The sequence below is a fragment of the Pithys albifrons genome, chromosome 4 (assembly GCF_047495875.1).
Source record: "Pithys albifrons albifrons isolate INPA30051 chromosome 4, PitAlb_v1, whole genome shotgun sequence".
In the NCBI taxonomy this organism is placed as follows: Eukaryota; Metazoa; Chordata; class Aves; order Passeriformes; family Thamnophilidae; genus Pithys; species Pithys albifrons.
Genome location: NC_092461.1, coordinates 58,607,385 through 58,679,473, shown reverse-complemented (window position 1 = coordinate 58,679,473; position 72,089 = coordinate 58,607,385). Strand labels below are relative to the sequence as shown.

The 72,089-nt window shown below is 38.2% G+C and overlaps 1 protein-coding gene across 4 annotated transcripts; it reads left to right on the top strand.

Annotated features, from left to right (window-relative positions):
• The first annotated feature begins 27,749 nt into the window (after window positions 1–27,749).
• PKIA (cAMP-dependent protein kinase inhibitor alpha) lies at window positions 27,750–71,865 on the top strand. 4 transcript variants are annotated; one of them, XM_071554310.1, is made up of 4 exons: window positions 46,966–47,019; window positions 47,471–47,597; window positions 64,399–64,576; window positions 69,345–71,865. In XM_071554310.1, exons 3-4 carry the CDS (start codon window positions 64,426–64,428, stop codon window positions 69,422–69,424), a joined length of 231 nt encoding a protein of 76 aa, XP_071410411.1. In that variant the 5' UTR covers window positions 46,966–47,019; window positions 47,471–47,597; window positions 64,399–64,425; the 3' UTR covers window positions 69,425–71,865. The 4 variants fall into 4 exon arrangements, with proteins under 4 accessions (XP_071410410.1, XP_071410409.1, XP_071410411.1 ...); XM_071554309.1 differs by lacking the exons at window positions 46,966–47,019; window positions 47,471–47,597 and adding an exon at window positions 27,750–28,248; XM_071554308.1 differs by lacking the exons at window positions 46,966–47,019; window positions 47,471–47,597 and adding an exon at window positions 28,670–28,757.
• The last annotated feature ends 224 nt before the right edge of the window (window positions 71,866–72,089 follow it).

Below are 72,089 nucleotides of genomic sequence, written 5' to 3'. Positions count from 1 at the left end.
CCTTCCATCACCTCATGCAAAATTACTTTCAGGCAGCTTAGGCATCTAGAAAGTACCAGGTGCTCTAGATTGAGAAGACCTAAAGGTAAAGGTCTGGTGGAGAAAATAATTGTTGGAAAGGAGAATTAGGTACTACCATTCAAAATCATTTGTGAACCAAAACCATTTATGCCCAAGAAAAATAAGACAGTGCAGCAGATTCATACCTGCTTGAGCTTTAGAGTTACAAAAGAAAACTGCAGTTACTGGAAAATGTTATTTGCACTTGCAGCTTGACATTTCAGTAAACAGAAAATAAACATGTATATCCTACATTGTATATCTGGTCAATGTGTTGCTCGGACATTCTCACTAGAGAAAATTCTTGAATGGTATGGTTAAAACACTTTGCCTATACATTCCTAATATTACCTCAGATGCATAATTTCTCTAAATAAGGAATATTTAGTCACAAACAGTCCCCATTCTAAACAAGTCCTGACAATAAAAAAACTTATGACTTTACCTCCCAGCCGCACTCCCACACACACATAAACAAACCACCTCATTCCAAATGACAAGAAGAAAGGCAATTAAACATGAAGTTGTCCATCAGTATGCATCACTTATATCTCACCTCATGAGGACACACTGTATCATTACCGCAAGTGCTGTTCTCCCCAGGCTTCTCAGCATTCATGTGAATTCCAGCCTCCCAATGTACCCTGCATGAATTTTCTGTTCTCTTTGCTATTATCTGTGAATCATGGCTAAATGGTGAGCCACAACAGGTCCAAAATGAAGGGATGAAGAAGCCATAGAGTGATACACTTAATAAGTTTCTCCTTGGCTAAATGGTGAGCCACAACAGGTCCAAAATGAAGGGATGAAGAAGCCATAGAGTGATACACTTAATAAGTTTCTCCTTTGCCTCTTGTTTACTGGCTTTTCAGGGTTTCAAGTCTGCCTGGACAAAGTGCTCTGGTTCTGAGAATAGGGCTGAAATGCAGCTACATTTAGAATATTATTTTCTTTTCAACAGCATAAAGCCATTGCTATTGTAGAAAAAAATCTGATTGAAAAGGTAATAAGACTTTAATGTAGCTCTGTATTTCCAGTGACAAACAGCATGTAGGAGAATCCAAAGTCACACATTTACGTTTTTAGAAGAACCATTTCATACTAATATTCATTTATTAATGAATCTTATGGGGGGGTTACTATTCTTAATCATTGTATTAATCTTCAGTTTTAAAATGCCTTAATAAATTGTATGAAAGGAAATTAAATAGCACAGTAAAACTGTAAGAAACCTTGAATGAGAAACCAGCTTTTGCTGAAAACCTCCCCATTCAGAAATGTAGCACTCTTTGAAAGAGAAGCTTAGCTGACAGATCCTGACTAATGATTTCATTTAAATCTTCTGATCTTTACTACTCTCAACACAGAATATTCTGTGATTCTGACTAAAAGTTTGTTTGGAACAGATAAAGACATGAACATACGAGAAGTGGTATTACTCCGATTTTGCCACTTGAGGGCAGTCATTTCGTGTCCTCAAATAAAATGGTACTATTCAGTAAGAATTTCCATGTCGGCACTCAAGTTGTTCTGAGCCGAACTATGTCATCCATATACAGAAACAGAGAACAAACACAGAATACTTCTGAATAGCTAATCTGATCTAAAATTTCTTTCATTCAAACTTTGGGAGAGAAAGTCAATAAACTGTGACAAAATCAGAGGTTATGGAGCAAGTGCAGAAATGAGTGTTCAGAAAGAAATGCTTAAAGGATACTGAGAAAAATTAGATGTTTTCAATTGTCTGGGCCTGAAGAATTTATCCTGAAGTATGTAAGGCACTTAGAAGCAAATGTAAGTGCCTCATATCACACTTACACTGCAAGCAAATTCTGAAGGATTTGCCCTGACGCAACCTCAGCATTGTAGTCATAGTGGAACAAAATTAATAGAAGATTGGTGATGTTACTAAAAAACAGGAGAAAAGTGAAAAACTTTTGGGAGATCTTGAAAGCAAGGCAGAATAAGGAGAGGCCAAATCATTGTGGATCAGCCATCTCATTTGAGAACTGTAAAATACAGGCAAAAAATAAAGAAAATTTTAAACTCTTGAAAATTACAAAGGAAATGAGCAAATGCCAACCGCTGGTGCCAAGATAAAAACCTTGTCACACCAACTTAATTGTTAACCATGATGGAATATAGGGTCTCATGTAAAATCAAAAGTGGGCATCGTACATCTTGGATTTTGTCACATGCTGACAATACCTTTGAGAGCTATAGTGAAAAAAAATAAAAAAAACCCTAAGAAATCATGGTTTAGGTAAAACCCTAGTCTAGACAAAACATGCTTGAAAATATATACATAAAGAAAAGTTATCATAGAATTTAGTTTCAGAGTGGGACATATTTTGGATTTCCCACTGATTCTGTAAGTGCATTCCACCAATACTCCTACTCTGCTCTCATTCAAAAGTCCCTCCCAGACCTTGACTCATGAATCTCTAAAATTTGCTAAAATAAATCTTTCCTGTGCAGAACTATGGTCCTCCATAACATGCTGAAATACGTTTCATGATTAGTTTCATCTAGTGAGAGACTAGATTTAATTCTATTTAGTTTGTGAAATATTCAATTATATGCCTCCCAAGGCATTATATCTCATTTTTAACTTGGAAAAAAAAAAGTAAAATTCAAAAGAATAGTTGAAACAAGTGTTCAAAATCTTGAAGCTAATAATGTTTCCACAGTATTCAAATCATAGAACATAGAATCATAGAATATGCTGAGTTGGAAGGGACTTACCAGGATCACCGAGACCAAGTCCTGGTGTTGAACAGAATACCCCAAGAATCACAACTTCTGCCTGAGAGCGTTTTCCAGATGCTTCTTGAACTCAGACAGGATTGGTGCTGTGACCACTGCCCTGGGGAGACTGTTCCAGAGCCCAGCCACCATCTGGGTGTAAAAGCCTTTTCCTGATATCTAAACTAAACCCCCACTGAGACAGTTTCATGTCATTTCCTTGAGTCCTGTCACTGGATATGAGTGTGAAGAGATCAGCACCTGCCTCTCCTCTTCCCTTCATGAGGATGTTGAAGTCCATGGTGAGGTCTCCCCTCAGTCTCCTCTTCTCCAGGCTGAACAGACAAAGTGCCCTCAGCTGCTCCTCATACAGCTTCCCCTCAAGGGCCTTCACCATCTTCATTGCCCTCCTTTGGACACTCTCTAATAATACATTTCTTATATTGTGGTGCCCAAAACTACACACCATATTCAAGGTGAGGCCACACCAATACAGAGCAGAGGAGGACAATCCCCTCCCTTGACAGGCCAGCAATACTTTGTCTGATGCCCCTCAGGACATGGTTGGCCCTCCTGGCTGCCACGGCATTGCTGATGCATATTCAACTTGCCTTCAACCAGGAGCCTCAGGTCCCTTTCCTCAGCATTTCTCTCAAGCCTCTTGTTCCATAGTCTATATGCACAACCAGAGTTGCCCCATCCAAGGTACAGGATCCAGCACTTGCCCTTGTTAAACTTCATATGACTGATGATTGCCCATCTGTAGGAATCTGAAATCCAGCTTACAGCAAAAAGAGCTAGAAATCTTAAACAGCAAGCCTTGGTCAACAAAGGCTGAGAGAAATTCCATCACCAAGAACAGAGGAGGCTTGGTAATGCTCAACTTGAAGATAAGCTGTCTCCTACCTTAACATAAGAAAAGAGTCTAGAAAGAATTTTATCAGATTGTGTTGTAATCCCCTGCTGTCTTCCCTCCATAAATTCCTGAAATTACCATAACCCTTCCTACCTATTAGCATGTGTCTCCCTGAAACCTTAAAAAGTGGTCAAGTGTTCAATAAAGTATTCCAGTTTTGTTCCCCATGCTGGGATCGTGTAGTTTTTGACCGTCTCACCCATCTTTCTGATTTACTGAGATCTCACTGCAGGGCCTCCCTGCCTTTGAGGGAGTTGACAGCTCCACCCAATTTAATGTCATCAGCAAACTTACTTAGTATTCCTTTGAGTCCTGTCTCCAAGTCATTTATGAAGATGTTGAAGAGCACAGGGCATAAGATGGAACTCTATGGAGAACCCCACAAGTGACAGATCACCACTCTGATGTCACCCCATTCGCTATTACCCACTGTGCTCAACCGATGAGCCAACTGCTCACCCACAGTGTGATGTGTTTATCCAGCTGTGTGCTGGACATTTTGTCCAGGAGGATCCTGTGAGAGACAGTGTCAAAATCTTTGCTGAAGTCAAAAAGATTACATCTACTGGCTTCCTTTGATCAACTAAGTGTATTACCATGTCATAGAAGGAAATCAGGTTTGATAAGCAGAACTTTCCTTTCATGAAGCCATTCTGGCTGTGACCAATGATTGCGTTGTCCTCCAGGTGTTTTTCAATACTTCCCGGAATAATCATCCATGATTTTGCAGGCACTGAAGTGAAATTGATAGACCTGTAGTTTCTGGGGTCCTCCTTCTTGCCCTTCTTTAAAATTGGGACATTAGCCAGCTGTTTACCACCTTTATAATTTTCATCATGACTTAATTTGCAGTTACTTTTGATGCAAATTATTATGCTTTTTGACATTTTAAAGGAATGTTATCAAACAGTCACAAGTTCTTACTATATTTTGTGTTATTGACAGCATGTATGTTCTCGTGTATGTAGCTGAAATAGAGTTAGCTGCTGGTCATGTGATAGAAATATATCACTGTTTTTAGTAAAACAGATATATTAGCATTAATAATTTGAAAGCATCCTTCTCTCTCCAGGATATTTAAAGAAATCTTGAATGATTGCTTTATGTCATTAGCTAATGTACGTCTATGCTATCTTTGGATGGGAGTTGGTAATTCTGAAGTGGAGGCATGCATGAGCTAATATAAAGAAAACATGAGCAAATTATACATTTCTCAAAGAAAACTGTAGTATGTGCTATCTGAATAAGACCACATGCCTCTTATAGAAAGTCAGACAAAACATAGATTTCAGAAAGAATTCAGAATTACAAATTCCAATGATAAGGCATAGGGCATGGCTGAAAAAAATGCACCAGCGCTAGCCAAATATTTATAGTTTACCAGCCTTTTTTATTCCCTTATCCCTCTGTTTCCCATATTTGCTCCTCCTCATGTCCCCTAAATCCTTCCCTTTTTCATCTTTGGTTCCTGCCTGGAATCCCATAACGACTACTGTCTGATCCCAAGATGCTCTTCCTCTGCATCCCATTATGTGCCGCACCGCAAGGCAGTGACCCCTCTTAGTCTGAAAGGTGAATTGGAGAGCTGCTCCCAAGAACTCATAGTGATGGGTTTTATGCCTGAGTACTTGGGTTAGGAGTCTCCTGGGACAGCCACCAGCTTTGTGAGATATTACTTTGACTGCAAAGTAATGGAGAATAAAAACAAATATTCACTTACAGCTAATTGTCCATTTCATACAGAGCAAAATGTACTGTAAGTCATACAATGACCCTGCCAGTGATGTAATGCTACATTTCATTTTTCTTTCTCATCTTCCAAAATTTCAGGATAATGAGAGTTGTGTCATTTTGATAGTTTTAGATACTTAGAAGTGTCCCTTTATCTCCACATGTCCCTTTATCTCCACAGCTGGAAGTAGGTTAATATTTTGTTACTTTTCAATACTGCATTTACCTGTAGAGAAAAAATTGCAATTTTTAGTCTCTGTAAAGATGAAGATGTATTGGAAGAAAGTTTACATGACTGGGAACTAGTCTCATTTATTTCATGGCATAATGCATTAATTGATGGTTAAGAACAAAAGGAAAGTTGGTGAGATTTTTTTTTCACAAACTTAATGCATCTTAGCATATATTTAAACAAAAAAAATATAAAGAAATTTATTCTAGCAATATACTCTCAAACTTAATATAGCTCAATATAGCCCTCAAACTTAACACTGAGTGTCAGGGGAAGAAAAAAACCAAATAAACAACCCAACACACAAACCAAAATCCAAACTCCAGCATAATGTAAGCATTCCACTTTTCATAAAACTACTACAATTATTATAGGGTTAGAGTCTGACAAAAGACATACTATAGATTGTGTGCATAAGGGAGTTTTTAACTGAGATTTAACAAAATATGAAAATAAGGAAATTAGAATTTTTTCTATGTTTAAATTAGATTTTCTAAAGTTGTTAAAAAGTTTTAAAATTACTTTCTATTCCTTCCTCAAATGCAGTACTCAAAATAATTATTTCCCTAGCAAACAGTCTTCAGAAGACTGCAGAAACTTGCTAAATATTAATTCTGTTAAGGATGAATATCAAACTGATTTCAACTATGTGTGTAAGTTATTATTATTTGAGCTGGGCTGATGTTTTGAAATATAATAAAACTGGAAATCATTTTAAATAGTAATTTGAGACATGTTGAGTTGTACACATAGAAGCAAGAAAAAAGATCTTAATACTCTGGGAAAAAATGGCAGTCTTTTCATAATGACGTTTTGAACTTATCCTATTCTTCCAATTTTCCTTTTCTCTCTCTGGATTTTTCCCTTCTTCCTGGAAGTCTCCCTGAGGCCTCTACAAGATCCTAGTAGTTCTAAAAGGTGTTCAGTGTTCTGTGAATTAAGAATCAGATGCTTGTTACTGCTATATTGTAACTTAGCTAAGTTAGTCATATAGGACTCCAAGTTTAAACATTTTTTTTCTTCTTTAATATCAGCATCAATTAGCCCACTTGATTATATGTAATAGTGAAGAGGATTGTCACTGAATCACTTAGGTTGGAAAAGACTTCCAACATTGAGTACAACCTTTGACTGATTTTACCTCCTTTCAGCCAATACAAACCAACCAATTTGAGGCCAATTTTTCCCAAGGTGCCATCAGTATCAGCTCCTGACTTTACCTTAGTTTTTGACATATGCACAGGTCTTTAACAGCTACTTTAATAATACTGTTTATTTGATGTCACAACAGACATAATATGAATATTATATTTCTCAATCTTCAAGAAAGTTACAGAAATATAATCTCATCTAATTTTCTAAAACACTGTAGGGATCTTCAGGCTTGGACTTTGCAACAAAATTGTTGATAATATAAAGAGCTTAAAATGTCAATATGGCTTGAGACCATGCTAAGTGCTTTTGAGTTTATGCCTAAATAGACAACTTTTCCTTGTTTCTGACACTGTCTTGGGTATGTACTGATTCCTTCATTTTATCACTCCTTTGAATACTAAAAGCTGCAGACTGTTACATCTATCTGTTTCTGCATTATGAAAATTCAGTTCCTGAAAAAAATTCTCTGCTGAGAGGAGAAACTGGAGAATGGGTGGATGTCAGCAGCTACACCCTGTATAAAGAGCATTTTCACAGCAAGTCAACTACACTGCTCATCGTAAACGTTTTTGCAAATATTAGAATCAAATAATAACTAAGGTTTTGAGAGTCCAGCTAGATATTTCTTGCTTCCTGTTACAGACACACAGGCATATGGACCAGAAGCATAATAGTAAACTTAGTATATGAGGATATATTTTACCATAAATGAATTAATATTTTTCTTGGTAATTAATATATGAAAATAAGTGGCATATTAGGTTTATAAAATTTATAAATGTTTATTTAGTACATTTATAAGCTAATTACTAAGAATGGTTTAGCATCAATTTTCCATACTAGTGAAGTTTGGCTGCATTTTCTATGACTTTCACATGGTATATATTTGAAAATACCACATGCACTCTGACAAAGTAGAGATATAACTGAAGTTTATCAACAGTTTAAGGATTAATAAACATGCTGCAAGACACCTAACCAGTGAGTATAGTTTACAAATATTTATATAGCAGTTAATTGACTAGGAATAAATCAAAATTTTAAGGGCTTAATCAGACAAGAACGTGATTTCAAAAGAGGCATTTCAGGATATGCCTAACCCACCAGAGAGAAACCTTGTGAGAAAAGAACTGCTAAGGATTTTACTTTGTTAGAAAGTCATTTTTAGAACAATAGTAAAATAAGTAGGATTTTACATATTTTTATTTTATTGTGCACGAAATTGTTATTTCCTAAAATAACCGGGCAAACTTTCTAAAGCAGTGAGCATTATTGAGAAGCAGCTAGCCTGTCCCTATATTGTTTATGATTGGTCTGCAATTTATTTTGTTGGGGTTTTATATTTTTTTTAATATTCTCTCACACTCATATTATCCAAGAATTTAACTTTCTTCAGTAAGTTTTCGGTGGCTTGACAAATTTTAATTGCTTCAATAAAAATTAGTTCTTTGTGTTTAAGTTCTGAGACAGGTCACAACCTAATCTTTTATCAAACCACCACTCAGCATTCTTGCATGTTACATCAACTGTATGCTCTTGCTCCATCTTGCTTTTAGAGTCTTTAAAAAAGCTAAATTTATATATGCAGTTCTAGTTTTTAATTTACTGAATAAAAAAGAAAGAAAAAACCAAACCTCAAATGGATCTAAGCTGTTTTACTATGTTCATAATAGGTATTCCTAGAGAAGTCAACAACTCAGAGCATTACAGTGTCACGGAGTACTCAGAGTTGGAAAGGACCTCTGGAGGCCATCTAGTCCTACTCCTTGCTAAAGCACATCCAGCTGAAGCATATTGCAAAGGATTGCATCCAGGCAGGTTTTGAATATCTCTGGAGAAGGAGACTTGTCTTGGTTTGAGATAAGCAACTGCCAACCCCCCCAAGCACAGAGAGAAAAGCCTCCCTCCTAACACCAGAGAAAGGGAGAAAAAGAGAGGAGAAAGGAAAAAAACACTTCAAACTGCATTTATACTAAATCTACATATATTTTTCACAGAAAGAAAGAGACAATTAGAAGAGAGTACAAATATACACTCACACAAGTCTGCAACAAGTTCCTCACCTCAACTTCTTAACGAACACACAAATTCTACTGTCCTAACTACACGTTACTTAAGAAGAAGCTTATTCCCCAGGGAGACAAAGCCAAGAAGAAAGGAAAGACCCAGAACAACACATTTTACTTTCCTGAGGTACCCTGTGAGCCAGTGGTGGGCCTGGTCTTCTCCATCCCCCCTGGGACAGCATCGTGCGTCCTCTCAAGAGGAGGGCTGAGAAGTGACTGCCTTAACCACTCCCACACTGGTTCCTACTTCCTTGGAGATGATGTCATAATGTGGTATGGAATACAAAATTACTGGCTAGCAGAGGTCAGCTGTTAGCTCAGCCCAGCTCAAGTCAGCTGACAGCTTCGGCCTAGTCCACACTTCAGAGCCCAAATCTAGGCCCACCTAGGTGAACCCATAACAAGACTCCACAGTTTCTCTGGGCAGCGACTTTCAGTGCTCCAGCACCCTCACAGTGAAGTTCTTCCTTTTCACTTAACTGAATATGGGAACTTTGTCAAGTAGAAACGTGAGACAAATATCCTCTGCATCTCTCCCCTTCTCTTTGCCTGCTCCTTGACGGAGTCACCCTCCCTGCATGAGCAAACAGCACCATGGTTCAAGCACCATCAAACGCTGAGCATTCACTGGGACCAGCCCTGCTGGGCAGGCTGTGAAGACCATGCTGGGCTGCATCTTCTCAGAACAAAGGAGTGGAGGCCATGTCTTCCCAGGAGCCTGAATTGCCTATAATGACGTAAGCAACAACTTATATTAGGCCTAAAATATATTGTGGGCTAGAGTCGTTTATATATATCCAGCTATATCCTAATTTTTAGAAGTGTAGTAAGTAGTAATGTTTGACTACTGTTGTCTAAAGCAGAGTCTAATCACCTTTTAAACTATCATTTAAATCATCATTTAACCATTGTCAGATCATTCTTAATTCATTGTTCATCATCATCATCATGGCTAGGCTTCGCAAAGATTTGGGAAGGGCACTACCCACACTTGCTGCAAACGTGCCGGTGGCTAAAAAGGCTGATGTGGGATAGGCAAGTCCAGTCACAAAAGGCCCAGTGGAAAGTCACCTTAGGCAACATTGGTGAGGAACAGTTCTTTCTACATTGTCTTTTCTCCTTGAGACTGACTCTGTGTGCGTTCTCAAAGGAAGCAGCAGCATTGTGAATGATGTGTTTCCATGAATCCCGACTGGAGGCCAGAGTGGACCATTGGTGGCAGTCAATATGGCCAAGGTTGAGATATTGTTTCAGGGAGCCCTTGTATCTCTTCTTTGGAGCTCGTCTCTTGTGGCAGCCAGTGGTGAGTTGACCACAGAGCACAATCTGAGGGAGCCGGTGATCCTCCATCCTGGAGACATGCCCTGCCCAGCACAGCTGCGTTCTCATCAGCATGGCCTCGATACTGGTGACCCCTGCCTGTTCAAGAACGGGCACACTGGTCACATAATCATTCCAGTAGATGTTTAGGATTGAGCGGAGGCAGTGCTGATGGAAGAGTTCGAGAAGCCACAGGTGGTGGCGATAGATGACCCAGGATTCAGACCCACATAAAAGAGTAGACAGTACAATGCCTCTGTGGACACTGATCTTTCTACTTTTCTTCATGTGTTTATTGGACCAGACTCTTTTATGGAGTTTTCCAAAAGCTCTGTATGCCTTTGCTAACCTGTTATCTATCTCTTTGTCAATCTTACCATCTAAGGAAATGATACTTTCCAGATAGGTGAACTGCTGGACTGACTTAAGCTCTGATTCACCTATGGTGGTGTGGGGATGATGGAAGACTTCCTGAGGTGCAGGTGGTAAAGAACTGTCTTCTTCAAGCTGACTTCCAGCCCAAAAAGCTCAGCAGCCTCTGCAAAGCAGGATGTTAAGCGCTGCAGAGCTGCTTCTGTGGGAGCAATGAGGGCAGCATCATCAGCAAAAAGCAGCTCACGGACAAGGTGATTCAGGGTCTTGGTGTGGGCCATCAGTCGCCCCTTGAATAGGCTTCCGTTGGTACGATATCGGATGTAGATGCCATTTTCTTCATTGAGGTCTGTCATGGCTCTTTGGAGCATCATGCTGAAGAAGATTGTGAATAGAGTTGGTGCAAGAACACAACCTTGTTTCACACCAGTGGTTATTGGAAAGGGCTCAGAGTGCATCACCATATCTGACTTGTCCACGCTGATCCTCATGAAGCAGGATGATCATTTTGAGGAACTTGGAGGGACATCCTAAGCATTCCAAGATCTGCCACAGGCCTTTTCTGCTCACAGTATCAAAAGATTTGGTGAGGTCAACGAAGGTTACATAGAGTCCTTTGTTCTGTTCCCTACACTTATCTTGCAGTTGTCTGAGAACAAATACCATGTCTGTGGTGCTCCTATTGGCTCTGAAACCACACTGGCTTTCAGGTAGAAGTTTTTCTGCAATAGTGGGTACTAATCTGTTCAGAAGTATTCTTGCAAAGATTTTACCAGAAATGGAGAGCAAAGTCATACCTTGGTAATTTGAGCAGTCTGATTTTTCTCCTTTCTTCTTGTACAGGGTGATGATGACTGCATCATGGAGACTTGGTGGTAGTATACCTTCCCAGCAACACAGAACAAGCCCGTGAAATTTAGCATGGAGTGCTTGACCTCCATGCTTCCAGACTTTGGATGGAATTCCATCAATCCTAGCTGCCTTTCCATTTTCATCTGCTGTATAACATTAAGTGTCTTTCCCATAGTAGGGGCTTTATCCAATTAATTTTTCACCGGTTGTTTAATGTGTTGAATTTCTGAGTCTTGGACTACATGGTTGGCACTGAAGAGAGTCTGAAAGTGCTCAGACCATCGGTTCAGGATGGAGGTTTTATCTGTGAGAAGCATTTGGCTATCTGCGCTGACTAGGGGGCTTTGAACCTGGTGTGTGGGTCCGTACACTGCTTTCAGGGCCTCATAGAATTCTCTGTGGTCACCCAAATCTGTGCAGAGTCTTTTCTGCTAGACTGAGCCACCATTTGTTCTGGATGTCTTGAAGTTTGTGTTGGAGCTTACTGTATGTAAGAAGAAAGGCAGCTTTTCTTACAAGGCAAGATGGCTGAGCAAGGTGTGCTTGGTGAGCAGTTCTCTTCTTCTTCAACCATTCCTGGATCTCTTTATTGTTTTCATCAAACCAGTCTTTGTTTTTCTTGGAGGAGAACCCTAAGGATTCTTCAGAGGACTGCAGGATGCTATTTTTAATATGTTACCAAAACACTTCAGGAGAGGGATCTAGGGGATTATCATTAAGTCTAGTCTGAAGGTTTACCTGGAAGCTGTCTCTCACTGTAGATGTTTGAAGATTGTTAACTTGGAGCCTCTTCCTTGGAATGTCGCCCCTCTTAGGTTTGGGCTTAAAGTGGAGGTTAAGTTTATCACCTGCCATTTCAACCCTCGCCTGTCACTGCAGCGCTGTGCAATGTGGGTGAACCCTTCAAGCCTGTGCAATGGATTTTTTAGGTGAGGCACAGTGTGCGTATAACTGGCCCCACCCTTTACTCCTAAGGTTCATCTGTCAGGGCTGAGCAACCTTGAACGGTTGACAGCAAATACCTCAGGATGTAGGTTTAGTTAGAGTATCCTTCTCTTAGATGGAGAGCCTTACAGGGCTAAGTGAGCTCCATCTGCCCAGGTTTGGAGTTAAGAGTTGTCCCTCTCCTAGGATGGTTGCCAGAGGGCTAGTGAGCCCATCCTGCTCATGGACACACTGTCTGACCCTTCAGCTGAGACCTGTCTGGCATGGGAGACCCTACCGGAGGCACATCCCACCTTACAAAGGCACACAACCTTATGAGGCAAACAACCTTATGAGGGCACACAAGCTTCTCCCCCGTGACAAGGGGGTGTCCGTGGAGAAGTCAATTCATTGTTAAATCGCTGTTTAACTCACTTTAAATTATCACTTTATCATCATTTGTTTACCATTTGATTTTCAGTTGTCAATTAGTTACTATTTCGTTACTATTTGATGAATAATAAAAACTTGTTAGGTATCCCAATAATGATGACTTTTTAAAATACTTTATTTGCAACAGGGGTTTTGGTTTGGTTTGGTTTGGTTTGGTTTTGGAGTTTTTTGGGGTTTGGGGTTTTTTGGTTGTTTGAACAGATGGATAATTCAGCTTTTCTTACTTTACTAGATGTCCCAGGGGCAAAAAAATAATCTGTAGCCACAATATGAATTTATGATGCATGTTACTACCAGACAGCAAGGTCTGTTTTTCACAATTATTTTGCTACTTTTCCTGAGGCTTAGACACAAAAAAAAAAGAAATAAAAAATAAAAAAATTTGATTCATGTAAAAGCTCCAGAATATTAAAGCCCTGGATCTACAGAGTTCAAGACAGAGGAGGCATCCACTGCAAAAAATATTCATGCAAAGTGTTCAGACAATACATATATTGTAAATCAAACAAGGGAGGAAAGAAACAGAGCTACCCAGTCCATTCTAGGAGAAAAAACATGCCTTTGTTTTCCCATGGCATTGTTAGACACAAAGAATGCTGAATAAGTGATGAACTTAGTTTTTGTGCAATTAAGTGCACCAGCTGTATTTCTGAATTTTAACAGTTGACTGGATGATTTTCAGTAACCTTTGTAATTAAACATTTGACACTTTGTTCTTTCACATAATGTAGATTTGAATAGCCACATCCAGCAGCTACCTATTCTAGAACAAGTGAGACATTTTTAATGTCATGCTGCTTCAAATCATCATCATTTGAGATACCAGACATCACTGAAATTATGCTTATGAAACATGACACATCAAAAGCAAATTAGCTTGAAAAATACTAGTCTTCTGAATTTCTCTATTACATGTTACTGGCCTTATCAAAAGTGGTTAGGACTTTCTTTTAAAATTCGGGAGAAATGTCCTTCTCAAAAGACTATTTCCCTAAACAGTAAATCAACACAGAAATGGAAGAAGAGAAACCTGGCTACATGGAAGAAATAACTTTTTCAGGGAATGCGCCCTGCAAAACCAGGGTTTACAGATTTTTCACCCATACAAGCACACAAATACTGCATAATATTAATACTATCAAGACTACTCTTTTACTTGTTCAGTTTTAGTTTCCTCAGCCAAAGTTATTCTGTAACAAAGGAAAAAGACTACAAAGTCCCCTGGTAACTTGCAGGAAAAAAACATCCTTTCTTCAATGAGAAGAATGGCTACATTTAATTAGCTGAAGACATGCTGGTTCCAAGGCCTATTTTTCATATACAGGATTAGGACACAGATTCTTTAACTGTAACCCTCTTACTTAAATGTTTCTTTCCCTGAGGCTCTATTCAATTTAGAAATGGAATAAGGAACAGTCAATAGAGGCCTGACAGGGACAGGGATACATGGATAAATTTTGGCACTGACATTATTTTATATTTGGTGAAGCTTTGAGAAAATTTTACAAAAAGCTTTATATGCACACACAGACATCATATCTATGAAGCACAGCAAACTGAAGCAGACTTTTCCAGCAGATTCCAAACCTCTAGTGGCTGAACTATCAAAAAGAGAAGCAAGGGAAATGCCAGATACTTTTTACAAAAACAAAGACTGATTCAGGCTTGTTTCTGCTTCCTGACATAGCCTAAATATCTATGCCAATGCTGAAGTGAAGTATTTGTTGAGAAAAAAAATCGAATTATGGAAAACATTTCATTAGCAAAACTGCCCATTTGGAGAGGTAAAATGTTCACTTTCACTCTGATTTGCTGTGCCTTGAAATAACGGTCACGTTATGTTTTATTGCAAGTTAATTACTTTGAAAAATCAGGCAATTATCCAATTCTTAAGCTGTACTAAATAAAATATAAACTCTTCACACATAATTCGATGACATAACTAAGTAAAATGAAAGAACTTGCCACATATTCAGATTTGGCTGCTTTCTTTCAAAATAAAGTTGATATAAACCTATTCTGCTACTTAATCATGAGAAGGGATCTTGTTCATAGAAAAAATCTGAGCAATAAAGAAATTTCAATGTGTTGAAAAAAATAATTATAGGAGCCACAAAATTTATGGGTTTGGTAGAAGTTAATATAGTTCATAATTCTCTTCTCTTTATGTTAACTGTTAGAAATTTGAGGTTTGAATGGTGCAATACATTATAAATTTCTCCTATAAAAACCACCTCCAAAGCTATCAACTCTCAGAATGCTGTTTGAACAGCTTTTTATGTCATAAGACCAGCATTCAACTATCTTTTGATAACCGCTCTCCATCTGGAAATGAAGACCAGCTCCACAATGTTGTCTTTCATTGCTGCAAAAACAGAGCTGTGGAAAAACTCAAATTTAAACAGCAATGCAAATAGAATTTACTGAGCAGAAAAAAAGAACTGAACAGTCATCTACTGATAATCATTACAGTAAATAAAAACACCCCAAACTCAAAAATAGAGTGGTTCCGGCACTAAAAATTCTCAGTTCAATTTCCAACTTTGTCAGACTTCTTATGTGATCTTGCTCATATATCAATGTGCCCCATTTCTCCTTTCATAAAGTAGACATGAAAGATTTAATTTTTCCTTCCCTCTATCCTTCTGTGCATTAATCATTTAGATTATAAGGTATCTAAGATATATATTTACACCTTTGTATATACCATATATACACTAATCCCTTTGTATAGCTGCATGACATGAGCACCATGATGGGCTTTTTAGTGATGCCAGTGCTGTCAGCACCAGTTAGCTGCTCTCCAGGCTGTAAGTCAGAATTACTTTAGGGCTCAAGTAAACAGACACAAACTGTAGACTGTGTATGGCTTAGGCAAAAGACAAGGATTTCTATGCTCAATCAGAGTTTTTCCTCAGTATATCCAGACCCTAATTTTAGCTATTCAAGGAATTCTAAGGACAATCAAAGAGGGTAAGTAGTCTCTGGAGAGCCACTCCAACTCTGATTTGAGCAACATTTAGATATTAGGAATCAAGGCAAGGCAGAATCTAGGTGGCTTGTATCTCATTTTTTACTATTATATGTATGTACAACATCCAAGACATTGTGGGGTCCAAACTTCCTTGGAAAACTGCACTGAACACCAGAGAATGAAATTAACGGTTTTGTTTCTATAGATTCAATAGTCATATTGCCTACTCAGAGTTTTAGACAGTACCTCAAAGTCTGCCTAGCAGAATTCTTTCTCGATGAATACTGCAGCAATAATGACAAATCTATTGATAGACAAGTTGATAAACAAGTCCATTAACTATTTCTCTTTTAAGACAAAAACTAAAGTTATTCATCTAGCTTAGTGAGTATTGTTGTTGTGCAGCGTTGAAGGGAAGGGAGAGGGGTCTCTGCTTTCCCCTTTGTCTGAAGTGGGGAGGCAGAGAAAGGAAACAGACAAGGAGTCCAGGCAAGTCCAGGCAAAAGAGCGTTTATTCCAACAATCCCTGAGGTTTTGTGCTAGTTTCTTTTAGGGGTCTTTTATTATCAATTAAATACAATCTTGCAGCTAAACATTATCACCGGCAATGCAAAACCCACAACAACTGTCACATACTTGTATTGATGAATGTTATTTCGGGAGCTGTGGCGGGGAAAATTCTTTTCTTGCTATTAAGTGTGGTCTCATAGGAGAGGTTAGAAATCCTTCCAACCTGTGTGCTATCCTAGTTGGGTAGGCAGTGTTGGGAAACATAAGGATCTAATTTTCTTGAGGCGCTTGTTGCTAATAAGTTTCCTTGGCTTAAGTGTGATCCTCATAGGGGAGTCAAAAACCTTTCCAGCCCGTATTCTGTCCAGAGTTCGGCAGGCAGTGCTGGGTTCATAAAGCTTTGATTACTCCGAGGATGCTTATAGCTAATAACTTATTTAATACAGGTAAGAATGGAAATCTTTGAATTTCTGTCTCTCCTCCCTTTCTCGTGACACCATCACTTTGATTGCAGTACTCGTTTCTGTGCATTCCTACATTTGTGGTTTCTCATGCTTCTAGACCTGAGATGGGACATCTTTACACGTCATCTCATTGCCAACCCTATTCTCTTTCTTTTTATGATATTTTTACCTATGAGTACTTCATCTGCTCCTGCATTATGATTCTTGCATATTGGGGAAGGCCAGGACTGAAGTACACAACTGTAACCTACTATCCAGTGTCTTGATCCTTTGAATGTAAGCTACACAGCAAAACGTCTTGGTTTGTGGGTGGTTTTGCACTGTGCCTAGCCTAATCAGATCCTGAGCTAGGTCAATGATTTTTTTGTGCCATGGTAACTCTAATCACATTTTTAATTGACATTTCTATAAAAATTCCAATTTCAAAAAGGAGGAAGTTTGGGTTATGCTGTTCAAAAGATGCTGAAAATTGTAGTTTATGAAACTAAAATGAGTAAAAGTGTGACTTTTGGCATCAGCAGCAGAAGCCTGATTTAACAAAACTGGAAGATACATTTGTCCTGCAAATTTCCAGTTGCAAGTCTGCTACTCAGCTACTTATCCATGTAATTAATCTTTTATTGCCTTGAGATACCTAGCATACATTGTCCAATGGAGGTTTTCAGATGGAGCATGCTCTGCTGCTCCACTGTCATGCAATTTGATATTACCTCTGGAAGACACTGACAGTGTCAATATCCAAGGCTCATTTTATACAATTTAGTCTGTCTGAGTTCATATCGCTACAAGTACAAATAAATTCCACAAATTATAAAATATCAGTGATCCACTGATTGTACAAGTTTATTTCCCTGTTTATTACAGTACTATCTATGCTCATTAAAACACCTCCTAAATCACTTACAAGTTCTTCCTTGGTAATCCTGTGTCTTTTATCAGGAGAAAGAAGTCTTTGCAGAAGTATTTTGTGACGGTTGTACTTCCATTCAGCTCACTGAAATTTATACCATTTTTCCAGTAGCCTTTTTCCCCCCTTATAATACAAAACAATATCCTACTAACTTATTGTTGAGAAAGTAATTTCCAAAAGATTATTGTTTCTTCTGTTTCATGTCAGGCAGTTTGCCCTAGGAACATAAACAGACTCAAAGAAATCTACAGTCATAACAGAAGATTGACTTGAAAGTGGGATTCCTATGGAGGCATAGAGCTTGTGAGGGGGCAGGCACAAGGAACGGTTACAGAATTTTCCAATATACTCTCAGAAATGAAAGAGCAAAATTAAACCAAAAAAGTACAAGTCAATTAGTTCTTATAAAAGTATGTTTTGGAAGAGAAGATTTAGTACTGATACAGAATCATTTAAGTCCTTGATATGGGGAATAATTATTTTTGAGCAGAAAGCCCAAACACCCGAATACATTAATCAAAACCACCCAACCACTTTTGACAAAACAATTATTAATAATGAATTTGCTTCTTTTTAGTCTGTAGGGGAAAAATAATTATGAAATACACACACGCATGCAACAAAGAAAAGATTTCTCAGGAAACCTGCAGGTGTCTTAACTGATAAAATATATTTGTAAGGATGACCAACCAGCTTGAACTCCAAATGTCCAGTGCTGTCCTGACTGTACTAAAGTCAGGAAAAATTACATTTGTACAAGGAAAGGCAGGAACAGGGACCTAATCAAAAGTTTCAGAAGATGGTACCCTCAGAAACAACTGAGAACTGCAAATCCTTGAAAACCAAGAGAACTGAGTATTTTTAACTGCCACCTACTCACAAACATTTAAAAAACTACAAGCAACCCACAAGCTTCTTTTATTTAGAAAACTAAGATTAGCCACCATCCAAAACTGGTTTTTTTCTTATTTTTAAATTTTGAACTGAAAAAATTTGCCCAAGAATGAACTGAACAGGAAGAGATACAGAAAGGGAAATGGGAAACAAAGCTAATATATAGAATCCAAACAAGTATTCTTCAGTTTTAGAAATTGCTTTAGACAAAGTTTTAGGGGGGTGCTGTCATGTTACTGAGAAATATGCCTAAAACAAAACTAATGGGTTGTGCTAGCCTTGGAATTAGGAACAGATGTATTTCCTCTGATCAGATGGAAAAGATTTTCATGTTTCTTTTCTGGTTTTCATTTTCTTGGCAATGAATAATAACCCAAAATCTACAGAAACACTGTGGCACATTTTTGCTGTCAAATTTTCTGCATCTGCAAAGGGACTAGGCTTTGGCAGCTCTCAGGGTCTTTGCTTCTCCTCTATTATGCACTGCAAATTTTGGTAGTAATGTTTTTTTATTTTTCTTTTTTTAAATTAAAGGTCTTATCTATGTTGCAAGAGGCTCTCTACTGCACTGCAAAATGAAGAATGGATACATCTTTTGGATGCATCTCTTTAAAGGCTTTTACATAACAATGAACACCTGGACTCACCGAGCCATCTTAAATGGATTCCTCCATTAAAAAAAAACAGGTGTAAGAGAAGAAATCTGAAATCAGGATTAAAACTTTACAGAATTTAAAATCAGTATCAATGACAGTCAAAGAAATGCATGCTGTACATTAAATGCTAAACATGACTTCAAGCTGAACTCCTGGGAAGGCATCTAAATAATATGAAATATGGACACTGAACAGGCATAGTGAGAATAGCATATTTATTACAGGAGTTAATCCCCACCTGGGACTTGACTCTTTTACTCTTGACTGCAAGTTTACAAATTTTAATGATTTGATCTATAAGATTTAGTTGTGCAAGTTTCAAAATGTACTTTGCTGTTACAACAAAATTATTGTCTTCCAACACTGTCAACTCCAACCAGTATAAAAATAAATCTGATGAGTTCTCTTTAGTCCACTTGCTTTGGATGAGGAAGTGAAATAATCACTGAAAGAGTCAAACATACTGAAATCCTTGATAGTCCAAAAACTACATTTGCTTAGAGAGAACTGTGGAGTTTTAACAACAACCACTTCTAGGATCCCACTCTCACAAAGCACTCTCCAGAGAAGAATCAGTAGGACTTTTCATTAACTATTTTACCAGGTACCTGCTCTGCAAAACTGAAGTTCTTACTTCTTTTGCTCTCTGACAGCCAACTCTATCTATCTGGCATCAGACCACATGGAAGATGCAAATGCAAAGTTCAAATGCAAAAGAGACATGAGCAAAGAAAGGGTTCAGATTAGAGGAGTACATTGGCTCAGGCTTTTCAGCAAGATGTGACAGGATATGGTGACAGGCCAAAATGTCACTTGGCAGTTCTGAAGAGATGAAGAGAAAGTGAGATTGAACTGCAGATCCTCTAGAAAGACTGAGGAACAACTAATATCTATGAGGGCTGATATAAGAAACCTGGAGATGGGAAATTGTTTGAAGACCCATTAGGATGCAAAGATGGAGTTAGAAGAGGGCATGAACATCATGTGTCAAGATTCTCCAGTTTTTGATTTTCTACTATTGACAAATAGCTGTGGAACAAAAATATAAGGTCCTACATCTCACTTTAATGTCATAGAATTATAGAATGGTTTGAGTTGGAATGGACCTTTATAGATCATCTAATTCAATCCCCCTGCCCTGGGCAGAGACAACTTTTCACCATACCACTAGATATCAATTCACTTAAGTGGACATACGGAAGACCTATGTAGGTATCAGAATTGTCACTACAGTATTTTTTTTCCTTGAAAATAACAGACTCCACATACTACATTTAAAAATATGAATAAAATGAAGATCGGAAAGTCAAGAACTTAGAAAACATTATGGCTACTGTCAGAATTGACATTGTTTAATGTCTTAATTTCTTCCCTTATCGCATATGCATTATAGCATATTCCCTTATGGTATAGCATTATGTTGCTATAATTTATTTTCCCCGGGTGGTCCTGTGGTGTAAAGGAGAGCACTCTGGACTCCCAAGGACCTGAGTTCAAGTCTCAGTGGGGACCATCCCCTGGCAGTTAAATGCCTCCCTGCCACCCAGTCCCGTCATATCTTGGATGCTAAACAGGGTCAGCCCCGGTTAGTACTGTGTGCTGTAGGCAGTCCCGAGGACTTCACTGTCACAGTCCAAGCTCGCTGGGCCGTGGCAAATGGACCTTAGGACTTAAAGGGTAGGGCCAGTTCTGCGCATGCTGTGCATCACCTGAAAAAATCCACTGTGCAGGCTGGAAGGGCACACCCACGTGGGGAGAGCCCATCCCAAATCTTTGTTTCTGAAGTCTGGCCATACATTTTCCCCACTTGGAAGGATGCTTTATGTCACAATTCTAGTAATGTAGTTTTAAGCATAGAAAATGCTACAATGGGAGTATTCTTACAAAGTTTAGAAAATGTATAAGCAAGCAATGAATCTGACAGTGGAAAATAAGAAAAACCAAACAGGTTGAAATTTAAAATGTTAAGACTCCTTTGTACTAAGACAATGCTGGAAGCCCCATGGGAGAAAAAAAAAAAAAGAGGAGAACACATCTGTTCCTACTGACATCAAGGAGGCTAAGGGACAGGGTCTGCTTCTGTACACACAGAGTTACCACTGCTTTCAGCTGAAACAACTTTTAATTTAGGGTTGAAGCGAATCTTGTGCATAGAAGTCAAAACGTCATAGTATTTTAAGCATCACAAATTATTATCAGGGTATTTTGCTAGTGCCTAACATTGTTGTACAAACTGAATATTTGTCAATATCAAGTCCCTGCCTTGAAAACTTGAGTGTTGCAGTCTAAGAAAATATGCAACTGGCATTAAGAGGAGGATACTGAGAAACACTGGCAGAGGCTTTCTATATTCAGAGTTTGTTTATTCCAAACTATTCTAAATTAGATCATATCACTGGAAAATACCTGTTGCTGAAGATTAGAAAATAATTTACTGAATAGTTTTTAATTCATATTCTCTTGATAGTTATCAAGTGATCAATCAGAATTTATTTAATTGTCCCCTCCCAAATGGTTTGGAAATGATTGCAGAAATATATCACTAAATATATTTTGTTGATGATGGTTTTAGTTATAAGTCTATTTGGGTATGGTTGACATTTCAGTTCTTCTTGCAATGCTCTTCTTCATCATAGGACTTTCAAGTCACTATTTCTACCATACATATTACACCTCAATCAACTGAATAAAATGACTTCATTTACTTCACTTACTTAAAGGCTTATAAAGCTACCATGGAAAAAATGAATAAAGAAAGAGTAAGGAATTCAAACAGTGGTGATGGATGCTTTTAAAATAATATCTGCAGAAACAATACTTCCAATGTCAACATTTTTAAATACTGTGTCTTCTTAGTTGAAAGCCTACAGTAATTTTTATTTTGTGCATAATTTTATTTGTGGGGCTGGAAATTATTTCATCTAAAAAGTGTCAGAGTGATCAGCTCTAAGGGCATTAACTTATTAAGGGATGTAAGTAAGGGTTTTTCTGGTGCCTTTCTACATTGTATTTCAACATCAGTAAGACTATTTTGATATCCAGTAGGGACTGTACTCTACTATATTCTCCATGGGAACTATAAAATAATGTTCAGTATCCTAAACTACACTGCTGGTGACATGTGAAAATTGGGGAGTTTCTGTAATTTTTTTAATGTTTATGTATTTTTTCCCCAAATCTGTTATAAAAATTGGTAAAATTTCATAAGAACTGTTTATTTACTGTCGTGCTTTCATTTAAATGCAGCCTGAGGAAATCTAGAAAAACCCTGTTACTAATGTTTACATTAGTACTCAGTTTAATATTAAAAGGATATTAAAAAATCTTATGGCAAACTACAATAAGCTGGTTATAACAGAATTATTTATTGCTTTCCAGGAAACAGCATACTGGCTTGCATTGCAGAGACTCCAAAGGAATCAGACTTTTGGAAGACATGAACTTAACACAGGTAACTGTCACATAAGCAGGTCTGTAGGAAGTAGGTTCTTTGAGGAGAAAAAAAGTGGATGGGAGATGAGAGTTCTTTTTTATGCTAGATATAATGAATTTTTCTATTTTCAGGAATATAAACTTTAAAGAAGCCTGTGTGCAGTGGTCCTTGTGTCATCTTATGTTTTTGTACTGTGGGCTGCAGTAGAGTTAATTTTCTTCAAAGTAGCTATGTATGGTGCTATGGTTTGGATTTGTGATCAAAAAGAGTGTTGATAACACAGGGATATTTTCATTACTGCTGAGCAGGGCTTGCACAGCGTCAAGGCTTTTTCTGCTTCTCATACCACCAGTGAGCAGACTGAGGGTGAACAAAGAGTTGGGAGGGGACACAAAAGGGACAGTTGACTCCAGCAGACCCTGAATAGGGATATTCTATATCACATGGCATCATGCTCACCATATCAAAGTGGGGGAAGACGGAACAGGGGGATGCTCAGAGTGATGATGTTTGTCTTCCTAAGCAACCAATATGCATGATGGAGTCCTGTTCTGAAGGTGGCTGAACACCTGCCTGCAGATAATAATGTTGAAAGAATTCCTTGTTTTGCTTTGCTGTGTGTATGGCTTTTGCTTTACTATCTTTGTCACAGCCCTCGATTTGCCTTTTACTCTTTCAATTCTCTTCCCTATCCCATTGTGGGGGATCATTAGCAAGTGTGTATCTGGTCTAGACCACAACAGTTCTCCATATAACATATGCCTTCATTAGTTCAATGTCTTGTAAATCAGATCCGTTTTCCCCAATCCTCATAGTCTATGCCATTTTTACCACTAGTACCAAGTGAACTGGCAAAAAAGCTAAGCCAGCTCCAGAGGACTTAGTTTTATTAGGAAATTCCTTAAGGTCCTAGTGCTCATGAAAAGTCTTATATAATTTCTACGTAAGTATATACTCACATAAGTGAGCAAGACTGTGATGAAGTATTTCCTAACAGGAGAGCTTCAGAAAGCATCATTAAGCTACTAAATACTGCTAACAGCATATGGCATAGGTTTTTGATGCACTTCCTAAAAATTATTCTCTGAAGGGTCTTGGTTCGTGCCGTTCATCCTTATTTTACAAATTAACTGGCCACATATTTGACCAATTGATCGAAGTGTCTACAGGTCACTGGTTAATTGCAAAGAAGAAAGATCTTTCTGTAAAACAATTTGTTAATTGTAACACACTTTTTACTGACAACTGACCATTACTGAAAATGCATAAACAAATCAAATCCAAGATTACTCTCTTTGAAATGCTACCCCTAACTTTTCTCCAGAATGATAACTTTTTGCCATCCTTCATATTCCTAATCTTTTATCTCTATGTTCTGAAGTTTATCAAATGGGTTCCATAGTAAAAACATCCCTGAATTTTAGTTTTGCATGTTATCACCAACTAGATCATAAGTGAAAATTTCTAAGTGTCTTCTCTTTTCTTAAATACTGGTAGTGGCTATCTCCAGGAATAGGGTATCAGTTTTGACTTAAAAAATTTAGATAGAGCTTTACTCCTGTGACTTGAACAAACCATTCATTTTAATTTCACTGTGGAAGCTGTAACATCCATTTGTATACATTCATTCCTTCCCCTTCATTGTTTTTCCTTTGCTCCATTCTTTACTCTCGTCAGCAATTATTGAGAAAGTGAGTACCTAGTTTGAGGAAGAGAGCCTAGATCTTTCACCCTATCCTCCCTAAAATAGGGCTCAACTTCTCCATTTCAGAATTTCATTATATTTTTACAAGCAATGCACTTTTAAAAATTTATTATTTATTTTAACACCCTAATTCATTTTGTTGGCAAATCTCACACCACCCTTGCTAGTTCTAACCTCTAAGCCTCAACTTCTTCTTCTACTACTGCTATCTTGTTTGAAGTCAATCCCTTTGCAGATAAATACTGTCTTCCTTATACAATATTCATCTCACTTATTAAAGACATTTTCACATGTTCCCCATATTTAGAAGTTCAACAGATTTCACTATTACCTTCTATTTCCCCTACAGCATACCTTTTTTAAAGCTGAAATACTTAGATTTCAATCAGTTTATATTGTCCTTCCTATAAAACTGATTGGATCCATGATTACTAAATGAAAGATTATATTCCCTTAGAACAGGCTCTTTGAATGTTGTTAAATGATGAACACCTGTATGTTTGTCTACTAAAATAAAATTCTATAGGTGTCTTGTCCATATGTTCTTGTTTTTTGCAATTATATGTATTGAATGGAACTAATTATAACTCTTAGGCCGAGAGCATTTAGTTCTCTTCAGTCTAGAATACTGCTACCAAAGAAATAATTACATAATAATAATAATTCTTGCTTTTTAACAGATCCAAGATTTTCTAGTATACTAATCATTTAGTGGATAGTGTTATGAATTGCTGAATGATACAGCCCAATAGAATAGAGGCTGTCATAGCAACATTTTCCTAGGTCTATTCAGTAGCAAGTCTGAACACATATTGCTAACAGGCACACACACACACACAATGTATGTATGTATATACAAATATATCTAATATAAACAAATATATGTATAAAAATATGCACATGGCCAACCACACAGATCAACATAGACAGAAAGTGAGATAAACACAGATGACATCAACAGTGAAATCCTGTCCTCCTCTCTGGCATGGGGCCCTGTAACTTGAGGTGTGACTTGCTGCTGGCACTTACACACCCCATACCAAGACACACATATAGAACAGGGAAACCTCTCACACAGTAAGATTTAGAAATAGAGTCTAGTCTAGGAGAGACTGTGATGTTTAGCTACAGGGCAGAGCCAGACAAGCATACTGACCAGCAGTTTGTTTACACAGGACTAGCCCTATTTTTACCTCCTCATCCCACTTTTTCTCACAATTGCTCATTCCCATATCACCCCCTTCCTTTCCTTGCCTCTGGTTCTGTTATGGGTTCGGCCAGGTGTAAGCCTAAATTTGGGCTTTGGCTTTCAGGGTAGGCCTGGGACTGTCAGCTGACTTGAGCTGAGCTGAGCTAGCTGACATCTGACTTCTTCTAGCCAATGGTATTCTATACCATATTCTGACATCATCTTGAAGTGTAGGAGCCGGCGTGGGAGTGGCTTAGTCAGTTCCTTCATGGCTGTGGTCCCAGTAGGACGCACCATGCCATCCCAGGAGGGACAGGAGGCCCAGGCCCAGTACTGGCCCACCACTATATTATCTTAGAGAAGTAAAATGTTTGTTCTTAGTCTTTTTCTTTGCTTGGGTCTGTCTTTGGTGAATTGAGTTCTCCAAAGTGATTTGTAGTTAGAATAGTGAGATTTGTGTTCAATGGGGAGTAGAGAGTTATTTCTTGTTATTTCGAACTTGTGTAAGTGTATTATATTGTAGTTTCTTTTAATTTTCTCTTTTCTGTATAAATATATATAGTTAGTTTAAGTTTAACCTGCTTTAAAGGGGTTTTTTTCCCTTTCTTCCTTTTCTCGGCAGAGGGAGAGAGGCTCTAACACTCTGTGTTGGGCAGTTGGCATTTTGTCAACTAAACCCAAGACAGGTTCTTGTCCTACACACCGATAATAACTGTTAACAGGCCAGAAATGTTCTTCCTATTATGCATCTGATGTGTCCTGTGCCGCTAGGCAGTTAATACCCTGAGTCTGTGAGGTGATAGAGAGGTTTTCAATTGACTACTGAGTGTCCGCCCCAAGCTCCACGGGGCTGAGGCTTCCCTGGAAGGGGCTGGGCATGGGCTCCCTTTCTCTGACTTGATTCCTCTGCCTGCCCAAGTGCCTCCAAGTTCCTCTGTTCATGTGGAGATGAGCCTTTAATCACCTAACCTAACACTGTCAACTGAAACTAAATATCGCTGTTGAGATGCTGCCAGTGCTGCACATTCAGGTCTGCAATGCCAATCAACAGAGGTTCAAGGCAGGGAGTAAGCAGAAGCAGCTCAAAATAGCATGACTGTAGGACTAAGGTGAAAAGCCTTACCATAACCACTATAAAAATAAACACAGTGAAGTTCCAAAAAGGAACTTAGGCTCAGAGTTTTTATATTTCAGCTGAGAGACTGAGATTAAGGACTATACTTAATGAGATTCTTCTCCCCTTTGCTGCTTCCCTCTACAACTACAGACAACTGTTCTATCTATGCCCAGGCCATTGAAGCAGCTCTTCTTTCAGACCTTACCACCATGGAAATCATCAACATTTCTAACGGGTCTACTCCAAAATCTTCCTGTTGCACCACTTGACCGCCTGGTCAACTGAGCACGTGTAGCACCTTGGAAGCTCCTGTGTTTGGTTTTTCTGGGAGCTTGTCCATCATGAATTTCTTGACAAGACACAACACTGCTTTGCTTATAAAATACGAAGAGCTTTCATACTACAATGATTTGACATGGACTGCTGACATACATTGTCTACCTGAACTGACCTGCTTGGTGTTACATATGCACCAACATAGCTGTGGTTGTCCTACACAGGGGATGGGTCGTGGATTGTAAACTGTGATAGGAATCCAGCCTTCTTTATGAGCCTGTCGGTTACTCAGTACATGCCCAGCACTCTCTGAATAACAAAAATAGACATGACATGCTGTCTACTGCTGGGTCTCAGAAATATCAGGACGCTCTCGGGAAGGGAGAAGCATGCCCAGGTGACCTTGACCAGAGCACAGTGCGCTTCTTCTGCTCTCCCCTCCCAGACACGGGGCGGGACTACTGCGGGGGGAACTCCCCTCGACCCCAGGGGGCGCTGCAATTATTAGGGGCGCGGGCTGCTGAGGCGGGGAGCTGAGAGTGGGAACTGAGTGTCCCCGCATGAGGACGAGAGATTAAAGCGGATTTTCCTTAGAACAGGGAAACAGGCACACAGCTCTCCCGGGGAAGGCTCTGGCTCGGCCCCGGCCCCGGCCCCGGCCCCGGCCCCGCAGCGCTGCGGGTGCCTGTTCTGCCGCGGTTCCCCCGCGCAGCCCAGTGCGGCCGGGCGGGGCGGTGCGGCGCGGCGAGGACGCGGTGCCGGGCACAGCGCCTGTCCCTGCGCCGGGCCGGAACGCCGCGCTGCCCACGGCCCGCGGACGGGACTCCTGGGCGCGAAGGCTGAGCGGGGTGGAGCGGCCCATCCCGCTGCCGAGCCCGGGGAAGGACCCCCGACCCGCCGCCGTGCGCCGGCGGGCGGTGCCGCCCCCGCAGCCTCCCGGGGAGCCGGGTACGGGCATTCCCACGGGAGCGCCGGCCCCTCCGGTGCGGGTGGAGCGCCGCGGCTCCGGGAGGCCCGGGTGGCCGGGCAGCGGGGCCGTCTCCCCCTCCGCGGCGAGGGCGGAGTGCGGCGGCCGGGGAGGGGGCGGGGAGGATGACTTCATGCCGCCGGAGCGCCGTGAATTTAGGAGCAGCAGCTGCTGCCGGCGGGATGTGGGGGTGAAGTGACAGCGGGAGCTGCCGCCAGCTGAGGGAGGAACAGCGCCGGGCACCCGCGGAGCCCAGGGGCTCTGGGCCGCCACCAGCAGCCGCTGCGGGAGGGAGGGAGGAAGATGCGCTGAACCGGTCGCTGAAAGGTGAGCGGGAGCTGCCGGCGCGGGGGCGGGCGCGGCGGCGCTGCCTGGCCGGGGAACGCGGCGCCTCCGCTGCGAGCCGCCCCTCCGGCTCGCCTGGCTGCGGGCACTGGCTGCGGGCGCCGGAGCTTCCTTCGCTTTCCTTCTCCTCCCTTCTACCGCGGTTCCCTCCAGAAGCATCGAGGCTGCCCTCTCCGAAGCGCCACAGTGTTGCGTTTTATCTTTCGTTGCCAGGATGTGCGGTGGCCCCGTGCCAGCTCCCTGCCGAGCGGCCCGGGCTGCTCCCGGTGCCCGTGTCCCGAGGGATGGGGCCGGAGGGGGATTCTGTCAGTGGCGTAGCACAGAACGGGGACGAGGGCGGGAGGACGGTGAGCACTGCGGCAGGTGCGGGACTGCGCCCCGGGCTCCCCCGCGATCTCCCCAGCCCGATGTGCGTTCCTCAAGTGACGGGGAAGACATCTTAGGGCAGGAGGGTTTCAGGGGAGCAGCAGCAAAAAAGGATGTCGTCTCAGGTACATTTCTGCATTTGGAAGTCGCTTCACAGGAAACTGCAGTGTAGAAGTTGGAAAACCAGCCCTTACACCGAAATGGATACTGTTGACTTTTACGGAGATTTGTGAGGTTTTTTCTCTTTCCGTGTCTATCATTTAGCGCAGGGTTCATGATAAACACAATAGCGGTAAAATTCAAATGCATGTTTGTTAAATAGAAAAATCAGTGAGTTGCTTTTCCTCCATATCATCTGTAGAAGTGGAAAAAAACAAGAGTGTATTCAAGTGGTAGCTTGGCCGTTGACACTGCACATTGTGGTATGTACACAAATCTTAACATCAAATGAATGGTGTTTTGGAATTGAGTAGAAGGGGAAAAAATCTTCCTTTTTTTTTTAGTTTATAATTTGTTCTCCTCTAAGAAACAAAACTTGCCCTAAAGCAGGTATGACAGTACAGGAGGCTAGAGTTGGTGTGCAGAGGCAGATCATTAGAATAAGCACTATCTACATGTGCAATGGTTAATGGCTATATGTGGTTTGGAAATGAAAACAGCGACTGTGTCTCTGGAAAGTAAAGGATCAGGTATGAATCTGTTCTTAATGAAAAAGAAAGCCGGGTGCTACAAGCTGGAGGTTATTTTATTCAATGTCTGTTTGCCTATATGTTCATCCTGTTCCCTATATATTCACAGAGAGGCTCAGACAGTTGTGGGATTCTTGGTTGTGGTTGAAGCCTCTGGTCATGGTGCTCGAGTGACAGAAGTCATACTAAGGGAGGTAACAGGCAGTTGCTTGGTTTGTTGTCATTATTTCTGGGAACATGTTGAAATACATGTATTTGCCTCCGTACTGTTGCTGGGTATGCAGAAGGCAAATGATGGCTACAGAGAACAGAAAATGTGTCTAAAAGACAATTGAGGCTTCACAAGGCTGAAATAAAAAGTGAGTGATGAATTGCAGTGTTAGAAATCAGTCCAACAGAACATATCTTGGCTCTAAAGAGCAGTCATTAACTATGACCCCATATAGGCTAGTTGCTTTAAGCACATCATGGCATATCCAATGTATGCATTTCAGACTAGGAAAAAAATTGCATTTTGTCAAACCTGTATCTTCCATCTACCAACATTTATTTTGTTTCTGTAAAGCATTTGAAAGTGTTGGTTAGTACGTTTCTACTGGTTTTTTCCTTTCCAGCACAGAGCATAGACTGTCTAAGTGGTTGCAATGTTGTAGTCATTGGCTGATTTCTTCTCTAATTGCAATTGGCTTGAAAAAGAAACCATGAAGCTGAGTTCAGATGCTTCTCATATTAACCATCCATTCTATATAAAGCCAAATTCTCTGAATGGGCCTCCCAATCACTTGTTGCAAACAGAGGGTTGTATGAATACTCCCTGATGTTGACATAATGTTATCAGAGGAAATTTAGTGCTTTGTGCTCCTGACAAACCTAAATAATGTTCAAGACTGTTAACGTTATATCGTGGTAAGGATCAAGGAGTAATTGAGGAAGAGCCACACGGCAAACTTGAATTTCTTTTGTTTTTATCTTGCATATTCCAAAGGCAAATGGTGTAATGTGCATATGTCCATAAAAATGATATTTAATTATCAATGTGAATTTAGTTCAATCGTGTAAGTAATGTAAATCCACTTCCTACAGATGTCTCTCCCAGGACTCTTCTTCCTTCTTCTATTACTGTAACTTTCATACCTCTGCCAAGCAGAGAAAAGAATCTTTATTGTGGTTGGTCTGGGGCAACAGCCCACTGACTGGAAGAACAGCCTGGTTGGCCAGCTGGTTGGTACTAGACAGACTGGGTAGCAGCTGAGATTTAGTTGCCTTTTCCTCAGAGGTTCTGCTAATTTGGAACACTTCATATGGATTTGCTCTTCAGATTTGGAAGAGCTTAATTATCCTCGAGATTTCTAGGCCACAGTCAGCCTTTAAACCAGGAGGTTCATTTGCCCAGGTTTATGAGTGGGGGCCAGATGGATACGTTTGCATAAGGCTTGTTTCCTTAGGAGAATAAACTGGAAAACCCAGTGACCTTGAGTGCACTTGAAGTTGCAGAGGTTTGATTTCACTTGTGGTCCTTTCCAAGGGCTGAAATGAAACAATTCAGTTATTTGCTATTATTATGAGAAGGTTTAAAGCTGATGTTTCTAAGTGCTGTTTGAACTCACTGAAATAACCGTATTTCAGAGCAAGCATGTCATTTCTCAGTTATGTTGTTACTAGGCTTTTAGTTGGTTTATGTTTCCCAGTTTAAGAATTCCTTAACGAAAGGCTTGATTCAGGTGTAAGGGGACAGATATTATACAATGAACTTAAAGCTATGTACTTTAGCATTTGTAAATAATCAAGAGGTTCTAAACAGTAGCAATACTATTTCTTTTGAAAAACTAATGCATTGACACTTTCCAAATGTATGTCCTTCTTGTGCAGTAGCTAACATTTCTGGGAGAGAAAAAATTTCCACCTGAAAATAAATGCCAGGTATAAACTGAAGCTTATGCAAATGGTTTTCATGTTGGACTAATTACTGTCAATAGAAGATCTTTATGTGAGTGCCCAGTCAACTGCAAAGGTAGCAATCATTAAAGAGAACTAGATAAACTCTAAGATGAGAGTTTTATCAATTTATAATGTATTAGTCGTGGGAACAAGACAGGCATTGATTACCATTTTATCTTCATTTTGATGCAGTGAAGTAAGTCAGCACATCACAACCCGGGTAATGAGCCCCAGTGTTTACTATGAAATATGAGGATAGAAGTGCAGAATTCATGTATGCTTCTTGCAAAAGCAAGCTAATTTAGGCCTTTCCCTTGAAGGATACTGTATGTAAAAGGAACACAAGCATGAATGTATTTATGTGTATTGCTTTCATGATGCACTGAGAGGCTAGCTTTGAGAAAGTCTTCATGTTGTATAGTCTGATAAAATTAATCCATTGAGACATTAAAAAACAAAGGGATCTGATTGTATAAGGACTGTATATTTCTAGTACATATCCCAATCTTTAAATATAATCTTATAAGAGGAGAAAGTAACACAAAATGGACTCTCATAGAACAGTTGCTGCAAATGTCCCAGCCAGACAAAAAAAATTATTTCTTTTTCTGTTTAATTCTTACGGTAGCACCAATAAGTGTTTTGTCTTCCCTGACATACTGAGGATATGCTGCAATTTTGAGCTGGTTGTGTTTCTCTGATTGTACAATTATTCCAGAGTATCAGCCTTCTTCCCTGGCTGAACCAAGTATAAAACATGAACTCTGAAGAAGAGATGCAGTGGAAAAATTTATGTATTGGCTAGATCATAATTTTCTCTACCAGAATTTTGTTTGTTTTCTAACCTTTTATAAAATTAATGTAAAAATTTTCTGCATTGCTGTTATTTGCCTTACAGGATTCATAGGAAATTTGACCTGCCTTTATAGCAACTGCCTGATCTCTGCACAGTTTTCTGCACTAATATCCCAGTAATTCATCAGATGTGATACACAAATAGGTCTAATACCAACATACAATCTTAGTTTCCCTTACTTTGGCTGCCTTTTTGGTCACATTTTTATTCTAGCAACTATTCCAAAATATCCAAAGGTATATCAATGTTATCTTGGCAGCTGTTGGCTAGCTAGTAAAATGTGTTGCAGTTTTAATGAGATCATATAGATCTTAATATATTTATATAATTTTATATATTATATAATATATATATATTTGCTAACTATTCACTCATTTGCCTTCTACCTCCTACAGAATTTCCACTTACACATATGGTGAGCACATAACTGTGGTGAAACGATCTCACCACCTGTTGTTTTAAAATAGCACAGATGCTTATTAATGGCCCTTCCATGATACTGTTTATAGTACATGTTAAACCTCCCTTAAAATACTGTGGATCATATTGGTAAAGGATTTAATTACTTCAGCAACAGCAACAGCCCCGATCAGCATCTTGACTTTACTTGTTGATTGTTAGGAGAGAGATAAAGTTCACAGAAGAGTCAAAGCTGTGATGCTTATTGAGAGAGATGTCATTGAATCCTTTACAAGATATTTGAAAATGCTGCTAGTTGGATAACTAATCAACTTGAAGAACTGCTGCAAAAATCATAAGTCTTGAGCTCAGCTGATGATCAGGCTAAGGCTCAAAACCAGAGTTTTCACACTTCAAAACAAGGGAAAGTAAATAATTGCAGAACTTTAGCCTTGCCCAAGAGTGTCTCCTAATATATAGTATAGTACAGGATACATATAGTATCCTTTTTTCATGTAAAACTCAGTTCTAAACTGACTAAACTAAGATTAGGAAAATAAATGTTCCATCAGTTCTTGGTTTTCTTTGTGGAATCTCGTGTCTTGGATTCTCAACTTTGCTTTCAAAAATTTTCTAGATTTCTGCCTAGTATTTCTGACCTGCAGCTCTTTACATTTGTCTTTGAGCTAATATTTTATTTGTCTAACCCTGTCAAAGTGGAAGTTAAAAGTGTATTTCTCCTTTGAAATCATCCATACATAGGTAGACCAAGAAAGATTCTTGATGTTGTGTCAGTTCATTGAGATGTAAATTTGAAAGTGCAATCAAGATAAACAAGATTTCCACTTTCAACCTACCCAAGGTGCCTGCTTGAGGTACATAAAGTTCTTGATATCTGCATGTTGCTAGTGAATTCCAAGAAAACACTATTATACACTGAAAAAAATATACAGCAAAATAAAAAAAGAACAAAAGATATGACTCCTTTAAGCTTAGGAAAAACTCACAGGAACTAGTAGGATGAGTAGCCTTGGAATCTTTGTGATTTTTTTATTAATGAAATATATATGAAGATTTTACTTTTTTCTCTCTGTGGAGCATGACAGATGACATTGATTGTTTGGGCTTAGTATTGCTAATAAATTAAAAAATAGTTGTTCATACTAGAATAGTGACTGTCAGATGCCTGTTCAAATTGTACAGGATGGGTAAAAACCTCTTCTTATTCAAAAGAAAAACTCTGTGGTATACTATAGATGTAGCCTGTAAGAATATAAATCTGCTGTTAAAATAAGAAGGCTGGCAAAATTCCAGTGAACGATGCTTAGAGAACTAATGAATAAATTAGATGGAGTAATCATCTTTTGATACAGTCTCCCAGTGTTTGGTGCTCAGCATTGATTAGGAGTTCTGTGAGCATAAAGCAATGTTTGCACTGTTACATTTAATTGCAGGAGGCATCATGTCCTCACTGTGTGTGTTTGGTTAGGCTGGTTTCTGTTCACAGGCTTCACAGTATCCTTTGGCAATTACACGATTCAGTGCATGTGGAGTGTAGGAAGTAAGTCTATTTGTTTTCCCTTAAAATTTGTTGCCTCATGATTTAATTGGGGGCCTTTTTAATTGTCATGATGTGAGTAATGTTAAACAATTGTTTCCTTTTCTGTTTCTCATGAGTCAAATTTTCACATATGTGTCACATTTTCTTTTTTCTTAAAAACAGAGACGTCTTCCTCTGTCTACTTCTTTTGCATGTATAGACTGTTTCATATTTGATTCATTGTCACTTTTTTCTGTACTTCCTGAAAATTTATTTCTGATGTGCAATGGTCATAATTAGGAACTCTATTTAATAGCATAATAACTTACATTTGTGTCCCATTTCTTTCCCATTTTTTTTCACTATGCATATTTTTTCCAGTTACTAATTATGTGTTTTGATTGGGGCTGATCTCTTGTGCCCCTGTTAGGCTCATTTTCATTGTAGCATCAATACAATAGTATGCATGACTGTAAGGAATTGGTTCCATTAGCAAGAGACATAAAAGTTGATAGCTGGATATCAACATTGCATATTTTAAATATGAGAAAGAACAAAATGTAGTGTGTAGCCTTTTAGAGCAACAGAGATTCAGTCAGAAACCCTTCCTTTGTTTTTTGTTACTCTTGTTTTAAAATAGTTAGATGATGGCAGCTTTACTGAGTTGGGCTAATGTTTGTAAGCTCAGGCATAGCAAGCAGAAAATAAAAGAACAGGATTTGTTAATGCATATAAGAATTGGAGCATGTGAAAATAATTCATACTCTAAAAGGCAGGCATGATGTGAAACACTTTATTTAAAAAAACCAAACCACAAAACTAAAAATAGACTGCTGCATTTTAAGTAACTGTTATTTGTAAGGTCTCATGGAGTCAAAGCATGATAAGAGATATGAATGGAGTCTGCATAACTATAGAAGCTGTATGACTTGAGAAAGAGACATGGCGTATCAAAATTGACTATAGCATGCCTTTACAGCCTAAGGGAACTACAGCTTTTTGTCAGTGAAATAAGCCCATTTTAGTACATTTGTTTATATACAGAGTACTAATGTTTACAAACACCAAAACCTTCTCCAAGCAAAATATTTGTTCTGAGTAGGGAGTTCTCTTAAGTTATCCTGAATAGCTAGTGGCTTTGTGGAGCAATTTTTTATTTTTTTTCACCCCTCCATGTGTTTATTTGTCTGTAGGGAATTCAGGTGTTGATTTGTTGAATGACAGCTATAATATTACATGTTAGTAAGAATTGTATAATGCCAGTGTCATTCACTCTAAGTGATAATATGCAGAAATAATGCCACCACTGCTACATGTCCTTTTAAAGTCTTAATTTTTGTGTCTCTACCTAATGTGGGTCTAGGGCCTGACTGGGGCAATAGCAATGTTCTCTTCAATTTTACAAAATCAAAATCGATGATATATGGTGAAAAACAGGTGCAAAGCCTTCATGCATCCCAAACACGTGCGCAAAGCATCTCCAGAACAGATCAGGTTTGAATGGGTATTTATAGAAGATGAACATGATAGCCCTGTACCCAGAGGAACATAGATGCTGTAAAAGAAATTTAAGCATGTAAATCACTTCCTCACTGATACTTTTGTATTCATTGCATGTTCATGTAACAGTAGGCTTTTAATAAAAGCTAATAATGGGGAATGATTTCATTAGCATTTAAGGAATTGCATGAAGGTGTTTTGCATGGTATGATGCATTAGCTACTTGTCACACTAGAAGATACTTTAAATTGTACATTCTGAACACTTATGCAATTGCTGTACTGACCAAAGAGCAAGGAGAAACAATTTTGTTATTCTTTTTTTCTCAGATACTGGAGAAATGTATTATTTATGTAGCATCTTTCATCATGGAACATCTCAAAACGTTTTTCAGCACTTCCATTTTCATTGGCAACATTTGGAAGTAAGGGATGAAAGCTGTTACTTAAATATTGTTTTTCCACAGTTGTATAGCTGGTAAGACTGTATATCAGGGACTTATTTATGCAAATCTCCAGAAAAAGGTACTGATTTCTGATGACAGCTGCAGGACACTGAACTGTGCTGTTTCTTTCCAAGCAGAAAATTCTCTTTCCATTTACTTTTGTGCCTCATAGAAGCAATTTTTGAGTCCATTCATCCGTTACAGACTGCTGCTCTGCTTCTTAAGCAGTGTTTCTAGTGGGACAACACACTATGCAAATACATCTTTTGTACTTTTACTAGATTCTCCAAGTCCACTCTGTTAGCATTTCTCTTCTTCCTTCGTCCTTTGGCATTCTTGGTCTGACTAAGCCGGACTGGTACTCCTCTTGCAGTTTTTTCAATTTTTCTTTGTTTTGTTTTGGGGTTTTTGTTGTTTTTTTTTAAACTGAAGTTTTAGTGTGTAAAATTTTTGAGTTTATAGTTTTGTCTTGGTAGCACAGTATTTCTTAACTACTGTCTTGAGAATTTATTTTGACACTAATAGGTTGCATCCCTTAAACAACTGTGTATGATTTCTTAAGCAAACTACAAGGCAGAATTCTAGAAAGAAGAAAACATTAGCAGTGTTCTGGGGTCAGTGTCCAAATGACTGCCTATCCTTCTGTGGTGGTATGTTGCTTTAATTTCTTACTGTAGAGAAAAAAAAGTACCAAAACCATTCCAAGTTTTCTCTGCTTTCCACACTCTGTAATCTGAGTCAGTTGCTGAACACTTTGTATTCTTTGAGCCTAAGGCAGCACCTGAGCACCTCATTTTGGTGTCCTAGTATGCTTTTGTCAAGTAAGCTCTTCTTTCCAGCTGCTTTTGAGAGGAGCAGTTGTCTGTGTCTCTGTGCTTAGTAGTGATTCATTACGCTCTTCTCAGGGCTGCTCTTCAGTATCATCTTTCATAATTCTATTCTTGTATGAATTTTGATGACAAGTATGGGGGTTTTGGGTTTGGGTTTTATTTTATAGAATGGGTATTAGCAGGATCAGAGTAGCAATCTTTATTTTAAGTTAAACAGTGTCTATTGAAACTGCTGAGGACTGGAACAGTCTGATATATTACTGCTAAACTATTGCCAAGGAGTTTTGTACATCATTGACTTATGTCAACTTGTTCTTCTGAACAAGTCCAAACTTGGTGTGGGAGTTGGTGTGGGTTAGATGCCATTTCCCAGTAGGTGTTTTGAATGTTGTTTAGAAAATAAATTCTCCTATTAGAAGCCTCTTAGTTTACCTGACTCTCCTTTGATGTGGTTGCTGTTGAGGCAGGGAAGATTTTTAGCTAATTTGACTGGCTTTTCTCTGTTCAAACTGCTAAAAACAGTGGAAGCTTTCTACACATCCTGTGGCATCTGTCTTTCACCCGATGTTTCTTCTGTGACACTCTTCTTTAACACTTACTTAATCATATCTGCCATTTGTTCTGTTGAAGAAATTTCAGCTTCCCATCCCCCTTTCTGAATTATTCCTGTTCTGCTCTTAGAACAGTAATTTCAGTGAAGTGTTCTAATTTATTTCTATTCTCTGAGTGTGTTTGAAAGCCTTTTCAAGGAAAGCAGCAATATTTTGGAGTATCATTGTTTTCATAGTAACAGTTGTAGATACTGTCAGTAGTTTAACTTTCTACATGGGGGGTTTTTTGTGCATGATGTGAAATCCAAGATAAGTCATAATGTAGCACCTTAATTTGGTGGATTCTCCCTATATAGATAATTTATAAAGTAATTTATAAAGCTAATTTGTAAAGTAATTTACATTCTGATAACAATGGCCAAAATACTAGACTTTTATTTTTTCATCAATTTCTTGAGAGATTCTTGTGTAAGGAAGGACATAGAAGTGGACAGGTTGGAAAGAAGTTAAATAGGAGTTAAATGCCACCAGAAGAGTGGGAAGGTGGATCTTGTGCATGTCTTTCTGGATAAGTCAAACACAAGACATAAAAACTTAATTGTATATTCATACATGGTATGTCAGTGGTTTGTTCAGGAGCTGAATTTTTCCCTCCTCCTCCATACAAAGTGCCATCTCTGTGGAACTAACAAGTGTGAGGTTAACATGACAGAGGAAGTAGTTCCTTTTCCCAAAATTAGTAATAGCAACATTTGAGTAATATGAAGTAAAGATAGCAGTGATCTATGCTCTGAACTTTTCCTTTTCTGCATGTGTATGTATTTTGGTATCAATTACCTGATTCTGTCTTATAGTTTCTGCATAAAGACTTCTTACAAACTGAGGAACAAAGGGGGGTTTGTTTTGGCTTTCTCGTAAGTTCGTGTTCTTCTCTCCAACTAGCCAGCTCAGTGAAAACTAAAATCTTACACTGGGCTTGAAGGCTTTTTATGTCTAACCCAGCTGATGTATCACTAAATGAGAAAATATTCAAGGAAGCCTGAAAAGATTCAGTAGGATTAAATAGTGAAGCGTAAGGGTTTATTCCACACAGGCGCAGTCCTTTAAACCTAAAAGCAAGAGAGAGACATTAATTTGGGGAAGTTAACATGTAAAATGGGAATCAGAAGAGAATATTTTTCAAATCTCTTCAGCTAATGAAAGCATTGAATCAGAAGTCTTCAGTTTACAAGTGATCAAGTATAAAGAGAGAAAGAAAAAAGCCTATTAGAAATAAAGAAAAATGGTTGAAGTTGCTGTTATGTACCTGCATATGCATCTCTTCTCTTCTACTCTTGAGTGTGGTTTTAGACATATTTGACCAGAATTTGTCATTATTTAAAGTGGCATGGGTGACATCGGAGAGTGAGAAATAGTTGAAGTCAGTATGCATGTGCTTCTATAAAAAAAGAAGATTGCATGCAAGGCCCTGCTGAATGCTGGCTAACCATTCACAAGTTTAATTTTAGTTTTATTCCTGCAAGCGCTTGATTGTTCAAAACCTAACCAAAGGAGAACACAGGTTACTTTCTCTTTATATTTACTGATTGCTTCCAAAGCTTCTTGTAGAACTTGATGAAAGCATATCCTGGCTTTTGTAGTTGTTTGCTTGGTTTCACCTGGTAAAGCTGCACACAACTATATCTGACAATAACCTTAAGGATCCTTCATCATTCTCCGAAAATCCTTTTGTCTCTGAACCCAAGACAAATAAACCGAGGTTGGAATAAGGTCTAAAATGCCAAGCTGAGAGCCTCATCATCTGCACTTGGATAATCCACAGCACACCTGTGCATGTCCTTTCCATGGAAACTGGAATGATGATGCAAAGAATGGAAATGCCTAGGTCTCATCCTTACATTTAATCATGACAAGTCTGCAAATACTTGTGAAACATGCAACTTTTTCATAACCAGAATATCTTTTTGGCTGCACTGACTGACATATTTTTTAGCTTTTTCTACAGGTAAGATTTTTTTTTTTCATTTCTTCTTATTTTAAAAATGACAAAAGCTACTCTGCTATCTGTACTGAGCAATACTTTTATTTGCTGGAACAGCCCCAGCAGGATCTATGTGACAGTATATTGTTTAGCCCTGGTTTTCTGATGAAAATACTTGTTTTGACAAGTAATTTTTATTTTCACAATTGCTTGGAAGAGGATGTGCTTGCTGCTTTCTTATCTATCTGAAGCTGAAGAAAAAGTACATGTTTACACGTGAGGCTTGTCTCAACATGTAAACTTTCTGCCAGGTGCTTTGAGGGAGCTAAAATTATGTTATTGCTTCAAATAACCCATTGCAGAAATAAAGCAGTTCACCAAATTGTGATTTGTGGTCTTTACTACTTGAAGTGCCTTTTTGAAAAGATACTTCATCTAATAACTGAAATGATTTTAACTCCTTCCTCAGGCTTCCTTGGAGAAGACATAGGTAAGAAAGAGTTTTTGTCTTCAAGGGAGATTTTTCTGCAAGGCTTTGATGAAGTCCATTTATTTCTGTGCAACTTTTGTGGAATCCTCATCTTCAAATGGCATCTGTTAATCAATTTTCTGGTCTGTTTCACTTACTATGTGTAAATAAGCTACCAAAAAGAGTGGTATTTTTTTGTTACATGTGGTTGGGTACAACTTGCTTAAAAAGACCCAACAGTGTCACTCACATTTAAGTTAACCATTCACTATTCCTTCTTCCCTGTTTCTGTACTCTTCACTCAAATATTTTGGAATAGCAAGGAAGTTACAGGAGTCAAAGGAAAGCTAATATAGTATCTTTTATAAAGAAATTAAAATACAATGACCTAGTTACCAATGTTTATTGATCTGAAGAATCCCAGGCAAAATAGTAGAGAAAACAATACACTTTGCACATATAGCTTTAAAGGACAGGATTATAATTAATGCAAGTCACTGATACGTTAAAAATGATCCTGTCAAAGAGATTCTGACATATTTTGGAGGTCATAGGTTTTGGTGAAAGAAACAGGCTTAGTAGTGCGTCTTACTCTGTGAAAACTGTAATGCTATTTCACATATTCCAGGCAAACGTGGTGGTGCATAATTTCAGCATTGTTTAGCATTCAGATGTGGTAAGTTTGTACCCATGTCTTACCCACTGCAGCTTTTTTGTACTTGTCATATATATGTGATGAATTACTTCCCAAAAAGTTCATGGTGGGGTTCAGATCAGTACTGGCCCAGACTGTAAGTAGCTGCCTCTGTGTTCACTGTGAAAAGATGCCTAAGAGGTGGAATAGTTAAGAGTCTTACCTCATCAGCAAATACCAACAAGTACCTATTTGAAGGAGAATATCTGCTTTTCCCTTTCTTGCTCTGTCTCTGCAATGTTTTACAATATTTGAGAGTGTTCCCTTACCTTTCTCTCTCCTCCCCGACCTTCCCCCACACCAAGTAAAAGAAGACAGAAGTTCCTACAGCAGAAAGTAAAAACAGAATTCAGAAGTGCTCTAAAGAGCCATGAATATCTGGAGAGCTACATAATTTCATACAGCTTCCCTTTTTTACCAATGGGAAAGAATTATTTTTCTATTGCTACCTTAAATTGACACACAAAGATCCTTCTCGTATAATAAAACACTGAAACCAAAAATTGCAAACTGTGTTTTCTTGTTCACAAGTGTTGGTAGTCAGAATGTTTAAATATAGCAACAGTATGTTTAAATATGCCAACAGTGCCTTAAAATACCTTCATAAGGCTCAGTAAGCATGTTTGTTAGATGAATTCAAAGGCAGTACACAACAGATTGAGGTCTCCCAAACCATCTAAAATACCTGCATGACTAGTCCTTTTTTGATTGTTTACATGTAATGCATTTGTGATCCTGTTCATTGCAAATTTATCTATTAAATTCACTAAAATGATCACTTTCTTCCTGGAAAACTATCAAACTGTTGAAACATTGAAACTGGGCATTTCTGCTTCTTTCCACATGACTCATCACTTTGTTTGCCTCTTTTAAATGTTTTACACTCCATTAATTCCTTGTCATTACTTTGTATGTCTTGGTTCTTTCTACTGTGTTTGTACTAGACAATAAGAACTTTTATTTGTCTTTTTGCATTTTAAACTTTGGTACAGGCTGTTCCCCATTAGAGCTCCATGTTCCATCTACAATAGGGTAGGGTTCTTCCAGACGTCAGCACAGCACGTTGCCTAAAAATCAAGACGACAGCTTAATGTCCCATTATCTTCCCCACTCCTCTTGTAGAAGATACAATGAGGACTTGACTGCTGTGAAAACAGAGGACTGCCAGCTGTGTTATATATATGTTATGTAGCATCATGAAGAGAACCTCTTGTATCAGTTGCAGTCAGAGGATGCTGACTGGGACTTTCTAATTAATTATTTAACATGGCAGAGAAACACAAGATGTAGAAATGAGAAAAAAAGGGCTCACCATTTATAATGAGTAAGATCATTTGAGGAATCTCTAAGAAGCAACTTAAAAAAAAAAGCCACACAAAATAGTACTAACAAAAAAAAGCACCCCCAAACCCTCCTAATTTATAAACTACTTGTTTTTCAGTGCTGTGTCCAGAACACCATATGAGAGTTGGCTTTGTAGAATCTTACGTCTTCAGCCTCTAGCAGTTCCAAATCACTCTCTGCTTGTACCCCTCCCTTCTTATTTTCTCTCAAAGGGCAAATATGCAAATATGAAGGTCAGCTCTGGGCTCAGAGCATATGTGTGAATGATTTTCATAGCATACATCTACTTCTTTTTTTCCTAGCTTCTTTTACAAATTCATAGTTTAAAAACAAAGACTTTAAAACGCAAAGACTTTAAAAGTTCATAATTGCAACATACTAATGAGGAAACGTGTATGCAAAAATGCACTATTAAGTTACTTTTTCCAGATGCTGCTAACAGATACAATTTCTTACAATTTTTTATTTAAGTACTTCAAAATGTTTTTAAAAATAAAATCTTCTTTCAATGCCTGCTTGAGCTCTGTGTTCTGAAGGCTTTCCTGTGGGCCAGTTGATACTGGAGATCGTTCTGCCTCATGTAGTTAGTTACCAGCTTGTAGGTAAAATATATATGTAAGACTTTATTAGACAGACTATATATATGTGTTAGAAGCAAAATACATAACAGCCTTTCAGCTATCATTAAGCTCAAGGCCAGAGAATGTGTGTTCTTGTGAGTTTAGGAGTTAAGTATGCAAATCCTCATCTCTTGAGAAATTAAATATTTTTGGCTATGTGGCTAGAATCTGATGAGAATTCAGCCAGTGAAAATTCTCCAGTAAAGTTAATTAAAACTGGTATCCTGAGAACACTTTGCATTAATTTTGTGTCAGATTATACTTCTGCTTTCAGCAACCTTAATTAATCAAATCTTTATGGTTACTCAATCTATAGCACTATTTGGGGCTTAAAAATATCAAGGGGTATGTTCCTAATTGAATATTGGTGTGTGGGGAGGGGAGGAGTAGATAGACATTGGTCCCCTTTACCAAAGGGAAAATAGACTCTTAGCAGAAGGAAGAGCAAGGAAAAGGGCAGCTGGTCCTTCAGGACAAGAAACGGCAGCAGAAGGCAGTCAGCACAGTAATTAACAGGTCTTTCTCCAGAAGAGAAGGTGGCCTTTACTGTGCCTAATTACAAAGACTGTAATTTAAAACATGCTGTCTTGATCTCACAGTTGGAGCTTTCAGTGCTGGCTCATGCAGGCAGTGTGCTGAAGTCTCAGGCCTGTAAGCAGATTTGCAGGTAGTCTTTGCCTGAGACCAGAACCTGAGAGCATGGATTGCCTGTGAAGCGTTAGAGGTCTCACTCTTTGTGAACCAGTGTTGTAGTTTAATCCTTCGTATATTAATGGCTTTGGCCTCTAATATTATCCTTTTACGTTGTACCAGGATACAAAGTCCAAATCTAGCCCCCAGTAAGCAGAAAGCTAAAATCTGATTTTACAAACTCTGCGGTGTGTGACTAAAAGGAAAATAATTTACTTGTGCTACAGATCAGGAACATGCAAGTCTACAGTAGCCCATACTAACATCAGGGGATTGTCTTGCCAAGACTCAGTTGTGGATGTGTGTAGATTGAGGGTCTAATTCTCCTATGCCATGATGACCAAACAACTTTTTAAACTTGCTGCTTGTGAATTAAACAATGTTTCTGACAACCAGTACCCTCCACCTCTACAGTGCTTTTAATGAGACTGGGGTCTTGAGCCAAGAAAATAATCTGGGAAATACTGTACCTTTTAGGAAACTGAATTCAAAACTCTGATCTTTCCTATTTTATTTAAAAGTTATAAGCACCTAGAACTGCTAGCCAGACTCTGTATTTATATACCATCTGTCTCACCTAAGACTGTCTAAGATCTGGTAACTAGAACTCTCTGCTCCTAAACTCATTGAGGCAGCAGTGTGCCATCAGAATCACTTGGACCACTGCTACAAAAGGCATATATTGGCATGCCAACTCAAGTTTAGTGGAGGCTACAAAAAACACTGGAGGCTGGAACACGAAATATGCGAGCAGGGACTGTGGGAACTGGGTTTGTTCAGTATGGAGAAGACATGACGAGGAGATTTAACAGTACTACCGGAGGAGGGGTTATGAGGGTGATACACAGTTTTCTTGGAGGTCTGCAACAAAAACATGAGTGGCAATGGTCACAAGTTGCAAATTTCAACTACATGGAAGGTAAATCTTTCACTTAAAAAATGGTTTAGCACTGGTACAGGTCAACAAAATACCTGGGGAACCTCCAGCCCCAAAGATACTCAAATTTCATCTGGAGTCCCTGAGCAACTAGACTGATGATTGAGGTTAATGTAGCTTTGAGCAAATGATTGTTGGACTTGATGGCCTCCAGATATCCCTCCCAGACAAAGTTTTTCTGTAATTCAAAAAGATCTGGTGATTTAGTAGTTGTGCCTATACAGACCTATTGGTCCTGACTCAGAGTCTGAGTGTAACTCAAAAACCTTTTATGTGGATATAGGGAAAAAGAGAATCTCACTGCTCCTTTTCTACATAATAGCTTCATGTCAAGGAAGGAGGAGACCTGGAATCCAGGCTGTCCTCAGACTCAAGGATCCTGAACCCATGTCTGATCAGAGGACAACCATCAGTATAAAAGGCATGTTGAAACTGGTTTATCATGTACAAGCAGAATTTTTTTTCTTGTTTCTCTTCTGGTCCCATGCCTTTTTGTGGACAAGAGAATGCCTGACTCTGTAGTCTTGTGATCTGTGTACCAAAGACCAGAAAACCTCCACTTCTGGATCCTGCTCCCTAGATTAAGTGTATAGGTTTTAATTGACTGTGGACTAAAACATATGAGCAGTTCCTGTTCTCAAACTTCTATATGTGGAACAGGGTAATGGCAAGCTGCTTTTCTTCTGAACCTGGAAGACTTGACCATAGACTTTTTTTGTGAAGAGTTTACTTATATTTTCCATATGCTGCCACAAGAAGTGAAAATCTCACTAAGACAATGAGATGCAAACCAAATAAGCAATTCCATACTTAGGTATTAATGAATTTGCCATTGTTTAATGTACCTTACTCTGGTGCAGAAAGACAGATATATGACAACAGGCATTGCAAACTAAATTTATCCTTGTATAAAATCCACCCACATGAAAGATAATCAAGAATATTTTCATCACATGCTGAAATCTGTGAAACATAAAGCAACTCTAGGAAGTAAATTAATTTAAATTAATAATGGTGTATCATTCCTATTGTACTGAGGCATGGGGAATGGCACAAGATATAACAGAAATCAAAGAGTATAGTAGTTCAATGCTTTTGGGGAGGTTTGGTGGGGGGGAGTTGTAAGTGTTTTGGGGTTTTTATTTTGTTTTGGGGGTTTTTTTTTGTATTTTGTTTTTATTGTGAATATTGACAACATTATTCTAGGAGATGTTGTAGCCTCCTCCCCTGAACTGTATTAACTTTGAACAACTGCCAAAGTCTTCCTGCACAGACCTGTTAAGGAAAGTTAGTGAAAAATACTCATTCTGGATAGAGAAAACCCTTCTCATTCTCAAAAAAAAAAATTGCTGGTAATGTTGCTAGTGTCATAACATGAAGTAATTGCTTTATATAGAGCAGGTTTTTTTGTCTGTTCATGATACCCAATTATAGTTTGTACTTTACTTTTACCTATTTATAGTTCTTGCTTTCTTATAACAAAACTGTCATAGGATTGTAGCTACTAAAGTTTATGGTGATCCATTTGGTGTTAACAATGATCAGCACAATATTTTTGAGATTTCATATTAAATAGAAATAGGCTTGTGACATAGCTTGATTTTGTCTCTGTGTGCCTTATAATAGTCTACTAAGAGTAACTGATGAATCACGTGAGCTGACTTAGAGCTACTATTCTTCTAGATATACCTCATCAGGCTTTTGTTTGTAAGAACCATCTCCTTATCTAGCATCAGTCATGGTTCTGTCTCTGGAGCTCCTCTGCCCTGTTACTGTTGGTTTAGAGTGCCCAAGATTAGTAGAAAGAATGGAGAAGAAAGAACATAATATGAAGGTGAATAGAGCAGAAATTACCTGGGTTGTATGGTTTCACTCTGAAATACTTAGTTGTTTACTGTTGAAACATCTGAAAGATAGAACACTGTTCAGCTTCATAAAAACTTTATGCAGTAACATAGAACTCAGTGGAGTCTTTGATTACAAGTTTAATAATCAAACTAAAACAGTTTGCCTTTGTTGGCAGTGTAATGATAATCTGTATTTAATCAAATTGCAGGTGGTGGTTTGTTTTGTTTAGCTTACCTGGGTTATTCTCAGTGTGGTGGTCTCTGGGTTTTTTTCTTCAAGTTGTCATTTAACTGGAAAGCTGACTGAAAATGTTTCAACTAAACTTATTGGGTAAGAAGCATTTGTTTGGCCTTGTGTGTGATGAGTGGAAGATGTGTGATTGTGTTTTTCCTGGGTGTGGGGACTTTTTTTAAAAAAAAAACAACCCTCCTTCTTTCTGCTTATATTCCTAAAGTGAATATGGTGAATGCCTTTTTCTGTGCTATTGTTTTTGTCATGAGGATGACATAGCACTCTTTAAATTGTCAGACTCAGAGAATCTGTGCACCTTTACACATTCTCACCAGTCCAGTTGCATGTTTTTAGGAAAAGGGAAAAAATCCTTCTACATTTATTTTTTGTGGGGACAATTTGATTAAGTTTTTTTTTTTACTTTCTGTTGAACCCATTAGCATTTGCAGTCTCTTAAATGTTATCCTGAGATAGGCCATCAAGAGGATAATTTAATTTAAAATAGTCTTAGTGAACCTAAGAATCGTCATGTTAAGTATTGTGATATATGTGGGGTTTCAGGCAAATAACTGTATTCACTTTGACTTTACAGATAAGTTTGCCTCATTTGGCATACAAGTCAAATGGCTAAAAGATTTGTAGTGATCCAAAAAAACATCTTGTCACATGTAGGTCGCTGCTGTCTGGTTACAAATGTGTTATTCCAGTAATGACATCATGCAAAATAGCTCTGTGGAAAGGAGGAGACACATGTCAAGACATGTGGATTCAGCAGTGCTTCACACAGGAATGAAGTACCCAGAGTTTGTGAGTCTTCATCCAAAGGTGACCTCTGGAGAAAAGGTTTTCTATTTCAGTTAGCCTTCCAGCTTCTTCATCTATTTTTTTTTCCTTTCAGTGCTTTGCATGCTTAAACCTTAATATTTCTTAATTAATAATATAAATGTTTTTAAATGTAATTGATTTTAATATCTAAGTATTTATGTTTGAATAATCCCCATAGGGGGCTGAGCGAGACAAAGTGGCAAAATACAAAAGGAAGAATATATTGCTTGATTCTGAAAGTCATACTTTAAATATTCCCAACAAAATATTAACAAGCAAATTGCTTAGGGGGAGGAGAAGCGTTTTGGAAAGAAAGATTTAAAACAGAAAGACTTGGATGCTGAGAACGATACAGTTAGGATGTGTCTTATCTGAATGTTATTTTACTCAGACTGCTGAAAAGCTTTTCTGGACTGAAGATAAATCTTGTATTTTGTATTTCCATTTTTAGTTTGGCTCTCATTTCATTGGAGTCTGATAAAAACAAATATGGAATGTTATCTATTGTGCAAATATCAATGCTATTTGAAAATACTGATGCTGTTTCTACTGGATCATGAGGAGGCTATAGGTATAAGGTATGTAGGAGCAATGGAAAAATTTTTTAAAGGGAAGGGTAAAAAAGATAATTTTTGGTGGTTGGGATAGCAATTCAAATATGTTGCACTAAAAGTTAAAATTTACTTACCCAAAGTTGCCTGTTCAGAAGAAGCACATGTTCAGTGAAGCTTTTAATTCAGTTGTAAATAGTCATATTAGAAAATGTGGGCATTAATTGCTTAGTAGTAGAAAGAAAAATGTCATTGTCTTCTCCTCCCAGCCATTTCTTCCTTTATGTTTTTACAGTATTGAGTGAATTTCTCACTGAGATGAAATCTAAGTGGGGTTTTTTTTCATGAAATTTTGGTACTGAAGTTTGCATTCTTCAAATTTAACAGGTGGTGTCTTACATATCAACATCACCATAAGTCAAATTTTCAGGAGTGATAAGAGGCTTGTGTTTGCTAGTTTATTTCACTACTTATCCAAAACTACTTTTACAAATGTTGGTTCACACTAACTTCTGAAGCATGTGCTCCTTTGTAGTATCCCATGTTGATCACCTGAAACTGAAAATACAAGTCTCTATACACTGTAATTATTCACCCAACCTTGGTGTATGGGAAAGTGTCTTTTTTTAACCTGTCATTCTTGGGGAGTATTTCCTTTACAAACAAGCTAATCGATGTTTAAAGCAAATCCACAAACATGTCACCTCTTGCAACGTGCTTGCATTCTTGGCACTTCTAGCTCTTCTGAAAGGCATTAGTTCAACTGAATAATATGGTGTGATCTTGAAAATACTCATGATTTTGTTTCTATAGCGAATGCTTTCTTAGAAGTAGTCTGTAAGGTTGAAAACCTAGTATATATGGCTCTTCTACCTTTCTTGGTACAGAAACCTAAAAATGTCAAAGTTAATCTTGTGCAAAAGTTACTTAAAATAACAGAGAAAAGATTGCTTGTCCTCTCTCATGTAAAACAGGGACTACAGTCTTGGGGAAAAAGGCTTTGCTTTCAGTGTCTGTGAAAGTTATGGCTACAGCAATCATGAACTTTGAAAGCACTGAGTTTTTCTTGGTCTGTCTTAGTATAAGCTGGTGAGTAGAGAATAGTGCTTTATTATCTATCTTGTGCTCATAACATGCTTACCACATAGTCTTTGCTTGGAAAGAGATTGCCTCCTATCAGCTGTGAGATACCAGGGGCCAGATCCTCACGTGTTTGTGATTCCTCAGTCTTATGTGAAAGAAATGGACAGAAGGTCAGTCTCAGCAATTATAGCGGAGTTTAACGAAGACTCTGGAAAGCAGTCAGTGCTTCTCATGGTGACTTATGGCCCCTTATCTTCTGGCAGATATGAATTTCGTTGATGGGTAGGTGTTGGCAGCGAGGTGCCTGCAGGGGCAGCCTCTGTGAAAGAGAGGCGGGCTCCCCATGCTGGGCACAGACAGATCAACACAGCTCCATGGACCTGCTGCAGGGCACAGCCGAGCCCCACAGCCAGGGTGGTGGTGTATCTCGGAAAACATATTAAGCAAGGGAATAAAAACCCCTAACCACACAGGCAGAGGAGAAAGAAACAATAGTGAGATACAGCAGAGTGAACACAAAGATTGAAGCAGAAGGAAGAGGAGGGTCCAGGCACTGGAGCAGAAATTCCCCGTGAAAGAGACCACATGGAGTAGGTATTTGCCTGCCAGCGTGTGCCACACCAGTGCTCCCTGATGTTTCCTGAAGGAACTCTGACCCATGTTAGACCCCGTGCGAAGGGCCAGTTCTGGAGCAGGGAAAAAGTGTGAGGAGGAAGGAGCAGCAAAGGGAAACTGTTATGGATTGTTGTGACTTCACGTTCCTACTCCTGCTCCCCCCTGTGCTGCTGCAGGATGATGGGGGGGAAGTAGAGATGTCAAGAACTAGAATTAAAGCTGCGCCTGGGCAAAGTGGGGTAAGGGAAATGTAAGGGACTGGTGTGAAAAGAAGGTGTTGTTTTAACGTGTCTTTGTTTCTCGCTATCCAAACCTATTTTAATTGGCAGTAAGTTAGTTTTCCTTTTTGCTGGTGCTGATAATCACTAACATATCTCCCTGTTTTTATCTCAGCACAGGGACTCTTTCATCTTATTTTCTCCCTTGTTCTGTTGAGGGGGAATACTAGAGCAGCTTGGTGGCCGTCTGGTAGTCAGCCAAGATCAACCCGCCACAGGTGGTTCTTTAAAGCTAATTATTTGACAAAAAAAACAGACTGAAAGTTTAGGATGGGATGCAGTTCTTTTACAGCCTATAGAAAATCTACTAAGCTCACAGACTCTACTGGGAAGTATGACTAGATGAAAGTAGTTATGCAGATAGAATGAATACTTAAAGATACCCATCTCACCAGGTATACATACGTATATTTACATGGAAAGATAAGGTAATTTTCAAAGTTCCCTGATCATGAACGCTCTGTTGTATAAGAACGTTCCTAGTTTCTACTAATTTTGTCTGGTGTTACAGTCCTTCACATGTTTTCCTAGTTTCAAAGCTGGACAGTCCTAGCTGGGATGGGGTAGAGGCTTACACTAGCTGTCAGCATCCCAAGATCTTTGCCAGGAGGAGTGATGATTATAAAATGAGTCTCTTTTCTGTCAGGAGGTACTTCATGTTTAGTGTTCCTTCCTACTCCATCTTTGAGTTCATTTGGCTTTGTTTTCATACACTTTCTTACTGTGCTCTATGTGTCTTTTCATTGGTTCTCAATTACTAATTACTTTATTCTCTTTATTGCTAAAGTTTAGCTTTTACTTGAACAAGGCACTTCTGTAGTGACTATGAGATGTGTGTATTTTGTTACTTTAGATTTTGAGCAAAATTTTTTTATATAGTTTTCCTCTTGAGGTTATACCTGCAGCTTGCTTTTTATGCAGAAAATGGCATCCAGGAACTCACATCTGTTTGTGATTCTTACTCTTGAGAGATTTTTCTCTTTGCCAGGATTTAAAAATTGAAAGTCTTAAGAAATATTCTACCCATATATACATTCTTACTGCAAGCAGACAGCTGTTATTTCCTTCAATTATCCACAATACACCAGCAGGTAGAAAAAAATGAGGGAATCTCTGATTTGCATGTCCTCAGAGCTCTGGTAAGCTATTCAAGTAAGGAAGTACTTGTGTAGTCTGACAACATGGATTCCTCTCAGGAATTTTGTAAGGGTTTCTGTAACTTCTGTTTCTGCTCTTACCTGTGTGTTTATGTTTATATCGAGAAAACATGGCTTGCTCTTCATTGCATTTTATTGGGTTTATGCCTGTAGGAAGAATAGTATGTTCAGATTTTCTTAGGCTCTTCTAACATTTCTGAGTATTCAGCAACTTCTGTGAAAGAGAAAGTTGCAAGGTAGAATTCACAACTTAAGCTGCAGGAAATACATGTTGGTTTGTTTGAATAACTTTTCTTGGCATGAATATAAAACATCTACTGTATGTGGTTTCTAAAGTCCATCTCCTAAAGCGATTGAGCAATTTTTATGGTTGGCTGAAATCAGTGAGGTCTATGAGAGTCCAGAAAATCCTACTTTGTTCATATGCTTCCACCACTGGCTTTCATAAGTTGGCCACTCTGTTGTCTTCCTTCATTTGTCCCTTTCTTCCTGTAGATGAAAAACTGGGACATTAGAGGAATAAGAATTAAGTATTTGAGCTTTAGTTTCACTTGAAATTGGGAACAAGAGAAATATTTGACCCTCAAAATTCATAACACTGATTTTAGGAAGCTGGGGTTCGCAGAGCTTGTATCTTCCTCAGTTGCTCTTGGGTATTGTCTTTGTCAGGATACCTGGATTTGCATCTAAAATGCATCTTAAATCTAAGTGTCATGAACAGATTGTGTAATACAGCACAGTTGCTATTTAAATGTTAGTATATGCAAGCCATTTATTTTTTTTAGTTTCCCTCTAGTTCTAGCACATGGAAACCTGTCAGGTCAGTACTCTAAGTGCATAGTTTTCATTCTAAAGAGTAGAAAATGATCCTAGGTCACAAACGATTATTTATTAAGAAGGGTTGTTGTTTGTTTTGCTTTTTTCCTCTTTGTTTAGTTAGATTCTTTTTTATACATGGACACACAAAAGAGGTCAGTAAGATTCCTACCTTCAACACATCCTGGCAAATGTAAGGGATTTTTTTTTGTCTAGGTTAGAAATTATTGGGCCTATTTTCTACATGCCCATAAATACTGAAAAATATAAAATGCAAACTGCACATGATAAAGGATTTCACCATTATAAAGGTGTCTTTATTAATACTTTCCTCCACCTGATCCTGTGTCATTTTTCGGTCTCCAACAGGTTGCTTGCCGTAAAGGAGATTCTTTGAAGTGTTGCTGCTCTTCAGGACTTGATCTCTTTGCTTTCAAAACAAAATATTGTTACAGATCTGAGCCTGAGCTGTACTACTTATGTAGTTTTAAGGGTAGAGACTTGAAATGCGTCACTCTGTGAGAGTCACACCCACTAAACCTTGCTGAATCATATTCTTGGATAGCTTGGCTATTATGCATGTGTGCGGTTATGCATATGAATATGGAAAATTACCCCTTTTTACCACCTCATGCATTTGGTTTTGAGAAGCTCATACCTCTGCCTACCACACTCTACCCTGTTTAAGAAGTCATCTTTAAGGCTTCAGGTCTTGCAAACAATATGAAATTGCTGCTCTCCCCCCCCTCTTCCTTTAAAAGACTGCAGGTGGACTCGCCTCTGCAAGGGCCCTGATTTAAACCTTGCTCTTATTTTCTCTGGCTCTGACAAACCTCCTTCTTCTCTCTAACTCTATTCTGGGCTGACATACTGCTGTCTATAGACACAGCTGCTGCTGAACATGCTAAGGTGAACAAGAGAAAAGATGTAATATTTTCTTTCATCAAAATACTTTGTACTGTTAAACCTCCTTCCTTTGGTCTGTTGGCCTGGTGTATTGTAAGGTATTTGGCCCTCTAGAACTGATCGAAACTTTATTGAGAGCCCTGTGTTTATATTGCTCTATGTATTTTTACAGAGATTAATTAACTTAAGATTTCCAATTATGCCAGTTAAAGCAAAACTTACTGGGCCACCCTTGAAGCAGCAGCATTAGAAGGTTGTAATAAAAATGCTATATGAGGCTGGAAATATTGAAGGTTTCACAGCACAGTTTCTCGAGGGCTGCTTGAAGGTACCTCAAAAAGCAAATACAGGTGCAGTTTGTGGCATCTGTAATGTGATTTTAAAAATTTTGAACCTGTCCTAAAGAATTCTAAAAGCAACTTATTTGAGAATGAATTGCAATGCAGAATATTTGCATATACATTCCTTCTGTTCAGATTATTAAATTTATAATAGACTTAATATAAAGAGAGTTCATTTTTCCTACATGGTGATATATTTAATAGAGAATTTTTTTCCATCCTCTTGAATAAAATAGAGTGAAACAAGGAACAATTTATGAATATTTTTTCCTCTGATAAATGTATGACTCTTAGATGTCTGGAGACTATCTGGCAAATATTTAGGAATATTTGAGATACTTTCCTTTCCTGTGTTAATGCAGCAGGTATGTTCCCAAATTTTGCAAGCAGTAACATTGCTGATTTGTTTTGGGGTTTTTTTTATCTTAGGTAGCTACCAAAAATTCTCAGGTGACCACTGTCTAACATCGTGATAATATCAGTGGACCATTATTAAGAATCTGTAAAATATTCCTGTTGGAAACAAGTCTAAAAAAAGCACATTTGAGACAATTATTTCAGGAAGCCCTAAGTAGGCTATGCTGTTGCATAGCAACAGAGTCAGACAGCCCTTAGTCTCTACAGTAGTCAGTGTACACATGGGAACAGAATGCAAAAATGATGGAAACCTTGAAAAATGTAAGGCTGAGACTAAGGGAAACCAAAGTGAAATGATATACAATATAAAATGTGAATCTGTTTTGTGAGGTGTATTAAACTGAACTGCTTTTAAGTTAAAAATAAACCTGAAATGCTGTTAGCCAAATCGTGTGCTTTTTTGTAGGTTCTAGATAGTAATTAAAAGAAAGGCAGGTTGTCTGATGGCTGGGAAAACTAATTCAAATGTAAAGCAGATTTTAAATGCCTGACACAAAAAAAATGGATGGAAAAGGCAATTTATTACCAACAAACCCAAAAGCTGACCAGATATACCAGGAATAAAATACTGATTAATGTATTGTGGCACAAAGAGATTCAAACACTTACATTATTAAAAACCTACTCGTGTCATGTTCACAGATCTCCAGGCTAGCCCAGTGGTATTTATCTTTGCAAACACTGAAGAGTATAGTGTCATTTTTGGCAAATCCAAGCTTGCATATGAAGTGTGAGACCTGTTTAACAGATGCATATTATACTATAGCAGCTTTATTTTTGTAAGAGATAATTTGTTTTATTAAAAGCAAATGTAGGAGCCAATATTTAATATTTGGAAACATAAGGTTGTGGTTGATCTTGCTGTCAAAAAAAGAGAAGTCCTTTCCTTCCAATACAGTTTTTGCCACTGCCTGAGAAGAAAGAGTGATAAGCTCAAGCCCTTCTGTTCTGGATGCTGCAACACACACTTTCATGATGAGTCATGACTGCATGATTTTAAAAGGTAGTCACATGCAAACAGTTGAGCTACTCCACCAGAAATTGCTGAAAAGATATGTAATACAGAAAGTGTTGCATCTGTCTAGTAGCTTACATTGTTTTAAAGATTTGAGGAATATGCCTTGGAGGTGGACAGTTGGTTTTTTAAATACTTAGGAAGAGTTTATGGTTAGCTAAACTGCGGAGCATTTAGATATCTTGAGTATTTGATAGCCAGACTACACATTGTACTGAAGAACTGAAGAATCCAAGCAAACAGGTCTAGAAGAAACCTTATGAAAATGCTGGTGCTTCCTTCTGTTAGAAATGCTGTTCATGATACTGTTATCTAGAGATTTTCTTTTTGCTGTTCTAACTGCATACTTTCCCTTTCAAAAGCTTTTGTTACCTGCAAACTGCTGTTGTAGATGCTGTAAACATATCAGTCAAATTGACAGAATGCAGAACATTTTGTCAATGCCAACATTAGTTAACTTTGGAATGGGAGCAGCCTATTGCTCTGGGGGAGCCAAGCCCTGCATTCAAATCAGTGGTGCTGTGTGAAGTCCTTGAGTCAAGTTAGCCCAGTGTGAGCCTTTTGGTAGAGCAGCTGGAGAGTCCACCCCAGTCTTCCTTTTTCATTGTAAATTGGTTTCTCTAAGTGAACACTTGAAATACCTCAGGCAATTGCTGCTTCCTCCCCATCTTCATATGCTTTTTTTTCCTTTCTGATCTTGTCCTGCAGACAGATTACCCCTTTTAGATGGTGTCTCCCCACCTGAAATCTGATTATTCACACCGATATGGTGGTTTTGTAATTCCATCATATTCTCCCAACCCTGCACAAGCATAGATAAGTCTTGGCAATGCTAGCTGATATATTCTTGCTTACCTTTACTGGCATTTTAAAACAATGAAAAGCAAGCTCTTACCCTAGGAAAAAAAGCTATGTATTTTATCAGATTGGGCATATATTAATATAGAAGCAATGGTTTACATTTCTTGGCTTGTAATAAAAGGTCTTGTATCTTCATGTTAGTTTCATGGTTTGCTGTTAGGAATTGCAACTACTATAAGAAATTACTTAGGGATGTTTAGCCAATCAAATCTATAGTTCAGCTGAGTATTTCAGCCCTTATAAATGAATGGAGACTGCCTTGCACCATGGATCTATTTCTTGAAAAAACACAGCTGGTTCCTATATAACTGGAAAAGTACACCACAATGTACTGCATATTGTCTGTGTGCTATTTCTTGTTGTTTTGGTTTGTTTTTTTAATGAGAATGAAGTCTTCTCTTTTTTCTCTATTTGTCTTTTTTTTTCCACTTTGACCTTGAAAGAATTAGTACTAGTAAAGTAATATCTAGCAGATATATAACTGCTAGGAAAAAAAAAAAAAGGTAGTGAGGGAAATAGGTCTTACATGAATAAGCATTTTATGTATGCTGAATTTAAAAATGCAGTGGACCAGAATCCTTTTAGGTCATCCAGAGTGGGATTCATAGAACCATAGCATACCAGGTTAGAATGAGACCTCAAGGATCATCTGTAGTCAAACCTCTCTTGGCAAAAGCACAGTCAAGGCAAAATGGCCCAGCACCCTGTCCAGCTGAATGTTAAAAGTATCCAATATTGGAGAATCTACCACTTCCCTGGAGAGATTATTCCAAAGGCTGAGTGTTCTCTTTGTGAAAAATGTTCCTTATGCGTCCAATCAGAATCTTTCCAGTAGTAACTTGTACCCATTACCCCTCATCTTTTCCATGTGACTCCATGTAAAAAGGGAAGTCTTCATTTGTTTTGTAACCACCCTTTAAATACTGGATGACAGTGATAAGGTCTCCCCTAAACCTTCTTTTCTCAAGGCTGAACAAACCCAGTTCTCTGGATCTGCTTCTTAGCCCCTTCCATAGCATTAAGCCTCTGCCAGAAATTGGAAATCTGTTTGCTAGAAAACCCTTTATCTGAGTGGTGTCCACATTAGTGACTGTGTAGCACTGATTGTATGGAAGGCTCATACTGATCTGCAGGTAATTCACAGAACTATTTTGCTATCACACCTTCAGTTAAAAATTTGCTAAACCTATATATTTTTTTCAGTGGAAAGTTGTCTGTAAGGATAACAGTGGCTCACAGCAGTTTGGTCTAAAATGTTTGCAGGCTACTGGTTGTGACTGTTCAATGTTTTGTTCTTTTTTTCCCCATTAAGCCATATACAGTCCATCATATTTAGCAGTGACTAAAGGAGACATGGCTGTTACAAAAGTAGTCACTACAGTGCAATTCTCTAAAGAACAGACATCAGAGATGCAGCTAATGGGACGTGTGTTGATCAATACCTTTAAAGCACTGGCTGTGAATGCTGGTACTATTGACAGAAGTGTCTGAGAACAAACTTGCTTATAGCATGAATCTTGAATTAAAGGCAAGATTAAGAAGATATGGAGATGCCTCATGAGCAAAGCCCACACAAATTCTTCCCAACCCCCATCCCCTCTGCTAAACATCCTGATGCAGATTATGTTTCTGCAGCAAGTCTTGGGGTTTTTTTTATAAAGAATTTCCAAGCTGCCAGTCAATTACGAATCCCCAATTTCCTGGTCTTTTCCAGTAATCCAGCAGCTGAGAAAGAGCCTGTTTTTCCTACTGGGTGTCTATTTTGTGTCATCCTACTCTTTGTGGTCTTATCCCATCTCTCTGTTCTGTAAGGAGTGCTGCTGGATTGCCATATGAAAACCACAATGGACAGGGTGAAAACACAAGGCTGAAACCATTCCTTTTGAACAAAATGCTGTATTTGTTGAATACTGTGTTAACTGTGCTCCTTCATTCATAGCACCACACCATTCTAAACAAATGAATTGCAGTGCTGGATACCTTGCTTCATCCTCACAGAACTTAAAGCATCAGCCTTCCTGAAGCTCAGATAGATGTGAGAATGCTCAGCAGGGCTGCCAGATGAGTGTCACATGAGGAGCTTCAAGGCTCCCATCTGGATTGAGGACCTTATTTATGATTATGAGGTGCTCTAGCAGTGGATTTAGTTGTTCCTAGAGACTATAAGAGCATCCTGAAAAGTAATGCTTTAACTCCCTCCTTTCCTTCACAAGCCAAGAGATAAGTTCACAAACTGCAAATAAAAAATCATACAGCAATAGATGTTTCTTTTCTCAAACACATGTTGTTTGCCACTCAGTGTTCTCTGTGGGTTAGGCAGTGAATAGTGATGGTAGATTCTAACTTACCCTCTTCTCTTCCCTAACTTAGTGTCCCTATGTGGATACTTAAATGCTGTGATTAGTTTCCTCCATAGGGTGTTAATTTTAAAATATCAAAACCTTTATTGCTATTTATAATTACAAAACCAAGTTCTCTTTGGTATTTCTTCATTGATTATGTTTGCTTTTTTTCATTTGCTACTGTTATTTGCCTGCCTAGGTTTATGGAATAGTGGAAGACAAAACTGAGTTTGTGAACTAAAATTAAGTGGTAGATGAGACACCGAATTCTTATGGGCACAATGAAATTTGTCTGAGCAAGGATGTGGGAAGAATTTAACTATTTGGTTTTTAGTTCTGTAGATCTCTTTAGGGAAACTGCAACTTATGGAACACAGAAGGAAAACCTGTTAACTGTCTTTGTGAAGGATCTCTTTGTGTAGATTACGACCTGAAGGGCATCTCACTTCACAGTGCTTTTCCTATGAAGATTTAAAGAAGCTTAATTTTTTTTCTGGTAAAAAATCTCAGGTGGTAATTTTCTTTGTTCTGTTTCATTGTACCAGTTGAATTGCTCACTAATTTCCATTAGGATTTTAATAGTACTAGGATTGCTATATGTAGTATGTTCCCTGTAAAAGTATGCTAACTGTGAAAGGTAAGTGACCTGTTATGCATTACTATTTTACAGAGTTGGTCACTTCAGAAACATCAGACAGAAAAACTACATAAGGGATTTTCAAGATGCAGATTAAAATATTCTCAGTTTGGTAGCTGGCATGGATTTTTTTATTTCCTTTAACTGGCAATCAAGAGTTAATGCTATTTTCCTGCTCATCTGTGTTTGTGCAAAAGCAAACTATTGTATAGCACAATAGATATAATCTCTGTGGAAGAAAGATACTTTTGTTAAATTGTTTCTGCTTTCAACACAAAAGAACAATGCATGAGGTAGAAATTTAGGTACAGGTTGCTGTGGAACAGATCTGTATTCTCACTGGAAAGAGCCCTGTAGCCCTTTCTAAGCTAAGGCTAGATTTGGAACCAAAATTTATTTTAAAATCGTAATTATACACCTTCTCTAAATCAGACATGCTATTAAATGACAAATTCTCTCTCATTTTTTTTGTTCCTTTATGAAAGCTGAATATAGATAATTACCTTTAAATAATGTGATGATCGTGATACAACATTTACCAGCCAAAGCCTGGGAGAGTTTTATTTGAAAATCCCTTTTTCTGTGTTGGACACATGGAGAAAGAGGGGAAGTAAACATTGCAGGATCATATCTCTTAGCCTTACACTGCAGGTTTGCCAAGAAAATGGCAGCTCTCATGTCCTATCCAGCAGCATATGCCAAAATCCGTAGACAAGCCATTTGTCAAATGCCCATACTTGTTCTGCCTTCCTCTTAAAATAATAATGAATACCAGTCAGTGAAGGTACTTTAAATTCATTTGGGCTTCTTTTAGGTATCTAGTTTTTTTTAAAGGCTAAATTCAACAACCTTAGATACGTTTAGCTCATAAACTGTATAGACATTGATTTTTAATTCATGCTGCTTTGCCACTTAATTTCTGTTCTTTCCCTCCCAAACTTGAGAACAGGGGTACTATGTAATACTTGGTTTCACTGATTGATTACAGAATGCAGTCAGGATTACATTTGTGAACTCGTCACTAACAACTTTTTAGGATTTTTTTTTCGACTACAGAAATTTGACAGTTTCTTCAGAAACTTGTGGGATAATATTTGTTATATATAGTGTGGAAATGGAAAATTTAACACAAACTGGATTTAAAGGAGTACTCTGGTAAATTTCTGAAAATGCAAATACTGATTCTTTCTGTACCTGTAAAATTATACTGTTCTTGTCATAGAATCATTAACGTTGGAAAGGACCTCTAAGATCATCAGGTCCAGCTGTTAACGCAACATCACTATGTTCACCACTAAACCATGACCCTACATGGCATGTCTATATATCTTTTGAACGCTTCCAGGGATGGTGATTGACCACTTGTCTGGATGGCCTGACCACCCTTTCTGTGAAGAAAGTATTCCTAATACCCAATGTAAACCTCACCTGGCACAAGGTGAGGCCATTTCCTTTCATCCTGTCACCTGTTACTCCTGAGAATGACCGACTCACACCTGGCTATAACCTCCTTCAGGTAGTTGTAGAAGGTAATAAGGTCTCCACTGTGCCTCGTTTCTTCCAGGCTAAACAACCCCAGTTCCCTCAGCTGTTCCTCATCAGATTTGTACTTCAGACCCATTCCCAGCTCGTTGCCTTTTTCTGGACTCGCTCCAGCACCTCAATGTCCTTCTTGAAATGAGGGGCCCAGAACCAGATGCAGCACTTGAGGTGTGGCCTCCCTCTCCATTGTGGAGTACAGAGGTACAGTCACTGTCCTGGTCCTGCTGGCCGCGCTGTTTCTGGTACAGGCCAGGATACCATTGGCCTTCTTGGCCACCTGGCACACTGCTGCCTCATGTTCAGCTGCTGTCAACCAGCACCCCCAGGTCCTTTTCCACAAGGCAGCTTTACAGCCACCCTGCCCGAAGCCTGCAGTACTTCGTGGAGTTGTTGTGACCCAGGTGCAGGACTCGGCTCTTGACCATCTTGAACTTATCCTTGGCATCCTTCTTTTCTCCTTCTGCATTCTTTGGATACTAATTCTACCCCTTATGATGCTTATGTATAAAAGTTCTTTGTTTGCATAGGCCTTTTGCAGGTGTAGCACTATGTGTTATTGTGTTAGGTTGAGCTGGCGAAATGCCAACGGCCCCACGCAGAGAGAGAGAGAATCCAAGAGAATCCACCCCTCAACCAAAGGAAAAGGAGGGAGAGGAAAAAAAAAACACCAAAACCCAAAATGGCAAGTTTTTTATTTTTATACAAAAGAGAGACAATTAAAAACAGAATACAATATAACACATATATATACAAATGTGGAAAAAACCCAACAACCACCAAATTGCCCCCCCAAACAACACAGACCTCCACCACCCTACCCCACAAAAACACCCCAACAGACTCCCCACAAAGGACTTCTGTCAAGAGAAGAGAAAAACCAATGACAAAAAAAATGTTTACTTTCCACCTAAACGGCCATGAGTGGTGGCAAGGCCCAATACTACTGACGTGGTGATAACATATTCCCTCATTGTCAGCCATGAAGGGACCGACCGAGGCCCCTCCTACACCTATTTTTATGCTTGCAGTGACATCAGATGATACGAAATACCTCTTTGGTTACTTAAGTCAGGTGACACTTGTCCCCTTCAATCCATGTCACACTCTCTGGGCCTGCTAAACTGAGGCCTAGCTAAAACTAAAGCCAAAACTACCACAGTATACAGAATATGCATTAATAATACAGACATGCCTTGATAAGCTGGCTAAAATCCAAGATAGCAACTGTGCCTACCATTCTTATCCTCCATAATTTCTTAAGTATTTCCAAATAATTTTCAACACACCTATGTTTGGAAGGAAGGAGTTGTGAGGGGAAAGAGACAGAAGTCTAAGATACATTTCCAGTAGTTTATAAAAGTAAGAATCTGAGGAAATACAAGATGCTATCTGAGAACCCTCAGGGCTGTGTTGCAAACTCTACCTCGTTATCAGGCATAGTGACTCTACATGGGGGGAAAAACAAAGTACAGCTGGAGGAGACTTCTATGGAGTAGTATCTTACCAGTTACCAAGGCATCCAATCTTACAGCAGCAGGTTTCATTAGTCCTTATGCTCATAGATCTGCCTTCTTTAGTATGCTGGTTCCGTTCACAGAACCAATGAGGTTTGCAGCCCTCTTATTTCAGTTTAATACCACGTAGCAGAGTACAGGTTTTGCAACTACAAAAAAAGTTAAATTAGTAGAACTAAAGGAACTATGACTACAATCTTTCTTGCAGGAATACCTGTTAATGAAATTATTTAGGAAATTCAAATTATATTTCACAGAATTATTAGCAAATTCCACTCCTTGCACAGGGATTGAAGCAAAAAAAAAAGGGTCTTTTTTGAATGAATGGTAATTCCTTAATAACTGGTTCAGTGAATAAATACAGACTGCTGGGCACTGAGCCACTCATTGAAAGGGGAGCTCTTGAATGATGTCAGTGAAGTGCCATATTTATGCAGTAATTTCTTAGGATAATGCCAATACGAAACAGAATGGTATTTGATCTCTAGAAGAAGACACAGACAGGAAAACTTGGAAGTATAATAACTGTATGTTTGGTAACATTCTTTTTTTGATCAGAATGTTGATAGTAATGCCATATTGAGCCTATAGAAAATGAACATCTAAAATAAAGTTTTCTCAAAGCATATCTGCCTATGGCTTTATATCTTGTTTCATAGATAAAATTAAATAAGCTTCAGGTTTTCCCTGTTGTTCTCCATGTTTTATGGAATGTTTCAGGAACAGTATAATCTTCCAGAAGCATATTCTATGGGATGCAGTTTATCCAACTAGAGAATTGCCCACAGAGTACATAACCTGGCTCATTTTGCAAACTTTACAGTCCTGCACCTTGTTTCACCTCAGTCACAGACTTCTCTGATTATTCTGTGCTAAGATAAACTCATGTGCAGCTTTCAAAGAAAGAAACAAACAAACAAATAAGCAACAAAACAACCCCTCAAAACAACTCTGTGGAGGTTTTCTTCCTGTGCTAAAACAAAATAAATGTCATCACAGGGGTGATAGTTATAGTGACTTTGGACTGGCCCTACACTAGTGACAGTATCCAAGCCTCTGTATTGATTGCTTTCATGTTTTGCCCTTTCTTTTCTACAGGTGAGTTGCAATAACGCATGAACAAATTTAAGTTTTGCTTAAAATCTTTAAATCTTCTGATTTTTGCTATTCAGTGAATGGGTCAGATAAGTGTGAAAACTTGTACTTCTGTCATACCTTATCACAACTGTCCTCACTTCACCTTTGCAAGCTTCTCTTCACCTTTGCAAGTTACTTGCTGCATTACTACATGGTTGATACATTTGGCATTGTAACATCTGCACCTTGGGCAAAGAACTTCTCATATGCTTCAATATTCTTGCAGTGTTTCAATAAGAGGGCAGTTCACCTGAAGAAATGGACATCCTCTCGTGCTCCTGAAAGCGTTGGTTATTAAGCAAAGAGGCATTGCATTATTTTATGTGTCCGGCAGGCTTTGAGTCAATGCTGACCACTTTTCCTTCCCTGAGTGTTTGTCGTTAGGTTTTGTGGGTTGATTTTTTTTACTGTTGTTTTTTTGAGGGTTTTGTTGGTTGGTTGAGTTGGGTTTTTTAGGCAGTTTCCCGTTTCATAGAGGTTGTTCATAGGGGTAAAATTAGCCTTGTTCAGCATTTGGCATGGGACACCAAAGCTTGCCAGCACTGAACTTCTTTTCAAGTCAGTCAGTCTTGCAATGATACTTGATATGGTTATATTTAGGCTAAATAAAATATGGTGTAGAACCCTTTTCTTGGCTTCTCAGACACATCATATTTACACCCTCATACAGCTGACTGAAGCTGAGGAGGTGACGACTGCAATGAAGTTGAAGAATGAACAGGGTTTGTGAAGTTATTCAGAGCTGAGGGTGGAGAAATATTTGCTGTTGTCTTTTTTGTATCTATTTTTGCAATTAAACATATAAAAATGAGGGTTTATTGTTTTGTTTGTTTTTTTTATTTAAACAAAAAAGCTGAGCCTTTTGCTGCTGTTAAGTTCTGTGGATTTCAAGGGCTGCCCAGTGTCCAGCACCTGCAGTAGAAACTAATTAAAAATATTAGTGTGCTACATACAAATGTAAAGTTTTGGCTACTTTAGTAGCTAAAGCTTCTCATTGCATGCAGTTCTGTTGCCTTTATTGCCATGTCCTCTCTGCAATATGCAAAAGCAGAGAAATGAAGGAAGCATGTAACTGTGGAGGTGCTGGTTTTGTTTAGTAGTTCTGTCTTGTTTCTTCTCTTTGGAGTACTGCTCTAGCAGAAAGTTTCCCTGATTCCTCTATGGCATCAAAACATAAAACATGAGGAAAGCTACATTTGATGCATTGTAGCCTAGCATTTTGCAGGAAAGCTTAGATGATTATTAGTGGAACTACAGTAAAAGCAATGCAATCAGAATTTAACATTTATAAATTAAGGAAAAAAAATTAAATTCTAACAGCTTAGAACTATAGCAAATATGCCAGCAGGTATTCAAATCTTTCCCTTCTGAGTTTGAAATAGGAGTTTTCTTGTAGCTTTGGCAGGTCTTACATTAGTGCACATCATCACATTATTCCATAATGACACAAGAAATATCTATTTTCTATTGAAAAGGAGCTTGGAGTGTATATGTAGCTTACAGAGCACTGCCTCCTAGACTCTACATTATAGTCTATCTATTCTGCTTGCTGTGTTAACATGTCTCCACTAATTTCAGTAATATTATGGTAATGCATTTGCTTTGGGGCAACTACTACACCAAAATAAAATAGTTGAGCCTGAAGAGGTCTGTATGCAATGCTAAACCAAATACTAACAGAAAAGAAAATATACAAAACATAACTGTGCCTGTGTATGAGCACAGGGTTCTGCAGGCAAAAGTGTAATCGATTTGTACTTTCTTACTCGTTACACTCTGCTTTTTGTGCAGAAAAGAACTTTGTTCCACCCCCTACCTACCTCCTACATCCCAGCTAATATTAAAAGCTGAGACAACTGTATAAAGAAATTATGTTGCTGAGGTCATTGCTTTTATAAAGTACTCACTATATCTTTATGAAGCATGGAAAATGAAGTTGTTTAAAATATTGTTGAATACAGATTGCATAAAATACACACAGCTTCTTTGCTTTCTAATCTGTTTCTTATCTAATTTCTCCAAATTTCAAGATTGAGGCCTCTTCTTTTACTGCTTAGCCAATCTACTCCACAATGAGAACCTTCTAATTCTGTTCCCATTCTGTAAAGTCATCTGTTTTTTCTGGTGGTCTAAGTGGTGGTCTTTTTCTTTTTGTCCTCCCATCCAGGTACTGCTATGTGGATATTTGTTAGCAATGACTGATGTGGAATCTACATATGCAGACTTCATTGCTTCAGGAAGAACAGGTAGAAGAAATGCATTACATGACATACTTGTGTCCTCTCCGGGTGGGAACTCTAGTGAACTAGCCTTAAAGTTATCAGAGCTTGATATAAACAAAGCAGGTGAGTACATTTTGGACTTCTATTACATTTATTTTAAACTTAAGTGAAAAGACTATTACACAAAGCATAGTTTATGTGCACACATTATTCTCTTGACCCTCGGCAGCAAAAATGTTTTTTTTTCTACTCAGCAGGGGTTGGCTGCAATAAGAATCCCAGATCTCATAAATGGAAAAGGTGGTTATTTGCAACATGTCACTGTAAAAAGAACAGTCCTTCTGCAGTGAGTGCCTAGTGGCAGGGTCCATATCAGGAAAAAATTTATGGAAAATAGCGTATAAGGAAGAAAATTAGGAAGTCTTTATTAAAACCGAAGAATTCATGATATCCTTTAATGGAAGCTCTATCGTTTGAAGTCTGGAGCAGAAGCCATGTGGCTGCTTTTTTATTGCTGTCAAAGGACAGAGCAATAGCAATCCATTGCTGTTTGTTTTACCTGGATCTTTTCTGACTAAATTGTCTCCTTCTCCTTTGTACTATTCGTTTGTCCTTCTTTCAAGGTGATAAGTAGTAATGCAATCCTAAATTTTACTTTACTTTTAGTATTAGCAACATTTTAAAATGGTTGTGCACCTTCAGTGGAGAGGAAGGAGGGTCAGTAGCCCTTACATTAAATAAAAATAGTAATAGGACTGTATAATTATTGTCATGTTGTGTGGGGGGGTTAATGAATGGATCTTACAGAAATTAGAAAGCCCTTTTCAGACCTAAAGGAAGAGTTGTTTTGCTTATTTTAGTAATAGCAAAATAAAACGAACACAGCAAAGAAGAAATTGATCAGCAGCTGCCCTGTTTGTGCACATACTTTTGTCAGAGACATGACAAGAGTTCTGAGAGGCGGACTCTTCATGGGACAGTCAGATATGGGCAGCAGCATGTTCAGATAGTTGCAATGCTGTTTTGAGTGGGGGATTCTTTTTTTTGGCTTTTAGACTAATGTACATCCTAACTCATTCCTTCTGCAGTTGCCAATCTGAGACCTATAGATTCTAGGTACATGCAGTTTTAGCTGGGCAGGGCCTTTAGTTTTGTGTGGTTTTTTATTTATTTTAAATGAAAAGCTTTATTAGTATGTGTGTAGGTGTGTCTATTTATTTTAATGTGTAAAATGCTGGAAAACTAGAAAGTAGGTGCCATTTGAAATGCATAATGCCAACCTTCCTTCTTGCTTTAATTTTCTTCAGTTCAAATTTACACTTATCAAAATTGTCTTTGATCTTGTCTATTTAGATGATAGAAACAATCCCTATTTTTAAGTTAAGCTATGGAGTAGTTATAAGTCAGAACTGTGTTCTTTTGTGAGCTATGAAAAGAATGTGACGTTGTGCCTCTAATATATGTTGATATGCATTTTGTACCTGCAGTTCACTCTGTACGGATGAGAATGGTTTAAATAAATGTTAGCCGAATTTTTAGTACATAAATTGGTATTCTGTTTAGTTCTTGGAGATCACTTTTGCAGCCTAGGTAGTTTAGTCATTGCTGAAAAGTCCAAAGGTAGTCGTAAAATTACCTTAGGTAGTACAAACAGATATTCCTGTATGCTTCTTCAGAAGGTTATGCAGTTTCAATTAGATATAATGAAAATATATTTAAATTTTGTATTATTAGTACATCTAGGTGCCAAGTAAAAGCCTCCAAACCAAAACTACTGGAAAAGGCATTGTCTTACCTAGCATTTATGTGAGTATTAGTGTATTATCCCATCATGTCTTTCCAAACCAAGCGAGGCTAAAAAATATCTTGCGTGCTAAATCCCAGTTCAGAATATATTAATACTTGTGGGATGCATATATGCATCACGCCTGACAGGATTAAGAGGAAAACACGTGTTTGAGGATTGTATCTTACTTCTTTCAAAGTGCATGTCAAACAATTTATGCTAAGTACTACCTAATTATATAAATATAGACATCAAATTTTGATTCTTTCCTTTTCTTTTTCCTTTATACTTATTACAGCTATGTGCATTTTCTTGCAAAACTTCAAGTACGTTTCCTTTCAACTGCGTGGAGTAATAGCAGAGTGGGATAATGCAGATACTAAAGAAAAAAAAAGATGGTTGTAAAACATACATAAATGAAACTATCCAAGCAAGTTTAGTACAATTGCTTGGAAATTACTGCAGATATATTTCCTGTATAATACCAGAACAGTTTTGAACACGACTAGGCAGTGAGGCCTCATTCAAAGACCACATATTTCTGTCATGCAGTAGTTGATACCTGAAGTGAATGTTGGTTAATTCCCTCATCAGTAAGCCAATGACAGATAATGAAGAGTTTACTTGTAATACTTATAATTATGTATAATACATATAATTACTGCATAATATTATCCCTTCAAAACAGCTGTCCTAGTTTTCTTTGTCCGTAACAAGCTAACAACGTGCAATTATCTATGGAACGGACATATTTACCAAACATCAAAGTACAGGTTCCAAGTACTCTGTGTCAACACATTTCATCTAAATTTAGTAAAAGCAACAGTAGGTACATCTGTCAAGTAGAAAACTGCAACAAAAATCATAAGAAATAAGGCAAAAGAAAGATTTTAGTAGGCAAATCAGCAGCCTGCTCAACACTCTCAAGGTAACCAACTCAATCCAAGAAACCTGGTATTGACATCATCTTACAGGCAATTGTGGCCAGATGAAGTAGTAAGGAAAAAGTACAATGAAGAATGAGGACTCTCCTCTGCAGATATTATATCTAAAACAAACTACTGGGGTTTAAGGTGCTACAGAACACAAGTGGAAAGGACTCTTTCTTGCAAAAGTTGTAGTGGTCCAAGCATCTACAAAAAATGGGGCTAATAGCGTGTTGAAGTCATACAGAACTGCAATGAAGAACTGATTGTAGAAATTTGTGATTAAAAGTGATTTTAGTTCATGGTAGAAATATTTCAGGTGTGACCAAGGGGAATACTGATGAAGACTGTAGAAGCAGTAATGTTACAGGAAATAAAATGAGTTAAAAGCTGCACATTAGCAGGACTAGTAACTGTTGCCAGGTTACCACCTTGCACAACTGTATGGGGATTTGGAGTATTGTTTTGTTTCTTTAATACTGCCTACTGGTTTCAAAATGCTGTGTAAGAATTGCAATCTTAAGAGCTTTTAGCCATCCTGTTTTAAAGCAAGAATAGTTCAAGAGTGCGCTTAGGCATTCTGGGATTCTCCAAACTTAGCAGCAAATTTATTTCTGTCAACATATTTTATAGCCTTTAGTAGAAGAGCTCTACCAGCAGAAAAAATAAGCGTGTAGTACTAAGACAATGTATTTTAGATTAAATGGATTTAGACTAGTCAGTTTTTTCAGTGAGTTGAGAAGAATCTTTTAAGAAGTGGTACATTATAACCTTAGTGCTCCTTCTCTGAATTTTTGTGCTCTATGTTTAATATTTAAGTAGTAAAATGTTTAGGCTTTATGTCCCAGGATGATTTTTCTTTTAGCACAAATACCTTCCAGAGTTGTTTGTTTGTTTGTTTGTTTGTTTGTTTTTAATAAGAATTCTTCCAGGAAAGTTTGGTTTGCCCAGAAAGTGTAAGGGATATTAAAGGCTTCCTAGTAGTCAGAATAAACGGAGGTCAGAACAGGCAAAAAAGGAACAAAACCTCAAGATTCCACTCATCTGGACTTTTTCAGTATCAGAATAAACGTAAGAGGCTTTGTAGAAAGTGTTTGGACAACTTGGGCAAGACTGTCCAATAGCAGAAATTGCACATAGACCCATCCTGATGGAATCTTCCTAATTTGAGAGATGAAACTGGGAAATCGTTTTCTGAGAAATTGCCTTGCAAAACAAATGTTTAAACCCAAATGAAGAGAAGAAAACTCACTGTTTCATAGGTTAATCAGCTTTCCATACAACTTTTCTTCAGGTTGAATTTGATAATCACAATACCCTCTAAGGCATTTTCCTGCCTAAATACTCAGCGCATGCACAAAACACAACTCTCATGTCTAAGCTGTTTGCAATGTTCTTTGCAATGGAAAAAACTTTCTTCCATTAGTAATGTGCCTTTTCTTTTACACAGAAAAAAACCACAGTGTTTATGGTGCTTATTTCTATAAACAGAAATAAAATTCCAGATGTACAGTCACCTGAAATGAAGGAACAATAAATACCTGCATTGATAACCCTACCTTTATTCTAAAGATCTATAGATTATAGTTAAGAGGGACTACTATCTCTATTTAGATATCTTTACAACGAAGCCATGGAATTTTCTTCTCTTAACTACTGTGTCGAGCCAGTTCAGTACAAATTACTCAGAATCCTTGCAGATACAAGAGGCAGCGTATGTCTCAACATTATTTCTTGTTCACAAGATGTGTTCTGTTCCTTGGATTGTTCTGAGGCAGCTGGACTGAACTGTGGGATGTGGGGCTGAAAACAGACATACAGAACAAACATAGCTTTAACAAACTATTGCTTTTATTGAAGTTGCAGCTCTTTATAGCAAACTCTGTTCAAACTTGCTGCAATGAGGATTTTTATCTTACACTGTCATAGTATCATAGTGAATAAATTTTCAAAAATACTACTGGTTTTGGTTACATTCTTTAATTTCTAACTACTTGAGGTCTTTACTGAAAACAATAGTGGTGATTGTGACTAGGATTTTGCATCTCAAGAGACACCTTCAAAAACAAAGTATGACTATTTTAGGAGTAAAGGGTTTCATGTTTCAGTTTCCTTTTACTTTGTTTTTGAAAAGGAAGATGAACAAGTGGATTACTCATCCTTTTCTTCTGTGTTATAGAAGGAGAAGGAGATGCACAGCGAAATCCAAGTGAGCAAACTGGGGAGGCCCAAGGGGAGGCAGCAAAGCAAGAAAGCTGACATCTGACTTTGACCAAGTGGAGCAGCTGCTGGATGTTTTCAGACTAGAGGAGTGTGCTGGAACAAATTTGTTTCCATGAGCAAGCTGTTAGAAAAGAAAGTGCATGTGTCTTCACTGCTGGAACCCATTCTACACAATGCTAAAAATGGGGGTACAAGCTGTGACAGAAGACAGAATCTCTACCTCTGTCATTAGCAATGGTTGAACATGTATTGATTTTTTTGGGATAGCGTCATCAGATGGATCCCTTCATAATGACTACTCGATGGGAGCACTTTTAGAAAGTAGAACAGGTAAATCTTGTAGCAAATGGCCTTTGAAACGTCAGAGGATCTAATTGTGTATCATAAGCAAAGGCTTGTGTGATCCTCATTGTTTAAAATTCTCTGGCCAAAGTGTTTGCCCATTATAAGAACTGTAAAGAAAGCACTGTTTTTAGAACTTTGCATCTGTTTTACAGCTCTGTTATTTACAATGGTTTTTGTATTGTACAACTTAGATGCTCCATACTGCCCCTTCTCAACTGCTTATGAAGAATATTTCTGTTACTGTGAATTTTTCTACCACGCGTTTTGAAAGGGCTGTTTTCTTGCATAAGGTGGTGATGTGCACATGATAGATCTAAACGTCAACTGCTAAATTGATTATTCCTAAACCTAAATGACTCAGCAACACTCTGATTTGTTACTAAATGAACCTTCAAAACGATTTGTTAATGTGAATACTTGAGCGTGTGTTATGTCCTTGGTACAGTTTTGCCACTCACCTGTAGTTAGTTGCATATCAGAGACTCAATTTGAATCTTTTATGTTATTCTTCCCCATTTTTCTAATTTTACTCCCAATTTCTTAATCTTTCTCTGAGATATTTTTTTAAAATATTAGTCCAAGTATTTTATTGTTACGGTAGTTTTAAGAATACATTTATAACCTTATATGGGTTAAAATTCAAACAAATTCCATGGTGCTAGAGGTTTTTCTGGTTCACATTGTTTAAGATGGGCCTTGTTTACACATGGGAAAATAACTGGCATAGGTTATTGCCAATTATATATTCTGAAATGAGTTTTAGATTGCAGGATAGTCTAACTAGTGGATCACGGGCTGGATCCAGACAGGGGGACAATTTTTACTATTCCTTGCCTTTGCCTCAGTTGATCAGGCTGTTGAGTTTGCCCCACCAGTAGCCTGTTACTGATGCACCAGCACAGCCAAGTGCTAGAATCCACTACAGCAGCCTTTTGGCTTGGAGCTGGGAAAGGAACCGAGAGACTTGGCATCTAGCACCCAAAAGACTAGATTTTTTTCCCATTTCAGCTATTCCAAAATGAAAGTCCAAACTGGACCTTCATCAAAATACCAGGATAGTTTGTCCATCCAGGACATAACTTAAAATATCTGCAGTAGGTATTGCTTATTGCTTTTCTTCCCCTCATCCTGCCCTGATAGACAAGGCCATACATGAGGATGAATGCTGCAAAATGGGGCAGCCACACCTCTGTGTGACTAAGGTGAGTGAAGAGAGTGACTGATAGTAAACCATGGCAATCACACAAGCACCAATCACAAGGTCAGAAGATTTGTTTTCTTTTATTAACAAGAGGTGATGTCACTTTCTTTATATATAGTATATATATTATATATATTTTTGTGTTGTTGGTTTCAAATGTTATGCACTTTTTAATGTTTGTAAACTTTTACTAATGAATAGTGTGATTGCTTCCTGAATATATTAATCATCAGTTAACAAAACATTCTTGTGGCCACAGCTGTTTGTTTCTACCATATGTATCGTAGTACTTGTCACATGAAAATCTTTTGTGAGATATGTGGAGGAAAAAAACGCTTCTGATCAGTTTTATGAGATCATTTATTAGTGTTAATAAAAAACAAGCCAGCAGTATGCTTGTGGCTCATTAGTGTAATATTAACTCTCACCTTTTAGTGTTTGGAAGCTGAATGCCTTGCTGTCTTATTAGCTGTCAAATGCCCTATCTTTTTAGTAACAGAAGTAATCCATTTGCTTTGAAAATACTGTTACCCTTTAACTAATTATTTATTCATTGGTTTCACTCGGTGTTTCTTTCAAACTTAACACGTTATTGACTTTTTTTAAGATTATTTCTTCTCTTTTTGCTCTTGCATCAAGTCCTCAGGCTGAACTGGTTGCCCCTTTGTCATGGACTACTTACTGTTAATCTAGCACAGATTCCAGAAGGAAATAAGATTCCAGAAGGGGATTTTTATAGTGTTACTTTATTAGTGATCCATGAAGCATCATCAATAAAATGTTGCAGAAAGAGGCAATAGTGAAATAAGTATTTACGGTACATTAAAGAAATCATTTTCCTTATTTTCCTTCAGTGCTTTTCTTTATTTCAGTGCCCTTTCCTTCCTTCTTAATTCTTTTGTGTTGTTAAATAAAATGAATTTCAGCCTTTCCTCTGTATTTTGTACCAGTTTCTTTTATTTCTCCTCTTATTTCCTATTGTTTTTAAAGAAATTGTGGAGGTCGTTGCTGGTTTTTGAAACCAGCTTTGTGATGAAAAGTAACACTGATAATTTTAGTAGAGTAAAAGGCTGTTTATGTTCCTCTTCCCCCAAAACGTGTGAGTGTTTGCTCTGTCGCTTGAACTCTGCTTGCTCTCTTAATTTGGGGTATTTC

Excerpts from the sequence above, each read along its gene's own strand:
- PKIA (XM_071554308.1), top strand. Across the intron at positions 64,577-69,344 it reads GCTTGATATAAACAAAGCAG|AAGGAGAAGGAGATGCACAG; the intron begins GTGAGTACATTT and ends TCTGTGTTATAG.